General features: G+C 40.3%; 3 protein-coding genes and 1 non-coding gene across 8 annotated transcripts; 3 read left to right on the top strand and 1 right to left on the bottom strand.

Moving 5' to 3' along the window:
* The first annotated feature begins 4971 nt into the window (after positions 1-4971).
* On the top strand, positions 4972-5078 carry LOC122069949. The gene has a single exon (XR_006137608.1). It is a non-coding gene; the product is annotated as a small nucleolar RNA R71 (small nucleolar RNA).
* Positions 5079-28570: 23492 nt separating this feature from the next.
* Positions 28571-29978, top strand: LOC122069943. The gene is made up of 4 exons (XM_042634028.1): positions 28571-28656; positions 29021-29252; positions 29493-29655; positions 29779-29978. Exons 1-4 carry the CDS (start codon positions 28571-28573, stop codon positions 29976-29978), a joined length of 681 nt encoding a protein of 226 aa, XP_042489962.1.
* Positions 29979-31933: 1955 nt separating this feature from the next.
* Positions 31934-62958, top strand: LOC122069941 (transcription initiation factor TFIID subunit 4b-like). Of its 5 annotated transcripts, none has more exons than XM_042634023.1 (16): positions 31934-32212; positions 36166-36214; positions 36327-36425; positions 36571-36676; positions 54650-55200; positions 55310-55405; positions 55513-56493; positions 57399-57529; positions 57666-57753; positions 57880-58015; positions 58114-58169; positions 58250-58306; positions 58396-58539; positions 60807-60872; positions 61492-61753; positions 62282-62958. In XM_042634023.1, exons 3-16 carry the CDS (start codon positions 36387-36389, stop codon positions 62461-62463), a joined length of 2895 nt encoding a protein of 964 aa, XP_042489957.1. In that variant the 5' UTR covers positions 31934-32212; positions 36166-36214; positions 36327-36386; the 3' UTR covers positions 62464-62958. The 5 variants fall into 5 exon arrangements, with proteins under 5 accessions (XP_042489957.1, XP_042489955.1, XP_042489958.1 ...); XM_042634021.1 differs by having other exon boundaries at positions 31934-32228; positions 36155-36214; XM_042634022.1 differs by lacking the exon at positions 31934-32212 and adding an exon at positions 35961-36034 and having other exon boundaries at positions 36155-36214.
* Positions 32740-34256, bottom strand: LOC122069942 (transmembrane 9 superfamily member 7-like). Its single transcript, XM_042634026.1, is given in 2 exon segments — positions 32740-33659; positions 33662-34256. Coding segments are annotated over 2 exon segments (1515 nt in total).
* Positions 62959-70098: the final 7140 nt, after the last annotated feature.

Raw genomic sequence — 70098 nt, 5'->3', positions numbered from 1 at the left:
AAAAAAAAAAAAACAAACAAACAAACAAACAAAACAAAGTGGAAAAAGCAAAAACTGGTTTCCCTCCCCCACACTTAAGTCATGCAATGTCCTCATTGCATGAAAAGAATTAAAAGCAAAGACAATGCAAGGGAGTCATACTTGATTAAAAGTTAGTCATCAGTGTAAAGAGGTTCATGGAGATCCATGACCTCTTCACTACCAGTAATAGGAAACTCGAGGAACGATTTCAAATGATGACCATAGACCTTCAAAATTACCCTTGTTCATGGATTCAAAATCACCAAAGCCCCATGGGTATATACATTATGGACAATAAATGGGTCATCCCATTGGGATCTAAGCTTACTAGGAAAAAAATGCAATCAAGAGTTGTACAATAAGACCTTATCACCAATTGCAAAAGATTTTCACAGAATGTGCTTATCATAGAAAGCTTTAGTCTTTTCCTTGTAAATCCTAGAACTTTCATAAGCATCATTCCTAAGTTCCTCCAACTCAGATAGTTGGAGCCTATGATGAATTCTCGCATCAGACAAATCAAAGTTGAGCTTCTTAATGGCCCAAAAGGCCTTATGCTCTAACTCAACTGATAAGTGATAGGCTTTTCCATATACCAAACGGTAGGGAGACTGATCAAGGTTGGTCTTGAATGCAGTCCGATAGGCCCACAAGGCATCAATTAGCCTAAGGGACCAATCCTTATGGTTGGAATTGACAGTTTTCCACTTAGCCACTAGTTTTGGGGTGATAAGGGATAGATAACTTATGGGTGATCCCATACTTTTTCATCAAGGCCTCAAAAGACCGATTATAAAAATGAGTACCCATATCACTAATTATTACACGTGGTGCACCAAAACGGGAAAAAATATTCTCTTTGAGAAACTGGACCACCACTTTGTGATCATTAGATTTACAAGGCATGGCCTCTATCCATTTAGAAACATAATCAATGGTCAAAAGTATGTACAAATTCTCAAAGTAATTAAGGAATGGTCCCATGAAATCGATGCCCCATACATCAAAGATCTCAACTACCAAAATAGGATTGAGGGGCATCATGTTCCTTTTATTAATATAGCCAAAAGACTGATAGGCAGGACAAGCCTTGCAAAAATCAAAAGCTTCTCTAAAAAGAGTGGGTCAATAAAATCCGCATTGGAGAACCTTTGCGGCAGTCTTCTTAGGTCCAAAGTATCCACCACAAGCATGATTATAGAAAAAAGAGAGAATAGAATGCTGCTCATGATCAGAAATACATCATTGGATAATCTGATTCAAACATATCTTAAACAAATAAGGATCATCCAAGAAAAAGTATTTAACTTGGGAATGAAATCTATACTTATCTTGGGTGGACCAGTGATCCAGAGTCACACCTGAAACTAAGAAGTTGACAATGTTAGAAAATCATGGTTCGCTAGACATTGCAAATAACTGTTAATCTGAAAAGTTCTCATTGACGGGAGAATCAACAGTCAAAGAATTAGGAAGTCGGGATAAATGGTCTGCAATTAGGTTTTCAACTCCTTTCTTATCCCTAATTTCCAAATCAAACTCTTGTAAAAGTAAAACCCACCTAATGAGATGGGCTTTGGCATCCTTCTTCTGAACTACGTATCTAAGAGCAGAATGATCAGTATACACCACCACATGTGAACCAACTAAGTAAGATCAAAACTTTTCTAATACAAACACGACAGCTAAAAATTCTTCTTCAGTGATTGTATAATTGAATTGTGCATCATTTAAGGTCCTACTAGCATAGTAAATGACAGTGGAAAACTTATTAATCCTTTAACCTAAAATCGCTCCTATGAAAATATTCGAAGCATCATACATTAGTTCAAAAGGTTCAGTCCAAATAGGTGGTTGAACAATGGGTGCATTGGTCAACTCCTTTTTAAGTTGCTTGAAGGATTTTAGGCACTCTTTAGAAAACTTAAAAGTTTGATCTTTAGCAAGTAATGAAGTGAGAGGTCGGGCTAACTGATTAAAGTTCTTAATAAACCTTCTGTAGAAGCTCGTATGCCCTAGAAAATACCGGACGTCCTTAACAGATTGAAGAGGTGGTAAAATATCATTTAAATCTACTTTGACTCTATCTACCTTCATTCCCTCCTTGGATATTACATGGCCTAAAATAGTATCAGATTTAACCATAAAATGGCATTTCTCCGAATTCAAAACCTAATTCTTAGATATGCACCTTTTCAAAACTAGGGAAAGATGATGAAGACATTCAGAATAAGAATTCCCATGAATTGAAAAGTCATCCATAAATACTTCTAAGAATTTTTCAACCATGTCAGAAAAGATGCTCATCATGCATCGTTAGAATGTAGAAGGGGCATTGCAAAGCCCAAAGGGCATATGCCTGTAAGCAAATATTCCATATGGGCATATAAAATTGGTCTTATGTTGGTCCTCTAAAGCAATTGGGATCTGGTTATAGTCAAAATATCCATCAAGAAAATAATAATATTTATATCCCGCTAACCTCTCTAACATATAGTCAATGAATGGCAATGGGAAGTGATCCTTCCAGGATGCCACATTAAGTTTCCTATAGTCTATACACACTCTCCACCTAGATTGGACATGAGTTGGAATCAGTTCATTATTGGTATTGGGAACTATAGTAACACCTGACTTCTTAGGCACTACATGAACTGGGCTTACCCATTGGCTATCAGAGATAGGATAAATTATTTCTTGATCCAAGAACTTTAGGGTCTCCTTCTTAATGGGTTCCATCATCACTGGGTTAGCTCTGCTTTGGGGTTCCGTGGATGGTTTAGAATCCTCCATAAGATGTATATGATGTTGCACAATAGAAGGGCTTATACCCTTAATATCATCCATGGTCCAACCTATGGCTTCTTTATTGTCTTTTAACACTTTAGGTAACTCCTCTTCCTGGCTAAAAGTCAAATTTGAAGAAATTATTACAGAAAGAGTCTGATCAGGCCCTAGGAAAGCATACCTCAAATTAGATGGCAATTCCTTAAGATCTAGCTTAGGGGGCTCAACTATGGAAGGTTTACGAATGGAATTGGAAAGGGGTCCTAAGGGCTCAATAGGTGAGTGAAGACTTAGGATTTCAGAAAATAAAGTTTCACTATCATCATCAAACTCATCCAAACACTCTTGAAATTCTAAATCAAAATTAATATCAAAGTCGGTAATTAAATCATCAAAAAAATCTAAAAAATCCTCAAGCATATTAATCTCTTCTTCCATATGTGGTTGCTTGCCTATCCTAAACATGTTAAACTCAACAGTTTGGTTATTAAAAGATAACCTTAGGAAACCATTCCGACAATTGATTAATGCATTACTGGTAGTCAAGAGTAGTCTTTCTAGAATTATTGGGATCTCATCCTTAGTTGAGAAGGGCTTGGTATCTAATACAATGAAATCAACAAGAAAAATAAGTTCCCCCACCTTTAGTAAGACATCTTCAACCATCCCTTTAGGAATCTTAATAGACCTATCTACCAACTGAAGACTAGTTCCAGTGGCTTTCAATTCTCCCAATCCTAGTTGCTTGTACACATGGTAAGGTAAAAGATTCACACTTGCACCAAGGTCAAATAAGGAATGCTCAATGTAAGTATTGCCTATGACACAAGTTATGATAGGGCTCTCTGGATCCTTATACTTGACTGTTATAGGTTGAGTAATTATAAAACTAATGTTATTTGTCAAGAACGCTTTTTTGGGCACACTAGTGATACGTTTGTGAGTACACAAATCTTTCAAGACCTTTGCATAGGCGGAGATCTAGGATATGGCACCCAAAAGAGGGATGTTTACTTCTACCTTTTTGAAGACTTTTAAAATTTTATCCATAGAAGCAGTCTTCTTTTTGCTTACCAAGCGATTAGAAAATGCGATAGGAGGAACATAAGGACTATTAGAGATATTTCCTTTTTTAGAAGAATCATTAGGTTCATCAGATGAACCTGGAACAAGAGGCACACTTGCGTCCTCAACCGAAGGAGAGTTAAGAGGATTAATGGATGAGGAAGATTGAAGAACACTCTGTTGGTACTCTCTACCACTCTTAAGGGCATAAACAACATTATATTAGTTGGAAGGCCCTTGTTGGGTCTGACCTTGTACTATATTCAGTGGTGCATTGGTTGGTGCTTGTGAACTAATAAGCTAATGATACCTACGGTTAGGCTCTGATTGATTCGGTAAAGTTCTCTTCTCCCTCTCACGCATAATTGAGATAACTTGGGTGAGTTCTCTCGTAAGATTTTGATGGCTTGTCATGAGGAGAGCCATATTTTTTTCCCAAATCACTTATTTTACTTGCCTCTCAAATGTTGGTAAACCCAGGGGGTTGCTGATAAGATGATAGAAGTGGGGCCCTAGGAAAACTAGTCTGAGGTCCTACATTTGACCTAGGAAAAGTATTTTAGAAAAAAGATTGTTGTGCAAAAGGAGGCCTTTGGGGTCCAGGTTGACCTTGATTACAGAAATTTGAAGGCCCTGATTCCAAGAGAAATTTGGTTGATTTATCCATCCTAGATTGTAGGTGTTACTATATGGATTATTCTGGTATAAGGCATTAACACTATCATTAGAGTGCCCTCAGAGGTGTTGAGGCATTCTTCTATGACATGTCCAAGGGACTGGCACCAAGCACACATCTTAACCAAATTGACTGATGATGGCTCTCTAAGAACAATAGCCTCAATACTCTTGATTAGGCTATCCAAATGGGTTTCCTTGGCTACTATCTCATCCACAAAATACCCTTTCTCTCCTATAGTTTTTTCACTCTCTTGGGTTGATTCCCACTCATGGGTTTTATTAGCTAAGTTAAGTAAGAATTCCCATGCCTTTTCTTCATCTATAAAGGATGTGAATCCCTCAGGGCACATAGACTCTATCATTTGTTTAGTTGGGTAATCAATACACTCATAAATTATTTGACATAAATACTATAAGTTTAGGCCATGGTGAGGGCATTCTTGGAGTAGATCCTTGAATCTCTCCATAAGTTTGGAAAATGACTCACTAGGCTTTTGCCTAAATTGAAGGATATCACTTCTAAGCTTATTGGTCTTGTGAGTTAGGAAAAAATTCTTAAGGAAGACAACTGTGAACCGTTCCCATGAGGTTATGGAATTTGTGAGTAACCCATACAATCACTTCTTAGCTTGGTCTTTCAATGCAAACGTGATGAATCTAAGTTTAATAGCATCATTAGAAAGTTGTTGGATCTTAATTAGAATACATACCTCTTCAAATTCCCTTAGAAATAGGTATGCATCCTCAGAGGTCAGCTCATGAACATGGGGCAACATAGTGATGTACTGAGATTTGAGCTCAAAATTATTGCCCTGGGCTTGTGGTAGAACTATGCAGGAAGGTTGGGCTGCTCTAGCAGGGTAGAACCTATCTTTCAGAGTTTAGGTGGAGGGTTTTGCTGTTGGTCTCCCAAATTGAAGTGTTTTACAGAGAGTAAACGTATAAGGTCACTACTTGTTGGATCTCTTCTTTCTAACCTATTCTTAGTATTACGTACCCGCCTAACATTGATGCAATAGAAAACTACCCACAACTAAAGTAAGATAAGCACAAAAGAATGGAAAGAAAAACATTTTTTTATTTTTTTATTTTGGCTTTTTGGGAGCTTATCGGCAGAGATCCAGGGTTGCTCAGATCAATTCCTGAGGTATTACAACAGGGCGAAACCTATCTTTATCATACTATGAGGCTTGGCAACCTCCACCGATATAACTATTATTGTAAGTTGTTCTTCTCAGAAATTCAATAAAAGAAAAGAAAAAATAAAACAAAGCAAATAAAGCACTCCAATTTACTAAAAGAAAGCGAAAACAACATGGAACTATCTCCCCGACAACGGCGTCAAAAACTTGTTAGGATTTAAAATATAACCACAAGCATAAGGATTAGTGTAGCTACAGGTCGAACACAGGGAGAGCAGTCACTTTATTTTTGGCTTCTTTTAATAAAGTGAAAGTAAACCGATTAATGGTTATGATCTAATTCTAACTACCATCCTAAACATATGTATCTAAAATAACATCCTAACCATTCGTCATCTAAGAATTTAAATACGCAAGTCACGCAATTAAAATTAAATAAATAAATAACTGAAAATAAGCAACCCACGCAATTAAAAAGCAATGAAGGAGAAAAAAATGTTGAAATAAAAATAAAGTAAAAGAAAGGGGATAAAGCTAGAGAGAGGCTCACAAGTAGGTTTCTCTATTTAGCCCGAGGGATGCTCCACAACTTGTGATCTTGTCACCTAGATCTAAGCCTAGAACTATAACTTAAAAATTACAACTCAATTGTATAAATTATAAACATAAAAGGTTGAATAAAAATAAAAGAGTGCTTGTATTAATTGAAATAAAAAAAACTATTACAAAAGTGATTAAAGCAAAAATAAAGAATAACCAAAACTAAAGAGAGTGAGAGAGGGAGAGAGAGAGCAACTAAAAAAACAAAAAACCTAGAAGAAGAATGAAGTGTCTCCTCCCCTTGTGTTGATTCTATTATATAAAGAATGGGGGAGGGAAGCTAACTATTTTAGCTTCTAAAAAAAATATTATTTTTTTATCTTGTTAATGAGGTGGAGAAGAGAGAAGAGAGAAAGAGAGAAAACATGTGGAGAGAGAATCTCCCACGATTTTTCTTGCCTTTTTTTTCTTATTTTTTCTCCCTTTTCTATTTTTCTCTCTCTTCTTGTGCACAACCCTCTTGGTTGATCTCCTTGCTTTAAGTGATGAGTAGGAGAGAGAAAATCTTTCAGAAAAAATCTCTAAATAATGGTAACTAAGAGGTTCAAACTTGAGACCTCCTAATAAAGAAGGGATTTTGCACACCACAACTCACCAACTACGTTAGGTAGTTATTGTTACCAAAAATAAATCTTTAATCACTTAAGGGTGTGGTTCATCGATCCTTGTTAGTATTTGAAATATTCCTTGTACCCCTAGGACAACTGCAGACGAGCTGGTTCTGCATCTCGATTCAGTTCTATTCCATTACTCTTTTTTGGCCCGAAAAGAATAATCACTTGTACGGTTGACCAAACGAATATGTACTTTCAATTGAACATATCCATCTTGCTCAGAATTTCATCCTCTTCACAACCATGAAAAGAAATAGGACCAATTTATGTGTAAAATTGGAGATATAGTGCCGATAGTCTTTAAGGCCTTAAAAATAGAAAATCTGTAAAAAGAGAGTAAAACCCAAGGTAACTCCATTCTAAATATGTAAAATGTATGTTTTAATACCCTAGATTTCACATATATATGTGCTCATCAATAGGCTATTGGAGAGCTAGGAGTGAATTTTTCTTAAAAATCTCACTTAAAGAAAGTAAAGGATTGATGAGTCCCAAAGGCCCAAAGAACACTTCGAAGATCCGATGAAAACTTCATGAAGATCTCTCCATAGACTGTGAAAACCTCAAGGGGGAAAGGGGAGGAGAGAGGGCAGAGCTTCACTGTTATGGGGTGTTGTGGGGTAATGTTGGTGTGTTTTTGTGTTTTTTGTTGCGTTAAATCCAAAGGAGGGGGTTTTTATACAATTTCCAGACCAATATGGAGGAGAGAGAAAATTTCTTAACCAATGGTAGTAAAAGTAATTTTTCTAAACCAACAGGATGAAAGTAAGAAATTTTAGACTAATGGGGTGAAGGATAATAAAAAATATCCAATAGGGTGATAGGTAATTTTTTTGGACCAATAAGGTAAAAAGATTCCTTTTTGGACCAATAGGAGACTGCGGTGTAGGGTATGCTAGTGGGGCAGTGTAGGGTACACAGGCAGGTGAAGAGGGAATTCCTTCACCGATCGAGCTACTAGAAGGAGGATTTCGATCATCAGTGGGAGAGGTGGAGGTTTTGGTAGGGATGTGAAAGCTCCGGCAGGGGTGCTGGGGCTCCGATAGTGGTGTTGGGGCTACTGTATGGGTTCTCAGGCTTCGACATGGGTAGGAGAACTCAGATATGGTGCTAGAACCCGGTCGAGAATACGTGAGACTTGGTCGAGTACACTTGGGGCTTGGTCGTGTGCATGCGAGGCTCGATCGTGTGCATGTGGGGCTTGGTTGTGTGCACGCGGGGCTTGGTTGTTGCACGCAGGGCTTGGTCGTGTGCACACGGGGCTTGGTGGGGTTCACACAGGGCTTGGTTGGGTGCACACGGGATTTGGTTGGGTGCACATGGGGCTTGGTCGTGTGCACATGGGGCTTGGTTGAGTGCACACGGGGCTTAGCCATGTGCCGCGGGGTTTATTTATGTGCACACGAGGCTTGGCCGTGTGCACTCAGAGCTCACATGGGCATGGTTTGGGCACTCAAGGCAAGGCATGGGGGCTCATATAGGCGAGGTTTGGGCACTCAAGGTGTCATACCCCACTCCCGACAGACCCAACTTACCATCAGGAATACTGATGGTGTGAGTAAGACACGTACCTATCTTACCAATCTAGCAGGACCTCTGATAGCAGTACTTAACTTTTTCACAATCTCATAACACAAACCAACATAAGCAGCGAAATTAGATTATAGTAGCAAAATTATGAATAAAATAGGGAAACATCTAATGGTATTATAATAGCAATAACCGAGTTATTCTGTTACATTCATCCATGACATATAATATAATCTCAAGAAAACATACAATCCACAACTATATCCAAAAGTATCGAAAGATGATGTACAATCTCACGGTGCGACGTAAGCACAGTGATTGCAAGCACAGTTCTAATTGTGCTCCTCCACTTCTGACATCCACCAGTCGCTCACACCATACGCCAACCTAGAAGATACTAGGTTACCCGCCATTGGCACCACAGTACCTGCATCATCATCTAAAAAGGGGTGCATACGTGGGGTGAGGTTTCCAACTCGCTCAGTGAGGGGTGGGGCAAACACATCCAACCAAGATAATAGCAGTAATAATTTATAATGCATGATTACGAAAATTAAACACAAAGTCCATGATGCTCGTGATACAGTTTATCCACCTAACAATACAAACTAAGTCTCATAAATGCTACTACGGTGCATTAGGCTGTATCCCTCGTCTCAGAAATGACATCGACTATGCAGTGATACAAACCCTAGGCATGATTAGAATCCTGCCAGTCCCTGTATACATCCATGGGTCACCCAACAAACCCTTGATAACCCCCTCCTGGCAGTCACGGTATTGGTAACACATCGACAACGTCGGACAGGTTCTTGCCTTCAGCAACAATTACATTATACCGTGGGAGTGGCACTTCGGAAAGGCTCATCAAACATACCACAATGGGTTATCCAACACCTCAACCTCTAATGGCAAGGGTGCATAGCATAGGGAGTGATACCTAACCACATATATACTACAGGCCTTTATAATGATACAATTAGTATGCATTACACGATACCGGAGAGACCTCGACCACAAAGTGTAATCCATCTCCAAATACAATCCCGGGTACATGATACTAGAGAGACCTTAGCCACAAAGTGTAACCCGAGACCGTTTACCTAATCTAGCAGGTAAATAGCAGTCAAGTACGGACTACGCAACACCGGCAAGACCTCGGCCACAAAGCTTATCCATTTCCAAATGTAGTCCCGAGGTACACAATACCAGTGAGACCTTGGCCACAAAGTGTAACCCACGACTAAAACTAACTCTAATGCACATAATCAATGCATGATTGCAACATGCATATGGCAATCACGGCACCGGTACCACCTCGGCCACACCTGATCCCATCATACATTTCCATACAATTCAAATCATAATCGTAAAATGATAATTTCAACTAAACGTATAATTCTAAGCATGTGAGAAATTAAATAATTAATAAACATTTAGAAAAATAAACACAATCCATCCCTCACCTTGTTGATCTTTGTTTGGTTTAGGGTTCAAGTAAGGCCACCGATCAATCAAATCAATTCTGACTTCGAGGCACATGCGCGTCACTGTCCTAGACACAAATGGAATCGTACATCTGTCTGCATCAGAAACATCAGGAGGGACCCACATAGGTCACCCCCAAAGTGTACAGACAATGTCTCCCAATGACAGTAATGTCACCGAAAACAACCACCGGAAACAAGGCATTTCCACTGAAAATATGATACCTATTTCTGGTGGAGGTGATAGAGAGCACATAAGGCTCCATGGCCACCGAAAATATGCCACCAAAAATAGACCCAGTGGATCCGGTGGATTGTTTTCGGTGGAGGTACAAGGCAGTCCAATAATTTGGGGCTTTTCGGCTCGGGCCCGATTATTAGGATTTGTTCCATGGAGTTTTTAGGGGATGTCCCTAGCATTAGTCTAAGCTAAGAAAATTCCATTTCCACTGAGCTGTTTGGAAGATACATCGATCGAATGATCGAAACCCTAGTTGATCTTTTGGCATTACATGTTGCCAGAGCTCACCAGGCTTGGTTCGAGCTCAGCAACAACACCGGGAGGGTAGAACACCCATCCCACAACCATAACATGGTGTGTACACCAAGATTCCATCTATTCCTAGCTTTTTCTAGGTCAAAATAAAGAGAGAGAGTCGCATAGGAGGTTGTACATACCTCTGGCAACGATTCCGACAACAAGGCGACAGCCGACACCAAGGTAGGCCTTCAATCCCCTTCTCTTTCCTCTTTTTCTTCTTCCTCTCCTCTTTCTGTCCTCTCCTACATTGGGCACAAGGGAAATAAGGAAATGAATCCTCATTTCCCAACTTATAACTTAAGTTGGGCCTAAGGGTCTATTTGGTTTGGGCCTCTTTTGAACCAATCGGGTTAAATTGAGTTTCGGGGCACGAGGACCCACACATTTAGGTCTATAAGGTGTTCACATCAAGAGGAAGGTGTGGAGGATGATTTGGGATCATCTAAAACCATTGACGATGCGAGTGATGGGACCTACAGGCATCGGAACCATGACAATAGCCTATGGATCCACAGAAAACAAGCACCGAATTCATGACCAGGCTGCTTCCGGTGGCTTGTTTCCAATGGTCAAGACAGCTTACTGTCCCATGGTTGGTCTCTCACATGGGTGGTTGCCCTCGGACATCCCCAAGGCTTTTCGACAGTTATGATGCATGCTGAAATCAAGTGTGGGGAGTTGGGTCAGTTACCGTCTGGGATCAGAAGGTATGAATCCCCTCCAATTAGATAGGTATGCAATGCATGAACATGTGGGGTCATCTCTACCCCTTCGGCAATATGCAGTCGTGAGCCAAAACTCGATCGTACTTTTGATCTTCGATCCAAGACTTGTCACAACAGTTCAAATTAGACCGGATTAGGGCACAAGTGTAACACAAGGCAAGGCATGGGTGTGATTTCTATGAATGATTGTGGGAGATCCGAGGGTCCGATTTTGACATACCATATATCGTTGGAATTGTAATTCCGAGTACTATGCATCTGTATAGTCACTTTGACTAGATTCCTTTGTATATGAAATGTCCTAATTGGACCCTTTTTTTCTCTCGCTCGGGTTTTCTAGGAATTTTGGGTGAGTGTGAAATACTACTGGGAATAGTTACCTCGGTCAATTATCATCTCTATCAATTGGAAATGAAAGTCACGTCCAAAATCCATATGTCATCATAGTCGGGGGAGAGTGACAAAATTGGGTGCCTACAAACTTCGACAGAGCTCCGATGCGGGAAGGCTGGTTCTGAGATTAGTATTTCGGAAAAGCTTAGGCTAGAAAAATATGATTAAAGGTTGAGGTTTTAGTGGTATTTTTGCAAAGCTTCAAATAGGGAAGGGCTACTCGGAAGGCCAAAGCTTGGGTGGCACTTTAAAATTTGACTAGATCATGGGTCTAGTAACTGGCATCCCAGCATGAATCCAACAAATCTAGCCACCAGAAGAAGGGCCAAGCAAGCCAAGGAAAGGGGGGCTAAGGGCATGCCAATAAGGATAAGAGAGGGGGCAATAAAGGCAAGAGGGAGATGGGGTTCACTCACCCAAGGGAGGAGGATAGGTGTACCAACCAAGTGTGTTTTGGGGAGGTAAATAGTTCCCTATTTATAGAATCCTGCATCCCAAGGAATAATTTTTGGATTCTTATTGAGATTTTTCGTGGAGCCGTAAGGTTCTTCATGGGGGCGTAGGCATGTTTGCAGGGCTACAAGGAAAGGTGCTGATCTGAGGGTGTTCTAAGGGCCTTGTCTTCCAGGGATGATTACAGGAGATCTGATAGTCATATTTTGACGTACCATATATCGTTAGAATCATATTCGCAGGCACTATTGATCTGTATGGTCTCTTTTGGCCTAATTCATTCATATATGTGATGTTATAATTTGACCCCTCTTTTCTTCAACCTAGGGTTTCTAGGGTTTCTAGGTATGTAAAGGGGTGTTCGAGGGCTTAGACCATCTGAGTCAATTCATCATCTTTTTAGATTAGAAGCAAGTGGTCATGCCCACGATCTATGAGTCATCACAGCCGGGGTGGGTGACAAAATTTGGTGTCTACAACCACCACTCACCTTGGTTGTAGCTTGGATGGGTGAAGTTCCAAGTATATGAACCGGTATCAACTGACATTCAGTCTCGTTGTACATTCTTATCTCTGTCCTATGGACAAGTGTAGATGGATGTTAGCGGGTGTCGAAAACACTGGAGGGGGACCCATAAGGGCTGCCCCAAGTAACATAAGTTCTATCAAATTTGGACAGAATGACAAAGTCACCGAAAATATGCCATCGAAAATAGAAAAAATCTAACGAAAATATCAGTGGTGTTTCTAGTGGCCTTGGCAGAGAGTCCCTAAGGGCTTGGACTTTATTGGAAATATGCCACCGAATCTTGTCCAGGTGTTTTCGATGGTTGTTCTTGGTGGATTCCCAGAAAGATGCCAAGACTTATGGGGGTTCTCCAACTCGGGCCCGATTACCAAGATCTGGTTCGTGGAGTTTATAGGGGGTCTTCCCACCTCTCTTCTAAGATGAAATTTCGATTCCGTTGAGCCATTTTGGAGATACGGCAATCAAATAGTAGAAACCCTAACTTCACATTTGGTCAAAAGTTTTGTCAGAGCTCACCTAGCTTGGTTTGAGCTCGACAAATATGCAGGAGAGTGAAATGGAAACTCACCAACCTCCGAGAGGTACGGGGTTCGGGGCTCACCCCTCTAACCTAGTGATTCCCTCCCTTGCTCAAGGTCACAAGCTAGAAATGAGGAAAGAGAGTGGTAGGGGAAGTAATACCTACCTCCGGGAACAAGATACGAAGCTGAGAGCTAGGTTGAGCCTCTTCCTGCTCCTTCTTCTTCTCCCTCTCTTTTCTCTCCTTCCAACGTTTTGGACAAGTGAGAAGTGAGAAATGAATGTGAAGACCTTAGGGTCTATTTGGTTGGGAACTTATTCGACTTAAGTAGATTATTCCATTATTCGGGATGTGCGGGCCCACCTTCTTAGACTCATAGGGGTACAAGTCATGGGTAAGGGTGTGAGGGTGTATAGGAGATCAATCGGGGCTAGTCATGATACCGGTGGCGGGTCCTATGGGCATCAGAACCCAACTAGCAGCACAATAGGCCACAAGATTCAGGGTCACCGAATTCAGCCCAGGTGTTTCTGGTGGTTAAGGTAGTGTTCTATCTTGACTGCTTGTTGTCGCCTCTTGGTCATTCCATAGGGGGTTTCGCTAGGTTATTGGTATGGTCTTCCAAAAATTCTAGTACATGTCGGGACTTGGGTTTGGAGGTGTGAATTCATGTACCACTTGGGGCCAGAAGGTTTGAATCCCCTCCTATTGGACTGACATGAAATGCACGGGCAATTGGGATCATTCTTCTCCCTTTTACAATGAGTTATTTACTCTGTATCTCTGGTCCAAGATCTATCACAAAGGTTCAAATTTAATTGGGTTAGGGCACGGGTGTAACATTGCCCCACCTTACAAGAATTTCATCCTCGAAGTTGAACATACCTAGTAAATCAAATAACTCGGGGTACTGCTTCTTCATTTCATCTTCTCGCTCCCAGGAAGCTTCCTATTCCAGATGGTTCATCCACTTCACCTTGACAAATGAAACAGTATGGTTGATGAGAATATGGTCCTTCTGGTCAACAATAGTCTCCGAAAACTCTATGTGGGCATAATTCTCATCCAACTCATGGGGTACATATGTCAAAACATGAGTTGGGTCAGGTATATACTTCCTCAGCATTGATACATGGAAGACATTAAGGGTGCCCTCCAATTTTGGAGGTAGAGCTATCTTGTATGCCACCAACCCTATCCTTTCTAATATATCATATGGCCCCATATATCTAGGACTCAGCTTTCCCTACTTGCCAATCCTCATCATTCCTTTCACTGGGGAGATCCGCAAGAACACTTTGTCTCCCACATCAAACCCTAGATGTTTTCTTCTGACATCCAGATAATTCATTTTCTAGATTGAGATGCCTTAATTCTCTCTTTGATCATACTCACTTTCTCACTAGTGGCCTATATCAAGTCCGAAACTAGGATATGCCGCTCACCAACTTCGTTCCAATAGAGAGGAGTTCAACATTTCCGAACCTACTGTGCTTCAAATGGAGACATACTGATGGTGGCCTGATAGTTGTTGTAGGAGAACTTAATAAGTGAAATATGCTAATCCCGACTATAACTCATGTCAAGGGCACAAGCCCAGAGCATGTTTTCTAGGGTCTGAATAGTTCTCTTTGACTGCCCATCGGACTACGGGTGAAATACCGTGATAAAACTTAGCTCGTATGCATAGCCTTCTGCACACATGTCTAGAACTTAGAAGTAAATATAGGATCTCGATCGGAGATGATGCTAACTGTACACCATGTAGTCGGATGATGTTGGCAACGTATAACTTGGCCAACTTGTCTATAGAAAAGGTGTTGGGATGAAGTGAGTTGCTTTAGTCAAGTGGTCAACAACTACCCAAATGGCATCTATACCCTTGCAGGTGTGGTGTAACCCTATGATGAAGTCCATGGTAATGTTCTCCGATTTTCACTTCGGAATAGGTAGTGACTATAGTAACCCATGGGGTCTTTGTCATTCTACTTTGACCTACTAGCAAGTGAGGAACCTAGACACATGTGTGGGTACATCATTTTTCATCCCTTTCCCGCAAGTAAGAGGCTTTTAGATCCTTGTCTATTTTGCTGCTGTTGAATGGAGGACAGAGAACTGTGTGCCTATCTCAAAATAGTATCTCTCAAGTCACCACCATTGGGTACGCACAACATCCCCTTGAACTTGAGGATTCCCTCTTGAGTCAAAGGGAAATTCTGATCCTTCTATTCCCTTCTTTGGTGTCTGCTATCAATTTCTGCAACTCAGCATCAGTAACCTGAGCTGTAGTGATCCTGTCCACTAGGCTAGAGTGCACCACCAATGTGATAGTGACAAGGTGCAAATTGCTCAAATAGGCACTCAATAAAGGATGTTTTAAAGGGTTGGCAGTAGTGTAGATTAGTTGAAAATAATATGCAAATTGCTTAGTTTTTAAGGTGTATCAAAATCTTCTGGCCATAATTGTTCACAATGCATGGGACATAATTTTTTCTTAATATTGGAATTGAATCCCTACACCTTATTGTATTGAATCATTGATATTGACAGACGATTGAACTGTTTTCCTTTGTTGAATATTGATATTGGAATGGAATCTCTATCTCCTTGTTTGATTAAGTCCATTGAAACTGAATACGAACGGAACTATTTCCCTTTAATGGAATGTCCGAGACAGCCCACAATGTAGGTGCTCGTGTATTTGCTCACTTGGCCCAGTTTAACCTGCTCCTCAGATTCTACCCCCCCCCCCAAAAAAAAAAGGAATTGTTATTTGAAAAGTAAGTGAATTGATTGGAAAATTGAATGTGAATTGAAAATTTTCCCTCTATTAGAATTTGTATTGGAAATTATATATAAGTGTGACTATATAGACTTATTGAAATTGTACATTTAGATTGAAAAACTTTGAAAATTATGTGTTTATAGTCTAGATTCTCTCTCTTGGATATTTCAATAAATGTATGTGGAATGCTTCTTCAAAAATGTGGGCAGATGTGAGCATGTTAAAATCAGTCTCCCCCTTAAAATTATAAGTTTGCTCATCAACTTTGAAATTATGTTAGTGATGCTTAAATGTTTCATGAACTTTTTTATATTGAAGATTAGAGCTGTAGGAGTTGTTAAACCATTGGGGCGAAGTTGTGTGTGGAAACTTTTGAGGTTGATTTCTATGAATGAAGTGAAAGAAGTTTATGTTGGATTTATCTGTTATAATTTATTTAATGTGTAAATAAATTCAATTTGTTAAATCCCTATTTTTTGGACTATTATTTGACTAAGTCATGAGACGGTGTACAACGTCTCTTGACTTGGACTCCACTTTCTATCTATTAGGTGGTTGTGATTGAGTGGGATTCTCCACTCCTTTAATCACTCTAGCAGTTATGAGAGACTAGAGGGTGGTTATAAGTAATGGGAGACTATTAAGGTCCTCTCTCCATCTTGATACGCACACTGATTCCCCATTTGTGGGTGAATAAGGCAAGAAGAGAGAAACCCTACTCCATTGTTGCATTCGTGACATCGATGGCTTCTTCAAATTCCACTGGCATCCATGTCTCGTCAGTGAACGGTATGCAACCCATCTCTGTACTGATTTAGGGTATTGATTTATACTTTATTGATAAGATATATTTTATAGGAATGTTTAATTTTCCTTCAGTGGTATCAGAGGTTAGGTTAAGCCAATAAACTATTGAATCATATTATGGCTCCCTAATGGTATTCTCGTATTAATAATTGGTACCATCACAATTGAAATTTTTATAATGGTACTCCCATAATTGATGATGAGACTCCTATATTCATTAATGATACTCCCATAATTATCAATGGCACTCCCATATTTGTCGATATTATAACGGGATTCACACTATATTATTAATCAGACTCTCATATTAATAATGAGGTTTAGTCATATAGAATGGATTAATGCTTTAAAATTGATATTTCTTCTCTGTTGATTGTTATTGTTATTGCTTCTCTGTACATTGTATTTTGAAGAAGAATAAAGAATATTATAATATTCTCTTTGATGTCATAAAGAATATTAGTAATGGACCTAAGCCCATGACTATGTGTTACTTGTTTTATAAAACTGTTGGTTTGGGCTTTGGCCCATTATACTGTTGGATTTAAAACACTAGTCCAAAATTCCACTACATGAATTAGGCCAAACCAAAATGAACCAGAATTGGGTGACATGAATAGAACCGGGTTGAGTTCGATCGGTCTGAACCGGACCCGACCCAATTGGTCGACCTGAACCAGACACACCGACCCATATTTTGACTCAAATTTTTTACCCAATGGGTCACCAGAATCCGGCCGCCATTAGTCAACTTTCTGACATTGATCAAAATATTCTGGTAAGGTTATGTGGCTATGAAAAAAAATAGAAATAGAATTTGAAATTGGTTTGATATCATTTATGAATTGTTTCTATTTATTATTTATAGTCTATGTTTATGAAAATTGATTATGTTTATAAATAGAAATGTGTTTGCTTTGATTTATGCATACAGAATTCATTTATGTCATAAACAGATTATAAGAAATTGAAACAGAATAGTGTTTGGTTTGATTTATGAAAGTCTGTTTCAATTTATTTTAACAGAATCAATTATAAAGAAACAACAACATTCAAATTATGTTTCTGACTTCATTTTAGATCCGATTTTGATTCTGTCTATTCCTATATTTCTATTTTTAGGAACACTTTAATGTGATTAAAAAATACAAATAATTTCATTTAATTTGAGATGATTAAATTAATAATTTATTGATGTCATATAGACTTAGATGTTAGGTAATTTGGGACAAAACTTATAAATTAATGATTGTGACTCCGCCAAAGCGGATTAAACATGAAAAATTTAATCATACTGAACCAGAATTATTAAACTTAACATCATTAATGAAATGAGATCAATAAAACACCTTTTAGGACATTAAGGTTAGTCACACAATTGAGTTTAGTAGGAGTGTCCAAAGGCACACACTTCTCTTGATTATGTTGATTAGTTACTGTTAGGTTTGAAATTTTCCCAAATTACTTATGAGATCTCCATTAAAAATTGCAAGGTTAGAGACCATTCAACAACGCCGTGGTCAGAAGACTAATAAGTTTGCCCTCCTTGCTCGGCCAAGGAAGGTTAGTTTCCATGGATTGCTCAATTTATTTTGCCTTCTTATTCAGCTTTGATGCTTAATCTAGGAAGTTTATCATCGCTATTAATGGTAATGCTATTAGTATATGCATTTGTAAGTTTGGCTTTTCTGTTACTTCAATAATAGATTGATGGATTTTCTCTAAGGTTTGGTTTGGACTAAGTTTACAGTATCTTCTTACTTGGATTTTATTTCAATACCTCTTGTTTATCCTCTTTGATTTAAATTCAGTCCCCTTTTGAGAAAGTAAGTTTCATGGTTTGAACACTTAGGGTTTTTGCATTTTGTAAGATTAAAGTCCCCTTTATGCCATTTTTCCAAATTACAACTAGTCTATGAACTACTATGAAGGTCCATATAGTATAGGGGAGATAGGGACACAGTAATTCTTACATGTGTGTTTGCATTTGCTTGTGCTTTCTTCTCTACTGCACATGTGTCTTAGAAAGTAGAAGGCAAGAGAATGGCATTCTCAGAAATCAGCCAATATCAATAATATAGTATCTGTTTCAAATATAAGAGATAAATACCCATATAAATCAATATGATAAAACTCCATTTTTTTAAGATTATTCTGAATTTCTCACTTCTGGTGTTCTTATGAATTTGTCATGCTTTATGCTTGTATTAATGTTTCAATCTAACCTTAAAATTTTACAACAATGGTTGTGAAGTGTCCTATACAGTTTAATTGATGTGGAAGAGTCCACACAAAGCTCGTTGACTCAAATTTTTACTCCAACTTGGATATGATATGCGATATTGTAGATACCCAATTTTGTCACCCCCTTTGGCTATGATGAAATGCTGATATTGGATGCGACTTCTGGCTTCCGATCAATAGAGATGATGATTGACTAAGAAAACCCAAATATATGAAAATTCTCCACCTACCCGAAAACCCCACGCAAGAGAAAAGAGGATCTAAATTTGAATTTTTATATACGAAAGAATCTAGTTATGATGACTATATAGATGGATAATACTCGGAAGTACGATTTCAACGATATATAGAACATCAAAATCAGACTGCTAGATCTCCCGCAATCATCCCCAAAAATCATATTTTCCCATGTTCATGCCGCACGTGCTGGCTAACTTGCTGGAAACCCCAAAATTCTCCACCTACCCAAATACACCAAAATTCCCCAGCTATCGGAAAACCCCATACAAAAGAAAAGAAGGTCCAAATTTGAATTTTTATATGCGAAGGAATCTGTTCATGATGACCATACGGATGGATAGTACTCGAAAATACGATTCTGACGATATATGGTACGTTAAAATTGGACCGACAAATCTCCCACAATCGCCCCTAAAAAATCACATTTCCTGCATGCATACACGCTGCACATGGCCAGCCCACACGCACCCAATACGCTGTGGCCTGCACACCCATGCGCTGCTACATGCATGGGCATGTGTTGTGGCCTACACACCAGGCGCGCCCCCGCTGTACACCGTGCACCATGCACCATGGCCTGCACACCCATGCACTATAGCCTACACACCCTTATGCAGCTACCTACACACCAGTGTTGTGGCCTACACACCCATGTATTGTTGCCTACACACCAGTGTTGTGGCCTACACACCCATGTATTGCTGCCTATACACCCATGCACATTGCCTACCTGCCCTGTGCACCCATGCCTATCATGCCCCATACACCTCTTTCCAGCCTTGTGTGCCACCATCAATGGCTGAAATTTGCATTCCACTGCTCTTGTACATTTTACGCTACCCCGCTAGCGTACCTTACACCGCAACTTCCCATTGGCCAAGAAAATGAATCTTTTTACCTTATTGGCCCAAAAAGAAAAACCTTTTCCCCCATTGGCTTAAGAAATTTTCTCTCCTCCCAATTGGTTCGAAAATCCGATAAATACCCCCTCTTTTAGATTTTACACACCAACATCACAACCCTATAACCACCCTTAGAGAGAGAAGCTCTGCCCTCTCTCCTCCTTCCCTCCCCCTTTGAGTTTCTTTGGGTCTTCGAGCAATCTTCGTTAAGATCCGAAATCTTGTTTGGATCTTCGAAGTGTTTTTCGGGACTTTAAAGTTCTTCAATCTAAGTTTTAGTTCAATCCATTTTTTGCCAAAAATAGTATGTTTTTAGCCTCCCTCCTTTGAGTGTCCTTGGTTTTTACCAAAAGTAGAAATCCCTCCCCCTTGAGGTTCTTTGGGTCTACAAAGAGATCTTTGTCAAGATCCAGAGTTCTGTTCGGATCTTCAAAGTGTTCTTTGGGCCTTTGGGGATCTTCAATCCATTTTTAGGTTAATCCATTTCTTTCCAAAAGTAGTCGTTCCTAGCGGAAGCTATGCCCGAGTGCCCTTGGAATCTTTCTAGAAATAACCATTCCTAGTGGAAGCTCTATCAGAGTGCCACCTCAGCCTAGCCCTCCCATAGCCTATCCCCAGCAGAAGCTCTATGGGAGTGCCACCTCATCCTAAGCCCAGAAATAGCCTTCCTTAGCCGAAGCCCTATCCAAATCCAAATTCGGAAATAGCCTCCCTTAGCCGAAGCTTTGTCCGAATCCAAATCCAAAATTAACCATTCCTTGCCGAAACTCTGCCCAAATATTACCACAGTCAACATCTCCCTAGAAAGAAAGTTGGAGGTCAAGACCATCTTCCCTTGAACTAGGAGAATCCAGAAACCAGTTCATACTAGCATCAACCAGGGGATCCACCCCTCTTGACCCGAAACAGAGGTTAAGCTCAGGTATAATTTCTTACCCAAATTAAAATAATGTAGATGTTATATTGACCTTATTTTAGTGTATATAATCATTTAAATTTAGTCAATGTACATATCTGTGATAACTTATCCATGCATGCAGAATAAGAATAATTTTGAAAAATATTCGTTCTTAAGCATCTAGTAAGGAGACTAGTTGAACTGGGCAGATCGGGTTCCTAACACCTTCCCAATTCTATAACCTAACACTTACCCTAAATCTCTGGACCAGACCAACTTTCGGGCCCTTTTTTCAGGAATTGGCCCCACCCCTGGGTCCTAAGCCCATAATCCTAGGTGGTGACTCCAAACCCCTTTTGCATGATCCCGATCCCCATATTGGATCATCATCAAATCTCCGTCTCAAATGACAAACTTTACACTCTTGCAAAATAGGCCTCTATGTATCTCTGAGCGGTGGTACGATGGTGCGGGGCCCGTAAGCAAAGCACACACAACACACCCCTCCCTCATGAAAGAGAAAGAGAGGAGAGAGGACGAAACGCAAGTCCTTCCCCCCCCCCAAAAGGGGAAGAGAAGATATCATCTTCTGGTCGCTACCCTCATAGATATATATGATGTGTCTTTACAGGTAACTCAGTCACATTCTGGTATAGTACCTAACTTTGTTGGTCATGTTAAATATACACGAGCTGTATTGCCTCAGATGCTCCAATCTTTTAAAAGTGATGCAGAATGGGTAGAACAACATGAGTCTATGGAAGACTAGTGAAAATGAAAAAAGCCTCACTGATGAAGTTGAGATAGATGCTGATGACATACAGGGGGGTATCCAGGTATAGACTTTGGTTATGATGATGATGTTGTTAATTTGCATGATGTTGCTGATTATGATGATGACGGTATTAAGGATGGTATGATACAGTTAGTCATAGAAGCTACATATGACGATGTCAATTATTTCAGGGCTGTCCTCCAATAGTATGTGATTTAAGAGGGTTTTGACATATTGAAGATTAAGTATGAGAAAACTAGAGTTACTACAGTGTGTAAGGCTCCCAGTTGTACTTAGCAAGTACATGCTTCATCGATTGATGAGGATAAGGGTGTTAAGCATTCTACGACATTTATGATAAAGTCGTACAATCCCAAGCATGCATGTATTTTGTCAACCAAGCAAAAGAGTGTTACATCACAATGGATTGTAGAAAAACTTACTCCTCACTTGAGAGTTCAGCCAGATATGTTAATAAAGTCTTTGCGTACCTTCTTACATAAAGCTTACAAGGTTTGGCCCCCTTATATGAAGTTGTACCGGGCACCATGCTTGCTCTGAAAATGAATCAAGGTAGTCATAAGGATTCATACTACTATCTACCTGCATATGGTAGGATGGTGTTGGTTAAGATGCCAGGTAGTCTGTTCAAGATCCAGTACCAGGAGATGCGTGACTTGTCAGGGAACCCTATCTTCAAGAGATGTTTATTAGTTTCAAAGCATATGTTTCAGGGTTTGTAAAGGGATGCAGACCATTGATTGTTGTGGATGGCTGCCACTTAAAGGGCCGATATGGAGGCATTTTTTTGTTAGCAGTCTCGTATGATGGGAATAATGAAATGTTCCCTGTGGCATATGCTGTAGTTAAAGTTGAATGCAAAGACAACTAGCTTTTTTCCCTTGAATGTCTACACGAAGCTTTTGGTACGGCATCTGATGATATGGCTCTAACTTTTATGTCAGACAAACAAAAGGTATGTTACCAATATGTTAATCATCCTATTTATTTGTTCCCATTAATCAATGATAAATATTTGACTTTTTTCTTTTTTAAAATGCTTAGGTTTTATCGGATGCCATCACTAGAGTATTCCCTAATGCGCACCAAAGGTGCTGTGTCAGACATTTATACTAGAACTTCAAGTCAATAGGCCATTCAGGACAATTGTTTAAGAAGCACTACTGTTCAGCAGCCTCTTCAACAATAGTCATCCAATTTGAGAAAGAAATGAAAGACATCAAGGATATATCCAATGATGCATATGATTGGATGATGGACAATCCTAAAAGTACTGGTCAAGACATGCCTTTGATTTTTCTGGTAAGAGTCCACAGCTAACCAATAACATGACGGAGTCATTCAACAATTGGATAGCAAATGTGAGAGACACGCCTATTATGGTGCTCATTCATGAGATTAGGTGGAAGATAATGAATAGGATGTTTAAGATGTTTGAGAATGGTTGTAGTTATCCAATATCTGGTCTAATCAGACTGGATATAAAGACAAGTTTAGATAAGTTACAATAGAAAGCAAAAGAATGCATTGTGCACCAAGCCAATTCACATTCATTTGAGGTGCTAGATATGTATGGTGGTAGGGTTGTGGTGAATCTATTAGCTAATACATGTGGTTGTATGCTGTGGGACTATACAGGGTTACCATGCAAACATACAGCAGAAGCTACCACACACAGTAGGGGGTCACTTCAAGCTTATTGCAGTCCATACTATAGTGTCAACATGTATCTCAAGGCATATATAGTGAGTTCATCGAACCACTACCAACATTGGCTAATTTGGTGATTGATACCAGCTCTGGGATTGTCCAACCTCCACTTCTTAAGAGAAAACCTGGTAGACCTCGAAAAAGTAGAAAAAGGGAATTTGATGAGGGTTTTACCAAGAATAAATCTTCAAGTGTGAGATATGATATCTGCAACATACCTGGCCACAATAACAGCACATGTCCTCGCAGTGACGAGCAACTGAAGAAAAAGAACAAAACAGGAAAGAAGGTATGACTCCTCACATGTGATTTACAATTGATCATTACTTAACTTACATGGCTAATATCACTTTTATAATTTACTTTCTATGTTTGTGTAGAGAAAGCAAGGAGATGAGATTTAGCATGAAAGCAGTAGCTCCCAAGTACTAACAAGGTCACAGCAACATCTCAACCTACACAACAGACAATTCAAGATAGAGCCTTAGCCCGGCAAGCTATCAAGTACTCAAAATGGAGGAGCAAATATGCTAAGAAGAAGTAGGCAAATGTACGTTGGTGATGGGAGAGAGCAGCTGGGATATGGAACAAGCTTTTTTTTTTGGAGAAAGTTGTTATTGAGAGATGTTTATTGGGTTATAGAACTGTTTGTTTGTTTCCTTGTGTGATGGAAAAATGATGTTTACTTGTGTTATGGAACAAATTGTTTGTCTATTTGGGTTTCAGAACAATGATGTCTATGTTGGTTTTAGAATATGGATGTTTATTTGGTAGACTCTATGGATGCATATGTCTATGAATGCACTTTAACAAGTTTGTGATAATGTCTCATATTCAAACGAAATGTTGTTCGTTTTTTTTTTTAAATGGATCCTGTAATGGGTTTAATTGGTAAGTATAATACTATCTTGCATACAACCTTATAGTCATATTGTTTTATGTTGAGAGGAAATGTTGTCCATTGGCTTAAAATTATGGGATAGGCAAATACAGAGACATAAGGGCCAAATTAATAAAACCAATACAATAGAATTGAAAGTTGAAGAGTTAAAGCTAGTCATTACAACTTAATAAAACTAGTACAATCGTCTTCCTAACTCCTCATTTTCTCCCAAATATGATAACAATGATCAAAACAAGCACCACTATTACAATTTGAAGAGTTCCTATAGACTTTTCTAATCCCCTCACTCTTTTCTTCAAAGCACGTATCTCTTCCTTCACTTGTTGATCTTCAAGCTTCGGCCAGCAACAAATGTCTGTGGAGTGACTGTGGTGATATTGTCTCTAGTAAGATGCAACATTTTTCATTCTTCTAAAGGATCACACTAAGAAAAGAATCCACAACCACGTGGTGCATTGGGGCAGCAATAGTAGAGTTTGTGTTTGCTATTAGCATTCTTTGAAATTCTAACCAGTGCCCTTTTTTGGCAGTGACATACAATGTTCAAGTATTTCAGTACTGAACCTCGATTGTTGTCGTTCACACTTGTTGTTGACATTATGTATCTACAAAACCCAAATAATAATATAGAAGGTAAAATTATTAGAATGTAAAACACCCAAAATACATTACCAACATTGCTAAATAGTTCCAAATAGGCAATAACAAAAACAATGGTGTTAGCAGATCTCTCTCTTAAATGCTTCAGTTAACTTTTTTTCCCCCCAAAATGGAGTTTAATCACAAAAAAAAATTAAATCTTAGAAAATGTTCATTTACCATTGTTCTTATATTATTCCCAAAGTTGTTTGCACAAAGCAAGAAGAAGAGGAGCAGCAATGGAGGAATCAAAATAAATATGACCAAAACACATGTATAATCACCTACCCTAACTTCTCAGATGCAACCCGCTGGAATCGGTTGTTCCTATAAATCAGTTGATGCCCTAACTTCTCAAAATCAGTGATAGGTTTCAATTTAGGGAATAATACAAACTAAAAAAAGTCTTTGATTAGTTATAAGAGAAGAGAGAAAAGGGACTACTGCCCACCTTCGCCGGAGACATTGCATGAAAACCTCATCGGAATATCAGCTCCTCTCCTCCTCTCCACCGTCATCCCCCAACGTCATCTCCACCTTATGGTTTTTGGGTATAAAAGAGAAGAGAGAGTCTTTAAAAGGGTTAGGGACAATTTCGTCAGTAAAAATTCAAAACAAACACTTCTCTAACGGTGTCAACTTTGTGGGTTTAAATGTAATTTTTCAATTTTCAGGGGGATTATGTAATTTCGGCAAATGACCGGGGAGGTTGATGTAAATCACCCAAAAAAATCGTTAAGTCTAGCAGTCAGGTTAAAATGGAAATATTCAAGTGGTATACATCTTTAACTTGGCTGTGCAGATAGATTGTCTAGCCCTAGGGATGACTTTCAACATCCATTAAGTGAACCACTGGCGTGTTACACTGTTGATCCCAAAGGATAGATTGTAATGATGCAATAGGTTACTCTTTTTAGAATAAATGATTCTAGTATTTTGACAAACTCAAAGCATTATGGATAGTAAGCATATGTTTATGTTTTCTTTCAGTGGGACCTACACCTATTACTATTCCAAATTCTGTCCCTATTCTCACTGGCTCGAACTTCTCCGATTGGCATGAGTAACTTAAGTACTACTTAATGGCCATGGACCATGATTATTGTTTACGTCATGACAAACCAACTCATATAATCGTTAAGTATAGTACTACTGAGGAGGAAGAGGAAAATGAGAATTGGGAACAATCAAATCGACTTTGTGTGTCTTACATAAAGATGTCGATCTCAAAGAACATAAAAAGTTCTATCCCTGATTCTGATGATGCAAAGACATTCTTAAAGGCTGTTAAGAGTCAATTTGCATCGGTTGACAAATCTATAGCTAGCACCCTGATGAAAAGACTAGTCACTATGAAGTATGATGGCAAAAGTGGTATTGGAAACCACATAATGGAGATGGGTAATGTGGCAGCTGAGTTGGAAAGGCTCAAACTAACAATTAGTGAAGCTTTCCTTGCGGAGTTCATTCTGACATCTCTACCTAAGAACTTTGAAGCGTTCCAGATCTACTATAATACCAACAAAGACACGTGGAACTTGAATAAGCTTCAAAACATGTGTGTACAGGAAGAGATGAGACAGAGGAAGATGCAAGGAAACCAAGTTGCAAACTTTGTTTCACATAAAAGAAAACGAAGAAAGTACAACAAGTCGGCACAAAAGAAGAAGGCCACCAATCCACAAGATGACAAGGAAAAGAACTCTGACAAATTGAAGTGTTTTTTCTACAAGAAGGCAGGACATCTTCCTAAGGATTGTCAGAAGCATAAAGCTTGGTTCGAAAAAAAGGGTAATGATTCTATCCTTGTTTGTTTTCAAACCAACTTTGTAGATGTTCCTTGTAACACATGGTGGATTGATTCTAGTGCCACTGTGCATATTTCAAATTCCATGTAGGGATTCCTTTCAACCTGGAGACCGAATCCAAGTGAGAATGTAGTTTACATGAGGAATTGGATGGGGTCTGAAGTTCAAGAGGCTTATTATAAATACCAAAACCAACTAGAGTTGACGAACACTCTCTTTGTCCCTACTATGTCTAGGAATTTAGTTCCTTTGTCTAGACTTGATTGTCACGGTTTTAATGTTAACTTTGGAAACAATGTTTTGAATAGTTATAAAGACAATGTTCTAGTTTTCACTGAAAATTTATATGATAGTCTTTATAAATTGAATTTGGACTCTGATTATAAGAAATCCCTTCTTTCCCTACATGTGAATGTTGGATCTAAACGTAAATTCAACAATAAAGTTTCTTGACCTTATGGCATAGGCACTTAGGTCATATCTCTAGACCTAGAATGGAAAGGTTAGTGAAGGATGGTGTATTACATACTCTAGACTTCACTGACTTTAGGACTTGTCTAGATTGCATTAAAGGAAAGCAAACTCGAAAGAACAAAGTGGCTGCCACAAGGAGTGATGCACTTTTAGAATTAATTCACACTGATATTTGTGGACCTTTTAACTCTTGTATAACTAGTGAGAGGTATTTCATCACTTTTATCGATGATAGCTCTAGGTACTCTTATGTCTACTTAATAAAGGAAAAGGCTAAAGCTAAGGATGCTTTTGAGACATTTTGTGCTAAAGTTGAAAATAAGTTAGACAGGAAGATTAAGACCATGAGATTCGATAAAGGGGGTGAATATTACGGTAGACATACATATTTAGGGCAAAATGAAGGACCATTTTCCTAATTCCTCAAATCGAAGGGTATAACTCCCCAATATACACTTCCTGGTATGCCTGAATAAAATGAAGTTGCTGAAAGACACAATCGTAGCCTTCAGGAAATGGTACAAAGTATGATGAGTAACTTAACATTATCTGAGGTTTTGTGGAATGAGGCTTTGAAAATAGCCATGTATATCTTGAACCGGGTTCCCAATAAGTCAGTCCCTAAAACTCCTTATGAGTTATGGATGGGAAATAAATCTAGTTTGAGACACTTAAATGTATGGGGCTATCCTGCAGAAGCCAGACTGTATAACCCACATGAAAAGAAACTCAACCCTAAGACCATAAGTTGCTATTTCATAGGTTACTGTCAATGGTCAAAGGGGTTCAGGTTCTATGCACCTTCGCATAGTATTAGGATTGTGGAAACATCAATGGCTAGATTCTTAGAAGATGATGACATTAGTGGGAGTGATAAACCAGGAAATGTGGTGTTTGAGGAGCTTTAGAATTCTCTTCCGATTCATATATGTTCAGATAGGATTGTTCTTCCATAGATTACTGTTGATATCGAACCTGTGGAACCACAGATTATTGTTAATAACGATTCTGTGGAACAACAAACTATAGAGGATGTACCATTCCATGATGAGGTTGTCACTGAGAACACTGAAAGTGTAATTGAACCTAAAGTACAAAGGAGATCTCAAAGGGTAAGGAGATCTGCCATTTTGGATGATTACTTAGTGTATCTCCAAGAATCAGAGTTTGATATTGGAATTAAGAATGACCCTTCAAGATTTTCACAAGTTATGAATAATAATGATTAAACTAAATGGGTAGATGCTATGAAAGATGAGATGAAATCTATGAGTGACAATGATGTTTGGGAGCTTGTTGAACTACCTTCGGGATTCAAAGCGATTGGTTGTAAATGGATATTTAAGACCAAGCATGACTGAAAGGTAATGTTAAACGACATAAAGTCAGACTAGTCACAAAAGGCTTCACTCAAAGGGAAGGCATCGATTTCTATGAGACCTTCTCTCCAGTATCTAAGAAGGAATCACTTATAATTATTTTAATAATGGTGGCTCATTATGATTTGGAGTTCCACCAAATGGATGTAAAAATGGCATTCTTAAATAGGGATTTAGAGGAAGAAGTCTATATGAACCAACCTGAGGGGTTTAGTGAACAAGGAAAAGAAGGTCTAGTGTACAAATTAAAGAAATCCATCTATGGACTTAAACAAGCTTCTAGGTAGTGGTATCTCAAGTTCAACCACATTATAGTGACTTTCGATTTTTTTGAGAATACCTTCGATAGGTGTATCTATCTGAAAGTCAGTGGGAGCAATTTTATATTTCTGGTCCTGTATGTAGATGACATCTTGCTTGCTAGTAATGATCTTGGTTTGTTAAAGGACACAAAATCATTTCTCTCTGAGAATTTTGAAATGAAAGATATGGGTTTGACCTCATTTGTGATTGGCATAGAGATGTATCGTGATAGATCTCGTCGATTGCTTGGGCTGTCACAGAAAGCTTATATCAATAATGTACTAAAGAGATATAGTATGAAGAATTGCAGACCAAGTGTTGCTCCTATGATTAAATGAGATAAGTTTAGTTTGAGCCAGTGTCCACAGAATGATCTGGAGTGAGAACGGATGAAAAACATTCCTTATTCTTCAAGTGTGGGAAGTCTTATGTATGCTATGATTTGTACTCGTCCAGATATTAGCTTTGTAGTTGGGATGTTGGGCAAATATGTTAGTAATCCTGGTATGGATCACTAGGTGGCTGCCAAGAAGGTGATGCGTTATTTACAGGGAACGAAAGACTATATACTCACTTACAGAGCCATTGATCAATTGGAAATGATCGAATGTTCAGACTCTGATTATGCTTGTTGCCTCGACAATAGAAAGTCTACATCTGGTTATGTCTTTTTACTTGCTGGTGGGACAATCTCTTAGAAGTCCAAGAAACAGATTTCTGTCTCCACTTCTACCATGGAAGCGGAATTTGTGACATGCTTTGAGGCCACATCTATGGCAATTTGGTTATAAAATTGTATCTCAGAGCTTCGAGTTGTCGACACCATCATGAAGCTTCTGAGAATGTATTATGACAGTGTTGCCATTGTGTACTATTCCAAGAATGACAAGCATTCAAGTAGAGCGAAGCATATTGGAGTGAAGTACAATTTTGTGAAGGAGGCCGTTCAAAAACAAGAGGTGTCTATAGTTCATATAAAGACAAGTCTAATGATTGCTTGTTGATCCGTTGACCAAAGCATTAGCGCCTAAACTCTTTGAAGATCTTATTTTAGATATAGGACTTGTTAGAGTTTAATTTATTGGTCACAATGTAATAGATACTCTCTATATTTGTTTGATCATATTATTGATGTTTCTGAGTGTTTCTCAACTCTATCCTTATGTACACATTTATCTTGATATGAGTGAGATATTATTTTTTTAAACCATTATGTTTTGTCTATCCCTCTTATGCACCAGTTTGAATGGAATTATTAGTTTGAATGGAATTATTGGTGTAGTAATTATGGAAGGGAGTGTGTCAGTATAAATGACACATGATCACCATAATTCACATCAATAGAACTATTCATTCAAGATATTATGTAATACAGCCAAGTGATAGGAAATTTGATGAAATCCAAGTGTGTTTTGTTTTTAGTGATTTTGGTCTTATAGTCCAAGTGGCAGATTGTTGGATTTATATGTTATAATTTATTTAATGTATAAATAAATTTAATTTGTTAAATCCCTATTTTGTGAACTATTATTTGACTAAGTCATGAGAGACGGTGTACAACGTCTCTTAACTTGGACTCCACTTCCTATCTATTAGATGGTTGTGGTTGAGTGGGATTCTCTACTCCTTTAACCACTCTAGCCGTTATGGGAGACTAGAGGGTGGTTATAAGTAATGGAAGACTATTAGGGTCCTCTTTCAATCTTGATACGCACACTAATTCCCCATTTGTGAGTGAGCATACGGATAAGGCAAGGAGAGAGAAACCCTACTCCATTATTGCAGTCGTTCAAGCAAAGAGAGACATCAATGGCTTCTTGGAATTCCACTGGTATCCATGTTTCGTCAGTGAACAGTATGCAACCCATCTCTGTACTGATTTAGGGTATTGATTTATAGTTTATTGGTAAGATCATATATTTATAGGAATGTTTAATTTTCCTTCAGTTTAAATTTCTGGAAGGCATAATGAGGTCAACTCGGCCCAACCTTACATGTTTTTGTAGATCTCAAATCAGTTACCTTAGCCTCTAGATGCCCAACTTCACTTCTTCCAAGAGTTGAACCTTAGGTTCAACTCTATCTATTTTTGGATCATCTCCATGCAACAAATGATAAGTAATCAAATCTAGTTGAACCATACTCTGTTGTGACATGGTTAAATCAACAAAATGTATTTTAACAATTTCGTTCTCACGACTCAACTCATGTACGTCACTCTCCCTCACCCTCTTTCGAGTCTCACCCATACACATACATGTTACACATAGTTGGGAACATGGTTTCAAGTATTGGTATTGAGTTTTTTGGCATATAAAAACTTTGCTTTTCACACCCAATTGATTCTGAGCAAAAAGTGCTAAATCAATTGATTCAACGAGGAGGGGTAAATGAGTAAATTGAACTCAAAACATAACAATAAGGTATTTGACATCTTTGTAAACCCTATTACCCTTCTTTTCTCTTGGAACGGCCAAAGAGAAAAAATGCCATAGGAGGCGATAGCTCTCTTTGAACAGATTTTTCTCTCATTTTGCGGATTGACGGTAAGGGGCTCGAACGTAATTCTCAGTTATGCAAAAGTTGTTTTGATAATAGTGGCATTCTCTAGGAGGTGTCACTATAAATTTTCCAAAGTATTATTACCATATGATCCATTTAATAACTGTACATATCGGTACTCGCATATTGCCATTCCTATACTAACTAACTTTGCTCTCAAACAGAGTTAGAAAAGTTCGTATTATATGAGTTATTAAATGTGTATCCGATTTTATAAAAAAAAGAATGCGTTTCCGAACATTTAATAGAAAAAAACGTTGTTTCCCTGTATTAATCCATTGGTACCGGATTTATACACGTTTTTTTACTGTTGGGGTATACGTTTGCATTAAGAGGAAAAAAAAAAAAAAACCCCAAATAACCCGACCTTCATCCCTTTGTATGAAAATCAGAAAACAATAAATCCGGTTGATACCCGTCTCTCCCTTCGTGTAAGAAAACCAAAGAGGCGGAACCCTGAGCCCCATCCCTATTCTTCTCCATCTCCGTTACCGGCGGTCGGCGACGGCGAGCATCAGTAGGCAATACCCTAGCCCTTGCTCCCTTCTTCTTCTCCGTTTCTCTTCCCATTGGTAGTTGACAACCCAATCAAGGGAGATTGCCGCAGTGGGAGGGCGATTGCAGCGGCGGGAGGGTGACGTCTCCTTTCTTCTTCTTCTCATTCTCCGTTTGGCAGGCGAGTTTACTTCTCTGTGAGGATTTTCTTCAGTGTTGTGTTCTTCTGTCAAATTCTATAGACAATGATCATGCTTTATATGACAAATTGAAAAGCAATTACATGTATTGATTTGTTTCGATAAAATATGAAGGCAATAAAATGCCCAACTCTGCCTTAGAGCCACCTCCAGATGATCTACCCCTTTGTAGGCATCCTTAACAATAAATACCCAACTCTGCCGGAAACTAATTCCATCAGTACAGAAGCAGGATTTGGGCTAGAGAAGGTTTCTTGTCCTTTAGTAACTAGGTCGATGCAAAGCTAGTTTCTTAAAGTTCAGTTAGTCTGGTACGAACGTCTTCGTGAACGGCGAGATAAAAGGCCACAGGCTAACTTCGAGGGTAGCTACCTCCTGGAAGAACAGAGAGGAGAGAAAGGATTTTCATATATTCATTGCCCCTACATCACATCTCTTACTGTGTATATAACATCCCTACAATTGTCTACCCTCTAACAGAAAAATAGAATATTCCCTAGGATGCTCTTCATGAAGTTTGTGTGTTTCTCCTTCCCGAGTGGGGTGCTATCGTGGCAGAAGTGCTACTCAGCTCTTCAACATCATGCTGAGTCGTAACATTGCCATCTTCTTCCGAAGGAACCTTGTCCTCAAGGATCGAGTGGGAAATAATGAATAACAGTAATGTCTTCCCATGAAGCCTCTTCCAAGGTAAACCACCCCAGTGGACTAGAGCATGTCTTACCTCGCAGTCGCGCTGCTTGTGGCGACTTTTTGCCATGGCCGATGAGTCAAGTTTACAAGTGACCTTCCCCACATTGTCTAAGGCTTGCAAGGGGCTGAAGATGTAGTAGAACTGGTTAAACCATATTGATGTCAAGATGAAATAGAGTTCAACAAAGACAGCTCCAAAGGAAAGTATGCCTCCGATAAGAATAGAAAAGGCTGGTTTCATGTACCAAGCCTGCTTTGGTATCTCTCTTGGGATCTGATTTGTCTTCACTGGGTCTTCAATAGCTGGGCTCTTGAAACCCAAATAGTTACCCACAAAAACCAATGGTACTGATATACCAAACCATAAGAATACAAGAGCAAACATGGTGCCAAAGGGCAACACACCTAAAAACTGCTCTCCCCATTTGAGTGCATTCAACGCAAACAAGATTGCAAAGAGTATACCAGGAAACATGAACGCAGCTTTCAAAGTATTTCTCTTCCATTCTGCACCCTTGAACATCTTGTACCAGTGAACTGAGTAACCTGCAATTAAACCCATGAAAACCCACAAGAGAACTGTGGTAGTCATAAGCTGCCTTCGGTTTAAAGGTGATAGGAAACCCACTAATGCAAAACTCATCGGAACAAGTGTCATTCCAAAGATCTGGACCCCTGTCCCAACATAGAAACGGAGTAAACCAGAATTGATGGGGGGTCTGAAAACATTTCCTGGGCAAGCTTCCACCCTGCAGTTTCCTCTTAGGCTTCATCCTTGATCTCCAACTGTTTATAGTTGGCAATATCTCTACAGAGAGTTCTCATACCAGAAAGGAAGAGGACAATCATCAGAAAATTGAGAATGGAGAACCAATGGATTTGTTCTTCATTCATAAGGAGGTAGGTGTCCCAACTAGATGCCCACTTGATTTCACTAGGCTTGAAAGAAACATCATATGTAAATACAAACTCCTTACCTTCAATTATATTTTTGGTGTATCTTACCAATTGAGTGTCCATATCATCCCAAGCATTGTACTCATGATCAATGCTGATTAGAGCAACCTCAAAGCCAGCCACGTGAGTAGAAGCAGTCTCAAGGTTCTTGTGATACATGACTATGAAGCTCAAGTGGTTATGGACATAATATTTCTCAGCTTTGCTCCCAGCATAGGATCCCTTGAGTCTAACACAGAAACCATGTTCATAAGTTGTTAACTGGCTTGCATCCCTTCTTTGACGAGGCACTTGAAGCAGCTCTCCTAAAATTTCTGGGAGGCGTCTCTCAACCCGTTTGCTAGAAATGCAATCACCATTTCCGACCAAGACCATGATGATGGGAGAGGTTTTAATAACGAGACCAAAATGTTGGACGACCCGACTTTGGACGAAGTTGTGCGCGCTGCCGCCATCAACCATAATTTGTATCGGAGTTCTAACGATAGTCCTTGACATCCGTAGTGTTAGGGGGAAGAGTAGCCTAACATAGTATGATTCAAAATCTCCATCGACTAATTCAAGTTGATTGGAATGGAAGGTTCAGCATCTGCTGCTGAGTCTTTATCCAACAAATCCATAGTTAGGGCGTCATCCTCATACAAGAGAAAAAATAGTTGGCGAGGCTTACATCTGTGGCTAGGGGAGAATTTCTCATAGAAGTTGTGGCATAGGCCTTCCTCTCGGTAGAGCTGCATCTCTGTTTAGGTCGGACATTGGATCGGGACCGATTGAGGTATGGTGGTCATGTTAGTTCGAAGCATTGAGCTTCAAATTCCAACGGATTTTGGGATCCGATGATCAGACGGGGCAGCAGTGGCTGGTGGGAGTGCCGGTGAAGGGAGAAGTGGTGGTTGAGTACAAGCAGTTATGCTAGTTTGGATCGTAAGGTGTCGGACTTCAACAAATTTCTCTTCTTGTTGATGGATGAGACCAACTGTTTGGGACATAGAACTTGATCGGAGAGCCAATACTTCATTGGGGATGTCGGATCGAGGTCTAGAAATGAAACGGCTGATTAAACTTGGTGGAGAGATGTTGGCGGTGAGGTTTGCCGAAGCTTCACTTCGAGATTGTTGGTCTGCAAATGGGGGCCGATTGTATGGGTTTGGGCAGAGTGCCCTGAAGATCCTCGAACTTGGAAATCCCAAAATGACTCTTCAATGCTTGAGTGAAATCCGGCCAGGCAGTGAACCAAACGACACGGAGCACCCCTTGAAACCACCAGAGGGCAGGGCCATCCATATAGAAGGAAGAAATCATAAGGCGTTGATTGTCGGCGGCACCATGGTAATCGAAGAAGTATTCGACCTTGAAGATCCATCCAACTGGATCAATGCCATTGAATCTGGGAAAATCAAGGGGAATCGCACGAGTTTGGGTGGTATGAGGCTGAGTGGTATGTAGCAGTGGTAAGGTATAGGTGGATGGACAGCCAAAAGAAATTTCAGGTGGGGAAGATGGGTTGATGCGCAAGGCTTGCTCAAGGCGATTGTTAATGGTGGTGAATCGCAACATAAGCTCAGAGGTGGACTATTGTTGGACGGTGATGGTGGATCGAAGGGAGTTTAGACGTTCGTTGTGCGCTGCCGTCGTCTTGTTGAGGAGCTTAACAGACTCCAGTTGGCCGAGGCAAGTTCCGTCGGCCATAGTTCTCAATAAAAGCACCAATGGTACGAACGTCTTCGTGAACGGCGAGATAAAAGGTCACAGGCTAACTTCGAGGGTAGCTACCTCCTAGAAAAACAAAGAGGAGAGAAAGAATTTTCATATAGTCATTGCCCCTACATCACATCTCTTACTGTGTATATAACATCCCTACAATTGTCTACCCTCTAACAGAAAAATAGAATATTCCCTAGGATGCTCTTCATGAGGTTTGTGTGTTTCTCCTTGCCGAGTGGGGTGCTATCGTGGTAGAAGTGCTACTCAGCTCCTCAACGTCATGCTGAGTCGTAACATAGTCCTTGTATTCAGAAACCCATTGTTAATTATTTTGTTCTCTTCCCCACCCTCCAATTTTTCTAGGTAGTTGGGTTGGGTTCTTTCAAACAATTACCATCAAGGATGCAACATTTGAGGACCTTGTGGATCCACTATTTATTTATTTAAAGGTATTTTTACTCAGTTTTGTCCTCCTCTTCTGTTTTCTGTTGATTCATTCTTGTCTTGCATTGCCAATGCTAGGTTTATCCCAGGTGATGATGTGAGAATTACCTGATTGCCAATGCTAGGTTTATCCCAGGTGATGATGTGAGAATTACCTAGTTCGGCTAAAAATATATCTCTGAATGGTAAAAGTAAAAAATTCATTGATGTTATTTTCCCTGTATTCTGATAAATATTGATTTTTCTCTTTTATCTAATATGAACCTCCCCCCCCCCCCCCCAACCCCCAATTCTCAGAAGCGGAAATCATAATTTTTATCATTCAAACTAGTGGAATCATCTAATTTCACGTTGTTAATGGATCCCTCCATCATGAAGCTCCTTGAAGATGACGAGGTTATTGATCTTTCATCCTCAATTTCGTTTTTCTTTTATTGAAATTGTTTACCTATGTTGGATCGTTCATTGCTGGTTGTTATTTCATGCTCAGGTCATATGTAATTTTGAAAATTAATTAAATTTTCTTTTCAAATATTTGCAGGATGAAACCATGCATTCTGGTGCAGATGTAGAGGCATTCACTGCTGCCTTAAATAGAGACATAGAGGGGGATACCTCCATTTCTCAGCCACCAGTTCCAGAAAATGGTACCTTCACTATTGCTACTATGTATATATATCTCCTTGAGTGTGCGTGTCACCTGTTCATGCGAACGATGACAATGCCTTTCCTAAAAAAGGTGAAATAAATAAATAAATTTTTATGAGGAAGAACAAGGATTGATGCAGATTCATGACCAAAATAGGTTTGTTTTATTAGGTATAAGCCTAGGGTTGGGTTCCATACATGAGCGTAATAGACGACTTTTATGGGCCTAAAAGAAGGACTTTAAAGTTGCATACGGGATTGCTAGTTTGTTTTCTTTTTCATTAGTTTTATTTTAAGTTGGGTTTAGTTTAAGTTATATTTGTTTTCTTAGGAATCAAGTTATTAGTTGAGTCAAGTCATTAGTAGTTAGTTTCATTTTTCAGCTAGTTTCTAATTTCAGTTTTTAGTAAATATTGTATTAGGAGACTAAATTAAGGTTTCCTTTAAGGAACCTTCTATTTGTAATTCTCTCCCCTATCTACATTATAAATAAAGAAGAGGAGGCTCCTAAGGCTAGAATGATTTTGATAGAAAAAAAAATTAATGGTTGCTACTATTGTCTTCTCCATGAAGAGTTGTCTTGTGTTTGATCAAGGCTGATGGAATTGGTGTTTGATCCAATTGACTCTCTGTGGTGTGAAGCCCGAGAGGTTCTTCTTCTTCAAGTTATTTTCTTTTCTTCTTCTCTTAACGATACAAAGTGTTACTGATCTACTTAGGTTCTTACAGGTATTGAATTCAGTTTTCCTCTCAGTTCTACCCAGAAAATTGCAGATTCTGTGAGAGTTTTCAGAATCTTCCTAGGGCAAACCAGCCATCAGTTTTGGTTGAGTTTTTAGATTCTGCTGTAGTTTTGTCTGTAATTCTTTATAGTATGATTTCCTATGCATTTTTTTTGGGTTGGTTTATAGTTGTTCTTTGGTTAAAAAATCCTGCAGTTGTGAGCTTGTTTGACTTGTCTAAATCAACTTTACATTAAGTGGTATTTGAGCATGACAGAGAACAACTCTACTGTTGAGATGATGACTTCCATAGCTTCCATAATGGAGATGTTATGGACATTGACAACAGGACAGAAGGCTCTTAATGCAAGAATGCTGGCCGTGGAAACCCAACAACAACAACCTACTCATGGTACTCATGTACCACCTGAGCTTGATTGATGTAGATAAGTCACTTGGGCTTATTTTATTGCAAATAAGCCTTGGGTTGTGTTATGTTTGTGTTGGGCCTTTGATCCTATGGGTTTTCTTTGAAATGTGCCACTTTAATGGGCCTAAAATATGGGTAGAAGGTAGGAAAACGAGATTTTATTTGTTAGTTTAATTAGTTGCTATTTAATTCAATAAAGACCTATTAGGTCATTAGTTGGTTGCAAAGTTCTATATGAACTATTAGTTAGTTAGTTCTACTCCATGTTAGAGTCATAAAGTAAAGTCCTAGTCCTATTTTGAATTTTTAGTTGTAGTAGGAGTGTCTAGTCCTATTGGGAAACTAGCTCCTAGTATTAGTATGATTGTAAACTTTCCCTCTATAAATAGAGAGGCATATGTATCATTATTGAACAGATTTGAATGAAAGAAAGTTTGCATTTTTGAAAGAAAGTATGCAATTAAATGCTTAGAGCAGCTGAGATAGCTATGGGTGAGAAGCCCAGGCTGAGATAGCCACTTTCTTTATTCTCTTTCACCCTTTTCAACCCCCATCTGTTATATTCTTATTTATTTTTTTTTTATTTGCTGCAACATTCAAGAGATATAATCCAGATTTTGATAAAAGTCTCCAGAAATCAGAACCGATCAGCAATCCTAGTGGGAATAGGAGAGAGATTGATCTCCTCTCTTTCTCTCTTCTGTACTCTGTTCAGCCAAGTCTTCAATTAGGGTATTCTAGGCCTTATAAGGGTCCCACGATCCTTACCTAGTCACTGTTGGAAGCATTCAGCTGCTGTTCTTGAAGGTTCTTCTCAGTTTTCTCTCCTAGGTCAGAAAATCAAGAAAGCTTGTAGCTTCACAACCGGCCGTCAGAATCCTCTCAACTTTGGGGGTTTTTGTACCCTCCTTAGGGACTATCTACGCCCAAGAGTGCAACTCAATCGGACTCCTACAGCCCTGGCCGCACTTCTCTCTCTCTCCAGCTCTATAACAGGTCTTTCTCTCTTCTATCGGGTTAGATTTTGGGCTGGTTTTGCTCCTCTATGGATATTGTATCCTTAGGGATTTATTTGATGGTATTATTTATTTGTTTCTTGGTCCTATTTGTATTGTTTGGGGTTATAAATTGTGGAGTTAGTTACTTGTAATCTACTCCTGCATTAAGGGTATTGATGCTCCTATGCAATCAGCCGCACAATTTACTTACAAGAGACCTAACCCTAATCTGAGAGGACCATAGAGGATTCCTGTAGTACCATAGTTTTTAAGGCGGTAAGGTGACGGAGGCGTTGGAGGGTCTTTCGGAGCGCCTTAGTGATAAGGCGGGCATAAAAGCATCGCCTTATTGATTAAAGTGTTTCTGTGTAATTTTTTTATAAAACCAATCTATTTGGCTCAAATCTTAGTTGAATCCTATTACTCATATGTTAAATAAATATTAAAGATTCATATTCATACCAATGTAAGATATTCATCAAGAAAACAAATCAATACAGTGAATAAACTAAGTTTATCTTCATCAATCATCAATCATCAATCATCATAACATATTAACATATAATATAAATACATAATTATGAGACAAAATTATAAATTTAAAGAAAAGAAGACAAAAAATACAAGTATTTATTATACTTACCTCTATGATGCCAAAATGAGTGCCTAAGCCCTGAGGTCATCCACTATATTTCTACTCTTGTCAAAGAAGAGTGAAGTTCACCATTGCTGAAGCAAGCTCACTGCTGCCGGAGCAAAATGGTTGTTTGGATCAGTGGTTCTTTCTTGTTCCTTGATTCCTTCTCAAAGCCCTTTCTTAAAACCCTTGACAAAATCCAAACCCTGTTTGTGAATCGTATTTTTGTTTTGTTTGTTTTGGTTATTTTTGGTAGAATAAAGCTGATCCCATACATCTCAAGTGTTAACAAAACCATACACCTACCAATAAAAAATCTATATTTGGAATCTTCATCAAGTAATTTTAAAATGTGTTTAAAAAAAAAAACCTATAAGGCACCACTTCACGTAAGGCGGAGCACTGCCTTACCATCTCTAAGCCGCATTAGCGCCAAGTTGCCTTAGCAGTGCCTTAAAAACTATGTGTAGTACCACCAACTTTTGAAAAACATGTGAGAAGTTATTTTGACAATGAACGTCCTACATACCATAGGCACTTAGGAGACTCACAAAAGGTCAAGCTTGTCATCAAAGAATATGATGGTAGGCATGATCCCCAAATGTTTTATGACTGGATAGCGGCATTGGATGATTATTTTGATTACTATAATCTATCTGAGGAACGGAAAATCAAATTAGCTCATGCTAAGCTAATTGAGGCTGCTCGTGATTGGTGGAGAACCCATGAGTAAGAACTTGAAGATTGTGGTAGAGAACCTATTACATGGGAAGAGATGAAGCAAGAGTTGGCTAACAAGTACTTGCCACATAATTTCAAAGCTCACATACAGGATCAACTGAACTCTCTCCGTTAAGGGAATATGACTGTTGCAGAGTACATGAACAAATTTGGTGCACTCTATTCTTGTACCGACATTAGGGAAAATGAAAGGCAATTACTATTTCAGATTCAATTGGGATTGCGAGCTGAAATTAATAGGGGAATCAGTGTTGCTGATGTGTATACAATGAGAGATTTCTTTGACAAGGCTCTTCGTGCAGAGGAACTCATAGAACCGGAAGGTAGAAGGTTTGGTTTTCAAGCTGGAGAGCATGAGAAAAAAATCTCCAGCACCTAACTCTATTACTACAGCTCCTACACATGCCACGTTTCCTCCACATTCTGACATAGGGAAGCCACCTATGACTAGTGGCAATAAAATGCAAAGTTATCATTGCCAAGAGGTTGGGCACTATGCGAAGACTTGTCCACATCGTCAGAATACAAAACTGCTATTGTTGTTCCTTCTCTATTGAGGGTTGCTTTGTGTTTGATCAAAGTGGTGGACTGATGTGTTATCCGGTGACTCTTTGCGGTGTGAAGCCCAAGAGATTCCTTTCAAGGTTTTTTTTTTCAAGGAGTTTATTGTTATTCAATGAAGCAGGTATTTAAATTCCAATTCTGCCCAGAATTTTCTTAGATTTCACAATCAGCTCTCTGCTACCTAAAGCACTTCCAGCCGTTGGTTTGAGCTATAATTCTGGTCGATCCTTCCTCCCTACCCAAGTGAGACTTGACCCTGGTTTGGGCTGATTTTGGCCGGCCAATTTAAGATATTAAAAATCTCTTGATTTTTATCCTGTAGTGACCTTATAGAACAGGAACCAGAACCGATAGGTCTGATTTGTCCTCTTCTGTTTCTTTGGATGTTTATTATGGTTTGTGAACTGTTAGGCTTCTATTCCTACTTCTGGTTAGCCTTATTATCTGGTTTATAGTCTGGCCCCATAGAATCCAGCTTCTGGGTTTGAGATCTGATTTATAGAGGGATTATTTTTTCTTTAATTCTGATATGTGGAATTGCTGTCCTACCTTGGGTAATATTGGTTGTTCTTCTGATTGTAAAATCCTGCAGTTGAAGGCTTGGTTAGTCTATCTATCCTAGTCTGCATTAAGGATGTTGTTGCAATCCAAAAAATGCACCAAAAGGTCTAGCTCGATGTAAATCCCTACACAACTAGGTGTCATAATAAATTCATTCTAAGTGAAACTAGGGCTGTTAGATGTGAAGCATTTATAAAGGACAAAGAAACCTTTGTTATTATCAGGACCATTATGGGTAATTCTTGTAACGAGTCATCAGGAAATTGTTTATTAAAAGACCACAACAAAGCACAAGGTTGGACCTAGCATGCATTGTCGGGTGTTAGAATGAATCAATTTATGTAACAAGGTACTATTTTTCTGGAAGTGCTTAAGAAGAACAGAAACCTCTCAAGTACAATGGCCAACCAGCGTGTTATTTATTGCATCTATAATGAATGAATACAAGAATTCATTGCCTCAAACCCTCAGAGACCATTTCTGTTGATAAATGCTTCCTAAGAGACCTGACACTGTAGAATAAGCACATGCATAATCATGTTCACATCTCCCTAAGATACACATTTGAAGATTAAAAATGAATTTTCAACTAAGCAAAAATTTATGGTCATTCCCAGTAGCCACGTGTAGAAAATTCCAAAATTTAAGTACTTTTTGAGCCATCTTATCCCTAACTCATTGGAAATTGACTTAGAAATGTTTGATGCTGACGTGAAATACAGGTTTTAAATGAGATGAGAACCCCAGTGTTTTCCATCATACTGTAGGAACATGAACCATATAAATACCCAACTCCTTATGAAGATAGTATTTTGTAGAACCTCACCTTAGCAGTTGTATTGGTGAGAATCTTCTACCCTGGCTTAGTGGGCAGTCATTCAACAGTTTGTTTTCTCGATATATCCATGAAAGGAGATAGATTATTGTTAAGACATACCTTTGTCAATGATGGAGGGCCGGTGGGAAAGGGAAGAAATCCCTGAGATGGGTCTCAAAGTTGTAGGGGAGGGAGAAGATTCGCACTGAGAAAGGAGGGAAGAAAGAATTGCACACGCCCACAGGCTTACAAACATTCAACTCAATTCATATTTTATATTCTCTGATTTGTCCAATGGTTAGAACCATTATATAAGGAAAATAAAGACATAAAAAGGAAATCAACTAAAATAGGAAACTAACCGTAACTAAGCAAACCAACTCTACGAAGACTCTCTAAATTGTCTGTGAACCCAACTTGCTAAAATAAAGTGAATAAAATCAAATAAAAGCCAATCTTCCTTAATAAAATAAATTTCTAAAATTCTACTAGACTAAGGACTCAATATGGATTCGGTTCATCTTTGTCTGGATACCCAGATGGGTCTGGATTGCTCCACGTGTGCATATTTGCATTAATCAATGTTTTGGCATCTGGATACCAGCCCAATTCGCATTTCAAAAGGTGTGAAGTTGGAATGAATTTTTTTTTTTTTTGCTACTAGAAATTCCTTCATAAAAGACCATGGAATACAAAGCAGATAAAGGCATGAGAGACACCAGGCTAGGGTACAAAACCCCAAGAGCCAATGAATGGAATATGACCATGTTGTTTGACATGCCAAAAACAACGGTCTTCCCGACTAGGGTATGGACGAAGCCAAAAGATTCCCTAGTAAACTCGCTATAGGTACAACGACAATTAGCTGCAAATTTCTCCTTCATGAGAGAGGGATGTAGAGCCATAATAGGCCAATTAGAGCCGCATGCCAGACACGAAATGTCACAGTATGCATACGACCCAACGTAGTCTAGGGGTTAGACAAAACCAAAAGCTACCCTAGAAAATAGACTATAAGCACAACCAACAATAGAAAAAATACTGTAAGCACAGCCAGCAAGGCAAGCATAGGAAATGGAAAACAAAATGGGAGAGTCCTCACTCCACGCCAAGTGGTACATCATCACCAAAGGATTAGATGCAAAGGCACGCACGGCACAGGGGACAGTCAGCTGTCGGCCAGATGCAGAGATCGTCAGGAATGGATCCATGCCGAAGCAGAGACTGTACACGCGTGGTGTCCGCAAGTCAAAATCAATCGGTATCACCTCCCATATGCTCCTGGAGAGGATATCGTCGGCACAACACCACTCATCGGCTTTATCTACAATCAACACACCCATGTAGGACTCTATCACTGGGAAACCATCAGTAGTGATGTATCTCCATCGCGTGGGGTCAATGTCGCCGAAGACATTAAGATTCTTACAGCTGAGCGGAGCAAAAAGATCGAGCTTTTCTACAAGAACCATCTCCCAGGTGAAAACCAAAATGCCCTCCTCATCATCTCCAACACAAGGATTAGCATATGAAGATCGATTTCGATCACTTTACCAGTGCCTTCACAAAACCTGCCCATCTTCAACTGAAGGTGGCAGACAACAGTTAATGAATCGAAGATCCAGTAGCATGGCTTGTCGGGGAGATCGAGCTTCAACCCATCTAAGTCCAACTTGGACTCAACGAGCAGCACCTATACCGTTGCATAGGGGAGAGGAGGGTGAGCAGCACTTGGGGCATCTTTGGAAAAGAGAAAAATAGATGGAGAGGATGCAGGAAACAACGAGGAGGTTTTGGGCCAAATCCATAACCACCTGCACTTGTAGTGTATCGTCGTCGCCATTGTCGGAATCGTCCCCGTCGTCGCCTGGTAAGAAAGAAAGAAGCATGGTGGGAAAAAAAGAAGAAAAGGAGGTGCTCACAAGCAAAGAATAAGAAAAAGGAAGAAAGAAAGGAAAGAAGAGGTCATGGGGACCTAACGAAAGCTGGCACTGACCAAAAACAGCTGACCAGAAGAAAGAATCGCACTTCCGGCGACAACGATATTTCCCATTTTGGGGCTGTCAAGGTGGAATGATGAAGTTCTTTTAAATAGACAAAAGTGAAACTTTGCTTTATATGGTGGCATTGGTTTAGAAAAACGTATATTGGGCTTGCCAAGTTTAGATATTGCAAGTCCCCAACATTGAAAGTGACATCACGAAGTAGGTAACCGTTGAACTTGGTGAACTTGTTGGAGGATGAGATCAGAGTTGAGACATGCTTTGGAGCAATTAGTCTTTGTCTCATGAAGGTTATCCAAAAAATTTCACCGAGATGAGTATTGTTGATGACAATATTAAAGCTCTAGGAAACATGGGGGCCTTACTTCTGAAAAACAATGCAATTGTTAAATATCATTGATGAGAAACTCAGTTCCCAAATTATAAAGTAGCGGATCAATTTGAATGGTTGTAGATTATTAACACACATTTGATGCAGGAGCACCTCCATGGATCGGCTCGAACCCATTTGGGAATCCAAACGGAGATGAACCATTTCAATCGGGTTTTTTTTTGGTAGGGTATTTTAGTTTAGTTATTTAATTAGAGTTAATATTTGGATTTATCTTGTAATCTCTTATTTTATTTGAATTGGCTAATTAGTGGTTGTTTGATTTAGGATTTGATTTCAACTTTAAAGTCCATGTATGAGAGTGTGGAGACTAATGTGAGAATTGTGGGAGGTTAAGGTAGTGAATTCCCAATTACGATTGAGTTACCCCAAGGATCAGCCTTAAGCCCCCATTTGTTTGTGCTTATCATGGATGATTTAACTAAGAGCATTCAAGACGGGGTCTCGTGGTGTATGCTCTTCGCCGATGATATCGTTTTGGTAGATGAGCAAAAACTGGAATTAACACCAACTTGGAGCTATGAATATCAACCTTAGAAACAAGAGATTTTAAAATAAGTAGATCGAAAACATAATATATGATGCGTAATTTTAGTCACACTATGATGGATAACAATATGGTGAAAATTGAGGAAAGAGAGATACCGAAAGTGACTATTTTAGATATTTGGGGTCAACTATAAATAAAGAAGCTGACATAGAGGTTGATGTTTCACTGGAGTGATTGGAGTGTGGAGAGGTGCGACTGGAGTGTTGTGTGACCAATTTATTCCTTTAAAGCTTAAAGGAAAATTTTATAGGATTGTTATTTGACCGGCTATGATGTATGGGGCAAAATGTTGGGCAGTAAAGATGTGTCATATAGATACATTATGTATAGTAGGGAGGAAGATGTTAAGATGGATGTGTGGCAAAACTAGGAAGGATAAAGTAAGGAATGGACATGGTAAAGATAATTTGGGAGTTGCCTTGATCAATGATAAACTCTGTGAAAGTTGTTTGAGGTGATATAACCATGTCCAACGGAGGCCTGGGGGATGCTCCAGTAAAGAGGAGCAATATGATTCAGATTGAAGATGCTAAAATAGCTAATGGCAGGCCTAAAATGACTATAGAAGTTGTGAGGAATGACATACATAGTCTAGGTCTTGTCCCAAGTATGACCTCAGATAGAGCCATTTGGAAGGCAAGGATCCATGTTGCCGACCCCATTTAGCTAAATGTTGTGCTATTCTCCTTTTACTCACTTTTGTATTTACCTGTTTTTAGCATGGATCCATGTAGTTGACCCATTAAGTTGGGATAAGTCTTAGTTGTTTGTTGTTGTGGTTGTAAAGTCCATGTTAGAATCAAGTTGTGTTTTAGCTTTAGAATAAAATGAGGAGTCTTTATTACAACAACATCCAAAACCTTATCGCAACTTAATGGGGTTGGCTACATAGAGATTCCAAGCAAGGATGAACACAAGGATCCATGCAAAAAGACTTAACAGGTTATGGCTAATTATAACAAGTGCCAGCTGTCAACCTGACGCAGAAAATGAGGATTCTTTATTATTTTCTTTAAATATTTAGTTGTAACCGAAAATGAAGATAGAAAAAATGAATTGAATGATTTCGTTGAGTGTTTGGTGGCCTGTGTTGTGTGAGCTCCCCACTCCTTTATTTACTGCGATCTCTCTCCCTTCTGTTCTTCTTGTCACTTCTGTACCCTGTCCAGACTTGGTTCAGCAAGAGAGAGCCAGATCTCTCATCATGGGGATCGCAATCTCACTTGGTCGTCATCCTCTCAGTTTCAGTTCTGGAAGCTTGATACCTCACCTTAGGGTCACCCTTTCTCTGCAAAACCTTAGTTCAAAGACCTGCGAGTTTAAGGAGTTGCAATTGAAACTTAGACCTGGCCTTCCCTTTTACCGTTAGATCTGGTTTGAGCAAGCAGATTGATATTTAATCGTTGGGGCTTTCAGGGGTTGGAATTGATTGAGGTTTGAGTTGCAACCCGTCGCCTGAAATTTCAGGCTCAATTGACACCAACTGAAGAGCTCTTTTTCCTTCGCTGTTTCTAGTGTTCCACCTTCTCTGTTGTGGCAATAGTATCCGTGCGGGCCCATTTTGAACCCAATAGGGTTTTTGTTGCCCCGGATTCCGCATAAAAAAGGCATCATATGAGTCATGTGACCATCTGCATGGATCAGAAACTGTATTCACATTAAAGGACCAGGAAGTGCTGAAAATTCAAGTTTAAGCCATGGCTTCGGATCAATTCTTATGTTGTACCCCACCAGGGCCCTAGTGGCAGCAACGGATCTGAGCAATATGTAGAGCACATGGGGCCAGCTGGAAGAGAGCATTCATTGGGTTTGCAGTTTTTTTTCTTCAAAATAATTTCCTATATGAGACTTGGGGGCCAGTTCAGGAATTTAGTCTTCAACTGTTTCATTTGGTCCCAGACATGAGTCTGGTAAGGTTTGTTACTGTCACTTGATTTGATTAGATTGCAATATCAGTTCTGTCCAAACACAGAATATAGTTCTCTGTATTTTGTTTTAATTTATAGTCGAAGTAGGAGTTGGAACTATAAAGCACGATAGACATGCGGTGAATTGGAACAGCAGGCAAGTGTCAAACGAGTACCATACCCTAACATCATTCATTCTCTATTAAAATCTGAGAATCCATGGTTAAATGCGTTCAGCGACATATAGACAAAACCATAGTTTTTAAGGCGGTAAGGCGACGGAGGCGTTTGAGGCTCTTTCAGAGCGCCTTAGCGATAAGGCGGCATAAAGCGTCGCCTTAGCGATAAGGCGGCATAAAGCGTCGCCTTATCGACTAAAGCGTTCCTGTGTAATTTTTTTTATAAAACCAATCTATTTGGCTCAAATCCTAGTTGAATCCTATTATTCATATGCTAAATAAATATTAAATGTTCATATTCATACCAATGTAAGATATTCATCAAGAAAACAAATTTATAAAGTGAATAAACTAAGTTCATCTTCATCAATCATCAATCATCAATCATCAATCATCAATCATTACTCATCATAACATATTAACATATAATATAAATACATAATTATGAAACAAAATTATAAATATAAAGAAAAGAAGACATAAAAAATACAAGTATTTATTATACATACCTCTATGATGCCAAAATGAGTGCCTAAGTCCTAAGGTCATCCACTATATTTCTACGCCCGTCAAAGAAGAATGAAGCTCACCGTTGCTGGAGCAAAATGGTGGCTTGGATCAATGGTTCTTCCTTGTTCCTTGATTCCTTCTCAAAGCCCTTTCTTAATACCCTTGATAAAATCCAAACCCTGTTTGTGAATCGTGTTTTTGTTTTGTTTGTTTTGGTTATTTTTGATGGAGTAAAGCTAATCCCATACATCTCAAGTGTTAACAAAACCATACACCTACCAATAAAAAATCTATATTTGGAATCTTCATCAAGTAATTTTAAAATGTGTTTAAAAAAAAAAAACCCATAAGGCGTCACTTCACATAAGGCGGAGCACTGCCTTACTATCTCTAGACCGCATCAGTACCAGCGCCTTAAAAACTATGGACAAAACAGTCCCAATCGTAATCTAAAACTAAACAGATTTTCAAAGTGACTCAAACTCAACTTCCTACTAACTCCTAACGTCATTTACCACTCAATAAAATCCGAATTATAAAATAGCCCACAACAGAAATAGAATAAACAAAGACTCGTACCCAACCTCTAAACTAAATTCTACCAAAAGTATAAAGGACTACAAGACAAACCCAAAGTAAATAGACTACTACAAACAGCAATAACTTAGCCTTATCCTAACTAAATGGGATCAGCTACATCGATCCTTTGCCCTCCAATTAGCTCTATTCGAGGTCATACTTGATACAAGGCCTAAGCTATGCATGTCTTTCCTCACCACTTCTCCTAGAGGTAGTTGTTGGGAAAGATGCAAATCCATCGTTGGGAGACAGGTTAGTTGATTGGAGATCTATTGAAAGTGGCACGGTCAATGCCTATGCATTAAGAAAAATAATGTCTCTACAACATCTTGAGTTGGGGTCCTGCGGCCTTGAGATTTGAGGGTAGGGTTAATCATGAGTAAACTTTTTGTTATTCATTATCCTTTGTTGGAAGGGTTATTCCAGATTACATTTATCATTTATCACAAGGAGTACGCCCGCGTGTTATAACGAGAACACCGAAAAAACCAAATTCAGCTCCAAGTAAGATAGCCCAGTTGAGCAATCGACATGATTTATTTGTTCACGTTCCGCAACATTTTCTTGCTGGGGCATGCTAGCAAGCTCATGGAGTTGATTCTTTGGTAAGCATGCGAGATCCTTTGATTGCATATTGAATATACATCCATGTTGTTGAGGCCGAGAGCTAATCCCGATATTGGGATTAGCGTCAGCCACTAGACCTTATACGGTCAGTTTGGTCCTATCGGGTCTCTATTTGCTGTTTAGGGTTTATTACTTGTAATGGGGGGTGTTTTAGTCCTTGTACTCCTTGTTTTAAACCTATATATGCTAATGATGCCTGCGATTAGTCTCATATTGGACTGATCACAGGCTGCTCTGTTTTTCTGGGCAGATTTCAGACTTGTCTTCTTTTCTTCTTCTTCTTCTCTTCTCTTCTCTTCTCTTCTAGTTCTCTTTGCTGTTTTTGCTGAGTTGATTGTAGGAATCTGGGATTGTAACATGGTATCAGAGCTTCTGTAATCAAATCAGGGACTGAATCATCATTCTCTGCTAATCACAACCCTGCGCGACTTCTTTTTGGTGCGCAGCCACCTATTGCTGCCCATATCTTAATTTCTTGACCTGATTATAATGAGAAAAACACAATCAGGTCGTTCTACCACTGCTACATAGATTCAACTCTAGTTCTCTGGGCTCGTTGACGCCGATATACAAATTTTGCAGAATTTTAATGGCTGCCGCCTATATGTGACTTGTTTTTGGCTGCTGCCCTATGTGTGAAGCCCTACTACTTCACGGTTTGATGTGCTGCTTTTCTACTACCCATCTACATTCCCTCCTAGGCTTTTGAAGCCTTCTTTGCTGCTCCTATCAAAGTCAACATTCACCTATCAGCAGCAACTATCGGCTGGAATTTTTTTTTCGGTTCTTTAGGTCTAATTGCTCTTTGGCTGCAGTTGTTCCGGTTTGGTTGGTGAGTTCTTCATACTTAGTTGCTTTTGCAATACATCCTTGTCCTTAATTCTTGCACTCATGGCTGAGACCAAGACTATTGCTACTCCTACTACTACCTCCTCTGCATCGGACAATGTAATTGTCCAGATTACTTCTATCAAGCTTAAGGGAAGCTCGAATTACCTTCTTTGGGCTCAGTCAGACAAAGTTTAACTAATAGCGAAGGATAAACTTGATTGCACTACCTCTGATCCTCCCAAAGAATCTGATACTGGTTATGCTCAATGGCAGAAAGAGAATGCATCAATCTCAATTTGGTTATGGAATAGTATGGAACCAGATGTCGCTGCCAATGTCATGTTTCACTCTACTGCCAAGGGAGTATGGAATGATTTGAAGGAGACCTACTCTCAGGAAAAGAATATAACCTGGATTTATGATATTTATGAAAAACTGTTTCAATTTTGCCAGTCGGACAAGCCCCTTTCCGAATATTACAATACTTTCAGAGGAATGGTTGAAGAACTAAATGTCTTCCAACGACATTGACAAGTTGAAGGCTCAACGTAACGAGTTCTTCGTCTCTAAAGTCTTGGCTGGTTTGAACAATGACTTGAAGGCAGTGAAAGGTCACTTACTTGCTGGAGATACTGTGTCTACTCTGAATGATACTTACGCCTGCAGCACATTACCTCCTCCACTAAACCTGATCAGTCTACCAAAGGCAGTTCTACCTTCCATGCCAACTGTGGACGTGGTCATGGTCGTGGGGGAGGATGTGGGTCGGCTGGTCGAGGATCTGGTGGACAACCCTTTGATCGTTCAGCTCGCCAGTGCACCTTTTGTGGAAAGCCCAACCATACTGTTGAGACTTGCTGGGCAAAGCATGATAAACCAGAGTGGGCAACACAATTAGCTAATCATGTAGTGTCTGATGATGGTACTGACCCAATGGCTCTAGTTGGTCCTAAACCAACACCTTCATCAAGAGATTCAGCTACCGGTCTGTGAGATGACATTAGTCAGTTGCTCCGGCGCTTGCACACTCTTGAGGCATCCTCTAATACATCTAATGGTGCGTCTACATCCACTGCTACTCTAGCTCACACAAGTACTTCAGCCCTTTTCACTATTACATCCACTCCTTGGATCATTGATTCAGGTGCCTCTGCCCATATGACCGGTAAGTCATCACTTTTTTAGATTTTTTCTACTAATGTTAGTTCAAACTTTGTTATCCTTGCTAATGGCACTTCCACACCCGTCCTTGGACATGATACTATTTCACCTACCCCATCCATTAATTTATCTTCTATCCTCAATGTCCCTCATTTTCCACTAAGTCTTCTCTCTATAAGTCAATTAACTCGTTCTTTAAATTGTTCAGTAACCGTCTTTTCTTCCTACTATGTCTTTCAGGATCTTCACACAAGGAAGACGATTGGTGGAGGGCGTGAAAAGGATGGATTATACTACCTCAACCGCGGCTGTCCTCCTACTGCTGCTGCTACGGCTGTTGGGGACATGACTCATTTCCAATGGCACTGTCGTTTAGGTCATTTGTCACTTTCTAGGTTACAACTCTTATTTCCTAGTTTTAAGTCTGCCTCTAGGTTAGAGTGTGAGGCATGTGAGTTGGGTAAACATCATCGTGTCTTTCCCATCTCGCTCTGTCTCGTAGTCCGTCTTTATTTTCTTTAGTCCATTCTGATGTATGGGGTTCTTGCAGAGTCAGTAACAGATTTGGTTTTCGGTACTTAGTGACTTTTGTGGATTACCATTCTCGCCTTACATGATTGTACATGTTAAAGGAAAGATCTGAATTTTTACATGTGTTTCACAAATTTTATGATGAAATAAAGACTCAGTTTGGCATTCCTATTAAGATTTTTCGTTCTGACAATGCTTTAGAATATGCTCAAACTGATATATCTGAGCTTTGTGATACCCATGAGATGATACATCAAACTAGTTGTACTTATACCCCACAGCAAAATGAGGTAGCAGAGCGTAAGAACCAGCATCTCCTTGAGGTTGCCTGTGCCATTATGATTCACATGCATGTCCCTAAACATTTTTTGTGTGATGGTGCTTTAACCTCTTGTTAGTTGATTAATCGTATGCCATCTTCTGTTTTGACAGATAAGTCTCCATTTTCTGTTATGTTTCCTAATTTACCCAGTTTTACTGTTCCACCCCGTGTCTTTGGGTGTGTATGTTTTGTTCATAATCTGCATCTGCAAGTTGATAAGTTATCCTCGAGGTCTACCAAGTGCATCTTTCTGGGTTACTCTCGTACCCAGAAAGGATATAAGTGTTATGACCCCGTTACTCATGGGAATTTTGTCAGTGCTGATGTGACCTTCTTTGAAGGTGCATCATTTTATTCCTCTCAGGTGTCCCAGTCTAGTCCAGAGTTGTCTTCTCCACCCATACCCTCTCGTATACCCCTCCCTGATGCCCCTGGTACCATTGCCTCACCTCCACTCCAGGTTTATCAGCGTAGGAAGAAAACTGGATGGCCAGGAGACGCGGAAATTAACCCTGAAGCTTTACTCCTTCCACTATCATTGTCCGCTGGTGAAGTTCCTCTTCCTCCTCCACCTGATGATTTACTGATTGCACATCGTAAAGGTACACGTTCCTGTACTCAGAAATCCATGGTTGTGTACCCTATTGATAATTTTATGTCATTATCTCATCTTCCCTCTCCCATCCATGGCCTTGCCCTATCCCTTTCCACTACACCCATTCCCCGTTCCCATAATGATGCCCTTCGTATTCCTGGATGGAAGGCTGCCATGGATGTAGAAATGGATGCTCTTGTGAGTTGTGGTACCTGGAGCCTGGTAGATTTATCTGGTAAGGACCTGGCTAAGTGTCGCTGAGTGTATAGTGTTCAGTATCATTCTGATGGCTCTGTTGAGCAGTTAAAGGCCCATCTGGTTGCCAAATGGTATATTCAGACTTATGGTGTGGATTACTTTGAGACATTCTCTCCAGTTGTCAGACTGAACTCTGTTCGCCCTTTTATATCTCTTGCTGTTAACTTTGATTGGCCGTTATTTCAGTTGGACATCAAGAATGCTTTTTTGTATGGTGATCTTCAAGAGGAGGTGTATATAGAGCAACCTCCTGGTTAAGTTGCTTAAGGGGAGAATACAGGTCGTGTGTGTCACTTGCATAAGGCTATTTATGGGTTTAAACAGTCCCCTCGAGCATGGTTTGACAAGTTTAATGCCACCATTGTCACGTGTGGGTTTTCTCAGTGCTATTCTGATCATTCAATTTTTGTTCATCGTAGAGGTGACAAGCTGGTGGTCTTGGTAGTATATGTTGATATTATTCTTACTGACAATGATGAGGCAAGTATTTCTGAAGTAAAGGCTCATCTCCAGTGTCATTTTCAGACCAAGGATCTTGGTCATCTCCATTATTTTCTCGGGATTGAGGTGATCCGCTACAAGAAAGGGATCAGTTTGTCTCAAAGAAAGTATGTTGTGGATCTTCTATCTGATACTGGGATGCTTGCATCTAGACCTGTTGATATTCCTATGGATCCACACCAAAAGTTCGGTGTTGATGATGGTGAACCGTTTCAGGATGTGCATCAGTGCAGAAGTTTGATTGGCAAGTTGATTTACCTGACTGTGACTCCTCCTGACATTTCTTATGCTATTGGAGTTCTTAGTCAGTTCATGCAGTCTCCTCAGAAAGCCCATTGGGATGTTGCTATCCGTGTTCTTCGTTATCTAAAAGGTGCTCCTGGAAAGGGGTTGATTTACCGTTCTAATCGACATATGGAGCTTGTTAGCTACTCTGATGTTGATTGGGCTGTCTCTGCTAGTGATCGAAGATCTACCACTGGATACTATATCTTTGTTGGAGGGAATCTTATTACATGGCATAGTAAGAAACAAACTACTATTGCTCGGTCCAATGCAGAGGCCAAGTACAGAGCTATGGCTCATACCATGGCTGTGTTGATGTGGTTGAGGTCGCTTCTATTGGAGTTGGGATTTCCATTGACCAAGCCAATGAAGATGTATTCTGACAACCAAGCTGCAGTTTACATTGCCAGTAACCCGGTCTTCCATGAGAGGACCAAACACATAGAGGTGGATTGTCATTTCGTTCGTGATGCTGTTCTGAAGAAGCTGATTGAGACTCCGTTTTTTTCGTCGACGGATCAATTAGCTGACATGTTTACTAAGTCTTTGTTTACACCTAGCTTTCGCAGTGGTTGTACCAAGCTGAATATGGGTGATGTTTATGCTCCAGCTTGAGGGGGAGTGTTGAGGCCAAGAGCTAATCCCGATATTGAGATTAGCGTCAGCCACTGGACCCAACAGGGTAAGTTTGGTCCTATCTGGTCCCTATTTGCTGTTTAGGGTTTATTACTTGTAATGGGGGTGTTTTTAGTCCTTGTACTCCTTGTTTTAAACCTATATATGCTAATGATGCCTGCGATCAGTCACATATTGGACTGATCACAGGCTGCTCTGTTTTTCTGGGCAGATTTCAGACTTGTCTTCTTTTCTTCTTCTTCTTCTCTTCTCTTCTAGTTCTCTTTGCTGTTTTTGCTGATTTGATTGCAGGAATCTGGGATTGTAACACGTCTTTCTTGTCACTAGCTAGGACCAAATTCTCGCATGTCTGTTTCATTATTACAACCTTCTTTTTTTATGTCAAAGATTTTACTAAGATATGATTTTTTTTTTTAACAGTAATGTTAACCAAGGTTTGCAATCAAAATGCACTAATATTCTGCCATCTCTCCAATAAAAGAAAGCAAAAATCATACATGAATATAAAACTGTGACTAAACATCTTTTAACTTATGTTCTTCCTATGCTGTTCCAATATAATTGTGATATAGATTTTTCACAAGAAATACTTGGTGCTAGTGCATTTTTCACAATTTGCATAACCTGAAAATGCAGCGATTTTGTCCCATGGTGGCAATCCTACTTCCAGTCGGCTGGTTCCCCAATGGCATAATTCCAACCAAGAAGAAAATGCTACCTCCCAAACTCATCAGGAAGAACCAAACAATATGCAGTCACAAGTCCAGCATTCAACTGAAACAGTGCTGATGCATTCTGGATCTGGTGCTGAGAACCAGCAGCAGCAACTTGTTAGCTCACAGGAACACAGTGAACTCCCTATGCAGCAGAAACAATCAAACGATGATCAGAAAAAGTTGCAGGTGGAGCAAAACTCCCTCCAGATGTCTCAGAAAAATGGAGCCCAAATTTCTGAACAAAGTCCTGGTCACTTACCAGAAAAGGAGAGATTGCTGCTGGCAGACAGCCAAAATCAATATCCAAAATTACAAAAGATGAACAATCAGCTTACAACTTCTGCAGACCAAGCAAGTAACCCAGTTTCTCGTGGTAAAACAGTACCAATTGCTATGTTGTTCCCAATGATGATGCCGAACCTTGATAAAGACAGAGCTATGCAGCTAGAAACAATTTATGCTAAATTGAGGGTGGGTTTTTGGCATACTTTTCATTAACCCTTCATCATTGCTTCTTTGGAATAATTTGGTCCTATTATTGCTTATCCTGAATGTTCACTTCCATCACTTTTATTCCTAGAAAAATGAAATCAACAAAGAGGACTTTGTCCGGCATATGAGGAATATTGTAGGGGATAATATGGTCAAACAGGCTGTGGCAAAACTTCAGATGCAGGCAAGTGATTAATGGGTCTAATTGTATTTTCTAAGCTTAGCATTTTCTATAACTCCCACATGGAATATCAGGAACTAGCTAACGCTCAGTCTCCCCACAAATCACAGATAGGGCCCCACCAATTTCAGTTACAGTCTCAAGCTTCTTTGCAGCACCAGAATCAGCCTCCACAGCAACAGCAGCAGCAACCCAAAATGCCAAATGTTCAACAGTTCAGTGATCCACAATCATTTACTCAACTTCATCAAAAGGGACCTCCTACTGACATGTCTCAGGTTGCAACTTCAACAGCTCAAGGGCAAAATGATTCAAACTTTCCTACCACAGAAAACAGCTCTCAGAAGTCCAGAGAGACGGAACATCAGTCAGATTCACCAGGAATGCATTTGAGCCAAACATCTACTGCTAGCGTGAGCATGGTCAATCAGGAAAAGGAACTCTCCCCCATTCAAATCCCAGGGATTAACAAGCAGCAGCAGCAGCAGCAGCAGCAGCAGCAGCATTTGCCCCTTCCTCACACATCATTCCCAATGTATGGGACCATGGTTGGCAATTATTCTCCTCATTCATATTCTGGGCCACCTATCAGTGGTGCGACGACTTCCCTTAAATCGCAAACTCAAGATTCTCAAATCAGACAAGTTCCTCTTCATCAAGGCATGGTTTCAAATCAGTTGGGAGGGGCAACTCAGTCCATGAACATGATGATTATGCCTAAATATGAGATGCAAAACTCTCTTACTGAGCCCAAGAGATTGCAAGGTGGAACTCACTTGACAAGCCATTCAACAATGCAGCAAAATCCAGCTCAGAGGCAATCATCAGTGACTGAAGAGCAAAAAGGTGGCGCTTTGTCATCAATGGTTTATGTGAAGCAGGAATTAGTTGATCACACTGCTGAGCAGCAGCAAATGCCCCAATTGTCAGCTTCCCAAGGTTCATCTTCTTTAGGTCCTGTACAGGTTGACCAAGAGGAAACCACAGACAAGCAGGTGGCTAGAATTCCTTTCTCAACTTCTGCAAATGCAGCAGTGCCTACAAATTTAGCTTCTGGTTCCGTAGCAACAACAATAGATGCTACTTTTCCGGTATGCCTTGCTTTTATAACAACAGATTTTCTGCTTGTCTGATGTGTGGATCTTGACTTATGGATTTTTTTCCCCTTTATTTTCTTATGACATCGCCTTAGAATATATTTTGATTAGACATGTCTGAAATCCCAATATTTCATCCTGAAATCCAAATAAAGATCTTACTTTACTTTGACCACTTTGTTTTAGATGCTTGTAACCATATAAAATTTAATTTAGAATAGCTGGGACCTGCAATCTGAAAGCATAGATGATGTTGTGGTTTCATCTGAGAAGCCTGTGAAAGAGCATTTAAACCTGGGTGAACTAAAAACAACTCAAGTATGAAATGGTTGAATTAAGCTCATCATTTTACATTTTAAACTTTTCATGCAAATCTTATCCGTTCTTATGCTATGTTTGTATATATGTTCATTCATTGATAGAAGCAAGATGAGATTATTTTTGCCTTAGCATAATAGCATGCGTAGAGTTTGCAGTGCAGTTGCATTTATGTCTTGGATGTTAGAAGTTAGAACTAATCATGCAGGGTAAAAAAAAATGATACATATCTCTAGCATTATGAAAATGTTTATTTTAGTTCATATCCAATTTGTATATCAATACTTGATTCTATTCAAAATTGGACTTAGGACTATTGTAATTATATAGGTAGAATAGACCGTAGGAGGACAACACTTGGATAAATGAAGTTGCGCCAGTTCCCTTGTTACTTCTGTTCTTAAAACAGGCTCTGTCCATGTCACTTTCTTCATATGCACGAATAAATTTCTTTTTTGGTTCTGTAGATGCTGCGACTCTCATATACTGTGACTCTGCCTCTAATTTCTCATCTTCCATGCTAGTGTTGACCCTAATTCTGTAATGATTTCTTCTTCCTTTTCATTCCTTTATAATGCCAGATGCGCCCTCAAATCCTATCTGCAGCCACCCCAGTTGGGGCTGGAATTAATATGAAGACACCTCCAAAGAAAGCTTCTATCAGCCAAAAGAGGCCAGTCGAAGCAGTTGGGACTCCATCCCCTTTGTCTAGGTGAATTGTTTTTTAATTTTTTGTTTCAACATAATGATGCTGACAGTCCAGGTAACCTTCATCTTAATCCACATTTAAAGGCCTTATGTTTTTATTTACGTCATCCTGTGAAAACATTTCATGTGATACCAAACAGTAAAAAACAAAAGGTTACTGGAGCTTTTCTGGATCAAAGCATCGAACAACTCAATGATGTTACTGCTGTCAGTGGAGTTAATTTGAGGGTATGAGATTTTATTTGCTTGTCCTTCATCAACTCCGTGTTAGTTGAGAAATTATTAGCTAGCTAAAGGGGCTTATTTGAAAATTTAAATTTGTGATCAGAATGTGTGGTGGTTCTTTTGGAGCAGGAAGAGGAGGAGCAGCTATTATCTGCACCTAAAGAGGAAAGTAAGGCTTCAGAAGCTACTCGGAGGGTCGTGCAAGAAGAAGAAGAAAGACTGATACTGCAGAAAATACCCCTTCAAAAGAAATTAGCACAACTCAGTTAAAGATCTCGTGTCCACTTCTTTGTGATATTTGCATAACTTTTTCTGCAGATTAGAGTATAACTCTTTTGTGATTGACTTTGGTAATGATGACAGTGTCCAAAAGTGGCATAAGGAGTGTAAGTAAAGACGTGGAGCGTTGCCTGTCATTGGTGAGATGCTAACAAACAGAATTACAGATTGTCCATTTTGGTCATAGGTTAGCTGTATTCTTATGCAGTCAAATCTGCAGTGTGTAGAGGAGAGAATGCGCAGTTTGATAAGTAATCTGATCAGACTATCAAAACAGGCTAGTATTTTGTATTCATCTTCCCACTAAATTGAACCGATTGTTTTCATCTGTCTCTCTCTTCCTGATTTTAAATGAAAATTTTGTAGAGGGTTGATATTGAAAAGCCACGACATCATACTATTATTACCTCCGATGTTCGGCTTCAAATTTTAATGATGAACCGAAAAGCCAAAGAGGAGTGGGAGAAAAAACAGGCTGAAGAAGCTGAAAAGCAACGGAAACTTAATGAAGTGAGTAATGGCCTTATCAATCTCCAGAAACACGTTATATTTTTATTGGTTCATATGCCTATGGTTCTTTACACAATAGACATAATAAATTGATTTGCCTTGGTTATGTTCCAGAAATCAATAATTATAACTTTTTCTGTTTTTTTCATCTTCTATGGAGATGCAATTGTTGGCAGTATCTTGTCACTAAAAGGCAGCTGTTATGGTGATAAAAGGGGTGGGCAGTGAACTATTGATTGCTAATTCAGAATTTCTATTCCATTTGATTTTCTATTTTGCTGAAGTAAGGTGCAAAAATCAAACCAAACCAAACAATTTCCGAAATAGAAATCACCCCATGAAATTGAAATAAAAATCATACCAAATCAGGCCTTAAGTTGGTGGTGATCCTACAATTGTTATCAGCTGGTTTGCAATTTGAGTGGAAGCATTTGGAGGTTTTTTCTCTGAAAGACCCATGCCTTATCTTCTTGGTTGAACTAGTATCGTGAAACCCACATGAACCAGATGGTCAGCAACCAGACATGTCTTCAAGTTTCGACTCGTTATTGAACCAATTGTTCAAAATCCATGCAGAAATTCTGCAGCCCAGTTTAGCATGTACTGTTTGATCTGAATGGTTGAATTGCTTGGTTCTGCAACCATGTTCCAGATTTGTTATTGTTAAAAAGGAAAGGAAAATTTTTTGATAGATTTCTCCAAAATTCAGACGCTCTGGTTTGACCTTGTTTGTCACAAAGCTTTGAAGCTTCATCACCAAGAGTTTCAAGGACGGATTTAAGAAAGACTATCTTAAGGGTCAAAAGCATGGTTTTGGAGTCTCTACACCATCTGATAATGAAGTGTGGTTGCTGAGATCGTAGCAACCTGAGGGGCACCTGTGATTTGAACTTGGATTTGGAGAGCATCCAAGATATGGGCATCTGAGAGAGGCATGTTGAAATTGGGGAAAAGTGTAAAGAAAACTGTGCCAAAAGGGGCTGGGTTGGGTGAGCTTGAGCTTGATGAAGCTTCTGAGGTAAGGGCATATATGAAAGGTATAATGGAGGAAGAAGGTGTTTGGTTGGTCTAGACAGGAAATCTGTCAGAACATTTGTAGTGCCTTTAATGTGCTTAACTTTGAATGCCCACTTAGCAAACCAATCTGGCCATCTGAGCGACTGAGAATAAGGGAGAACCTTTTGTTTGAGTTGTATCATTCTGGGAAAATAAGTCATGTCCATCTCTATCTAGAAAGTGTGTCCGATCAGATGGGATAGGAATTTTTCGATTCCTCTTTTGACTGCAAGTATCTCCTTGAATATGCTCTTGTAGTTTTGTTCTGCTGGGTTGAATTTGCCTCTTTTGTAACCACAGATTTTCCTGGTGTTGATTTCTTCTAGGAGGACTGCTGCCCAATAATGATCACTGACATCTGTCTGGAGGATTCTAGTTCCTGTAGAAGGTATTTGCAATGGAGGAAGTTGCTGTGCAATCTTTTGAGCAATTGTACTGCCTGTGTGTGCTGAGGTGTCCAGGGAGGGGTATCTTCTTGAGAAACTGGTGAAGAGGTGCCGTATGATGGATTTGCTTAGGAAGGAAATACACATACACACAATTTTATTGACAGGCAAAAGTTTCCACACAGACATAATTATAAGTTACTCGATACGCAATTATATTTTCCAGTCAGAAACAACTTAGCCTTAATTAAATGGGAGTAGCTATATGGTTGGTCAAAAGTTTTCACCTAGAGAGAGAGAGAGAGAGCCATTTAATTAGTGTAATAGCCACAAATTAGGGATAACCATTAGTTGGCATCTCATAAATAGATCAGGCAGGGGGAAATTCACCTTGCTGGTTCCATTGATCAATACTTACTGGGTTGATGCAACCCAGGACCATTGTCAAGTTATAGGTCGTGTTTCCCTTTGATCTAGGAAGGTTTGTGGACTTTTGACGTGGTGATAGAGAAAACCTTAGTCATGGAGCAGGGTCAAACAAAAAGCATGATAGAAGGGAAGAGCATAGAAGTCTAATTGAAGCATAACTAACAAGAAACGTGGCACCAAGTCAAAGTGAGTTATGGGTTATGATAGTTTCTTGCTCCTACACACAAAAAAATTTTTGTGTCTACTATTTGCTGCAAATTTTCATCAGGTTTTTTAAATTAATAAATGATCTTGTTATCCACTTCTGCCTAACGGTTTCTGACTTGCAAACTTGTTAGAAATGTTAGTGAGGGTTTCATATATTCTCACTCTGGTTTTCGATGTGTGTTAATACAGGCAGAGGGAAACACTGGTGTTGATGGTGACAAGGACAAGGATGAAGCTCGTTCAAAGACACTCAAGGTATTCATCAATAGAATCCATTGTCTTCCATTGTCTTCTCTTAAAATGAGAGAAGATTCATGACCGTCTTATGGCCCATCATCCTCATAGCATCCTGTACACATGGCTCACCAACTCATCAACCCTGGCCTGTTCAAGCTGGAATTGAGCGGACAGTAGTGGATCTGAAACTTTCAAAACTGATCTTTAATGTGTGTGGTTTAATAGAAATACTTTGGAAAAGAGTTTATATGTATGGGGTTGTAAGTGGTCAGTCTACTCAAGAGTTGATTCTGCAATTCAGTGGTCAGGGACAGATCACTGGTGTGCCATGCATCTGATTACATCCAAGGATCTAGATCTCATTTTTGGACCTGGTTTCAGTCAGGCTTGAAACCATGACGTGCCGGATCTTGTTTCGAGGTTTCGACCCTGGGCCTCCCTTGGTTGAAACCCAGGGTCGAAACTTGGTTTTCGTTTTGGCCTGGCCTGAAATCGAGAACTCGGAAGATTTCAGCCACTTTTGACCAAGATTTAGTGATTATATCATATAAAAATGTTCTCAAGGACCCCTCTGCTCATACCATACAACCTCCCATGCTAAAGAGGCTACTTCATGTCATTTCACCTACCTGTGCAGGCAAACAAAGAGGAAGATGATAAAATGCGAACGACTGCAGCAAATGTTGCTGCCCGGGCAGCAGTTGGAGGGGATGATATGCTATCAAAATGGCAACTCATGGCAGAACAAGCCCGACAAAAGCGTGAAGGAGGAGCAGATGGGGCATCCATTGTTCAGCCTGGTAGAGAGCTGAGCCGCAAGGCCTTGTCAACCATGGGACGAACCACTACGGACAATCAAGAAGTTGAAAACAGAGGCCTTTCTGCTGCTGCAGCATCTGGTAAGTATGATTAAACATCATTGGTTAAAATTTTAATTTGAAGGCTCATCATTAGATGTGGGAGAAGATTTTAGGGATTTGTTATAATTTTAAAGATGAGACCGAATGTGAGGTCAATGCCCTAATTTAGAAAATCAGACCAGTACTAACTAATTCAGCTAAGATCAGATATGTTTCTGAGTCTACAGTTACAGATTTCAAAGAAGATGATGGAAATAGATACTCTTCAAGAGGTGCTTGGGGGAAGCCATCGGATCCATGCACCTTACCAAGGCAGGGAGTGCTTTTATGTTCTACATGGACCTCTTGTGCCATAATTTGACCAATTAGTTGACCATAAACTACAGTATGTCAAAATATTGCTATGGAGTTACTGATTAGTTGAATCATCTTCTTGGTCTGAGAAACAAACTGAATAACTAAAGTATCTAACCTAGTATGTGTCTAGGAAATGTCCTAGATAGAACCCTATGTCTACAAACGGTTCGTCATTTGCAAAATTGTGATTTATTTATTGATTTTTGGTAGGGTCTGCAAGGAAATTTGGCAGGAACTCTGTTTTCATGCCACAGTCAAAGGTTGCACGGACCATTTCTGTCAAGGATGTAATTGCAGTCCTGGAGAGGGAGCCCCAGATGTCAAAGTCAACTTTAATGTATCGTTTGTATGAGAAAATTCGTGCTGATGCTGTGGCAAATGATCAAAGGTGAAATACGGGGCAAGGGGCTCTCATGTTAGCATTTTTTCAGAACTACCCTCGTGAATCTGGGAGAGTATGAGGTACAACTGGATTAGGCTATTCTTTGGTTTTTCATATATGCTACATGTAGCCAACTCTCAAGGAGACTAATCTCTGCATTCACTATTCACCCGTGTCTATTTGGAATCATAGCATACTAAATAAAACCCTAGGATTGCCCTCATTCTGATTACAAAGGCAGGTAAGTGGTCTTCTAATGAATGGAGATCAAAAAAAAAAAAAAAAAAAAAGTGGGTGTATCAATAAGGATTGTAAAAGAATGTTTATATGATTTTTTTTTTTTTGGCAACATTGAGTTTTTAACAGGCTCCATTTATCAGACTATAAAGAATGGTTGTGGAGGAGGAAATATATGAAGTGCACAAATGCGAACAAATGCAAGATCCAGGACTAGTTAAATTGAATCAATCTTATCTGCATAAATATCCCTGAATTCCTTTTAACAGCCTTTACTTTGATTGGTGTTGCATTGCCTTTGTTTTATTTTTTTTCTTTATCTTTTCCCCTTTTCCCACTTATTTCTTTTATCATTTTCTTTGATTGATCCATGTAGCTGACCATTCGGGTTGGTAAAAGGCATTTTTTTATAATAAATAATTCATTACCGAAAAGAAGAATATACAAGTGGAAAATAGGGGGCCAAAAAGGGCAAAATCCACGAGGGGGAGGGCAGCTAAGCCGAGAAGAAACAAATTATGGGAGACAAGGGGGGGGGGAATGAAAGATGTAAGAAGACCCCATGAGACAATAATGAGCTTGTTCCTTGGGGTGTCGTAAACCGGACAATGACGGAGAGATCTAAGCTTGGAGGAAACATCGAAGTAGATGACTTTTCAAATCCCTTCAAAGGAATGGGAGTTGGGGGTTTATCTACACAAATTTCGTTTCATCCAAAGGTGGTTGATAATGGTGCAAGGCGAGTTTCCCTACTGTGACATATGGTGGAGCCACTATAGGTCATGTCTACCTAAATCCATTCACGGGGAAGGGAAAGGATGGAACAAGTGGAGGGTCAACATGAGCGGAGGACCTTCTTCTAGATGGAGGCAGAGAAAGGGCAGGAGAAGAAAAGATGGTCAACATCTTTAGTACCATTCCAACACAAACAACAGGATGTTGGAACTTGGTTGTGACAGTAATTGAGGAAAGACTGGGTTAAGAGACAATAGGTGAGAGCTCGTCAGACGGTGAAGCTATGGCGAGGGATGTGCCCTTTAAACTAGATGATATTTCTCCAAGGAATAAGGGGGTCTTTGGAGCGGGTAAAGTTCTAGGCAGATGCAGAGGAGAAGAGGCCCGAGGAGGAGGGAACCCAATGACGATATCCTGTAATCCTCTATGTCCAGGAGGGATGGGGGGAGGGAAGACCAAAGATTTGGCGAAGAGGGAGGGAGAGGAGGGGACCAACCACTAGGAGAGAGAATGGAGGCCATGGTGGTGGATTGAATCGGGCCATTGGACGAGATGATTCTAGGGGAGACTAGGGGGAGAAGGATGTCCACAGGGTACCAAGGGTCAAGCCAGAACAAGGTGGAGGAGCCATTGCCAATGGTGCAGGAAATTGCAGGGAGGGCTAGGGATCTGGAATTGAGAATGCATCTCTAGATCCAGGATACATCAGCCGAGAGGGAGGCGGTCCAAAGGGAATCAGTTTTAAGGGGAACAGAGTAAACCCATGAGACCTAGATACTCCACTGCTTGGAGATGATTTTCCAGATGAGCTTGAGGATGGCAATAGAGTTGACATCCTTGATTTTGCAGAGGCCCAAGCCTCCTTTAGACTTGGGACGGCAAACATTCAACCAACTCATGGGGTGGAGGAATCTAGTGGTCTCAGTTCCTTTCCAAAGGAAGGCATAGAGGGGAGAGTCAATGGCTTTAGAAGTGGAAGCAGGGAAAAAAAAGATGCCCGACCAATAAAGGTAGAGGGATTGGAGGACAGAGTTGATTAGGACTAGGCGACCCGCATAGTAGAGGAGCTTGCCTTTCCAAAGTTGGAGCCTTTTTCCAAATGGAATCAAGGATGGGGGAACAGTGATGAGGGGAGAGACGAGAGGAAATAAGAGGGAGGCCAAGGTATTTAATGTGGAGGGTTCTGGAAGAGAAACCAAAAATGGCAAGGAGTTGGGCACAGGAGTTCGAGACTCCCTAAAGGAAGAGGTTGGATTTGAGGAGATTAATTTTCAACCCAGAAAGGGTTTCAAAAAGGTGGAGGGAGGCCATAATGTTGGATACATGGAGATAGAGTCGGCTTTAGAGAAAATCATGAGATCGTCAGCAAATGCCAGGTGGGTTAGCATAATGGCTTTACATTTAGGGATGGAGGAGATAAGGTATTGGTCAATGGAGGATTGGATTGAATGGGAGAGGACTTCAAGGGCCAGGCAAAAAGGAAGGGGGAGAGAGGGCACCCCTGCCTGATGCTTGCCGCAGAGGAGAAGTACCCCATGGGACTACCATTGAGGAGGACAGAGAATTGGGGGTGGAGATGCAAGAGTGAATCCAGTGAACAAAGGAGGGGGGAAAGACATTTGAAGGAGAAGATGAAATCCCAACGAGTCGAGTCAAACGCCTTGTGAATGTCTATCTTCATGAGGGCCGCAAAAGAGTGGGATTTGCGGTTGAAGCCTCTGACAATCTTATGGCAAAGGATGATGTTGTCCGATATGCTTCTTCCAGCAATGAAAGGAAATTGATTTGGACTGCCGAGAGACTCAATTACTTTTTGGATCCTATTGGGGAGGATCTTGGCAATAAATTTGTAAAGAATATTGCAGAGGGAAATGGGTCTGAATTTAGACATGCATTAAGCACCTTCCTTCTTGGGGATGGGGCAAAGGAAGGAATGGTTGATGCCAGAGATTTGGGAGCGGTTGAGGAAGAAGCTGCGAATGGTAAAGATGAGATCATCACGAATGATATGCCAGCAAGTGGAGAAGAATCTCATACTGAAGCCATCAGGGCTAGGAGCTTTATTGGACTTATGGTGGAGGACAACAGAGAGGATCTCATCATCTGAGGGGATGGCTTGAAGGAGTGGTAGAAGATGATCAGGGGTGGATTTGTTAAGAAAGTTGGGAGCGAGGGGCAAGGAAGGGGTGGGGGGAGGATGGAAGAGATCATCAAAGTAGGAGACAACATCAGCTTTGATGTCATTGGGGGAGGTAAGTTTCAAACCAGAGCGGGAGATGAGCTTAAGAATGGAGTTGGCATTGGTACGGGATTTGAGAGAGTGATGGAAGTAAGCCGTATTGGAGTTTTCAAGCTCAAGCCATTTGATCCTAGCTTTCTGATGGAGAAATGATTCTTCTTAAGCAAGGCGGGAGGAGAGGTCCAGGGCAGCCCGCTTTTCTTCCTCATCCAGGGAAGGATTGAGAGGACCAAGTTGGAGCTTGGATTGAATGAGATTGAGCTTCGCTTGGTAGGAAGAGACTTGATCAAAGATGTTACCAAAAGTGGCGGAGTTCCATGCTTTGAGGGCCACTTTGACATTTTTGAGCTTTTTCATTAAAGCAATGAGAGGAAAGGAGGAGATAGAGGTGGGGATGGCCTAGGTATCCCTAACCAAGGGAAGGAAACCCTCATGAAGGGACCACATGTCAAAATACTTGAAATGTTTGGGGCTAAAGGAGATATGGGGTTGCACGAAGAGGGAGATGGGGGAATGATTGGAGATGCTGGGGAGATCGAAACTGGCATGGGAGGTAGGGAAGGCGGTGAGCCAAGCTTCATTGACAAGAAGACGGTCGAGCTTGCAAGCCACCCGGTCATGACCACTACGGCAATTGTGCCAAATGAATTTCGACCCGGTCCACCTAAGATCATCCATATTAATATCCTCAATGCAGTTATTGAAGGAGTCAGTGGAGGGAGAGTCTATGGGAGTGCCACCAAGTTTCTCATTGGAAGCACAAACCACATTGAAATCTCCTCCAATGCCCCAGGGAAGAGAGGAGAGGGTGGAGGAGAAGGAAAGGGGGGGAGGGAGAGAAGGAGAAATGGGTGACTTGGGAAGAAGAGGCAAGAAGGGAGTTGTGGATGAGGAGAGGGTTCCAAAGGATCCAAATGCGCCCGTTGGGGGAGTGGGCATAGTTGGAAATGAAGGACCAAAAGGGGGCAATGGAAGCAACGATGTGAGGGGCATTTGCTTCAAGGACACGGGTTTCAAGGAGGCAGTAGATAGCATCCTTGGAAGATTTGATACGGGAGCGGATGGAGGCTTGTTTGGCAGAGGAATTTAGATCTCTGACATTCCAAATAGTCCAAGGGATCATTTGGAAAGGTGGAGGGAAGGCAGCGGAGACTCAAGAGAGCAAGTGGATGGGGCAAGTTTGGACTTAGGCCGATGGGAATACTCTTTGAGGGGGGAGGGTAAGGGAGTGGTGGAAAGCTTGGGGTTAGAGAAACCTTTAGGGTGAGGAAGGGTAGACATAGCCTTTTTCTTACGGATAGCAGCAACGGATCTGGGGGGAACTGGAGGAGCTAGTCTATAATTGGAGAGAAGGGATGCCTCAGCCAAGAGACCTTGATTTCCAGAGGAGGAATAAGCCATAGGGGAGGAACCCAAGTGAAGAGTGCCAGGCAGGAGGCCAGAGGCTAGAGACCAGTGAGGAAGCTTGCGGGAGACCAATAGAAGTGAGGGGGGTGTGGAGCACCCAAATCAGCAATATTGTGAGGGTGGGAAGCACCAAATTCAGAAGAGGTGGAGGGGAATGATGACGCCTTCCAAGGCGTGAGAGGCAAGGTTGGATGGAGGCCAATGGAGAGCACAGAGATATGGGCAGAAGCAGTCGAAACTAACATTTTCATAGCAGTGGTGGGAGAGTCGGTGATGAGACCTTCCAAGGCATGGTAGGACAAGGGGGCGGGCGGGAGATTTGCCGCAGAATCAAAGCCCAATACGAGGCTAGGGGAGAATACTTAAACAGGGGGGCATCACCGGAGAGGATAGTGATGACCCCGTTGGCAAGAGACAGCACAACATCAAAACCGTCAACCGAGTGTAGAGGTAGGCAAGAGGAGGTGATGGCGATAGCAAAGACGCCATCAATACTGGTGGTGGCATAAATGACAGGTCGGAAAGTTGGTGACGAAGCGGTGATGGCACCTTCCAAGGCAGTGGTGCAAGTGGGCATGGTGGTTGGCGGGAGAGACCCAAGGGGCCCAAAATCAGAGAGGGAGGGCAAGGGCTCACAGAGGAGTCAAAGGCGAGGGAGGGATTCAGGATAGAGAAGACCTCGCATGCCAGAGGGGAGGAGGGAGGCGTGGGTGAGGGAGACGATGGGTGGGGGTGTTGAGTCAAGTCCAAAGAGGATGGACATGGGTCGAGATAGGTGGAAGAAGAGAGTAGTAGGTTTGGGTTGGAGTTAAGGTCTAAGAGGATCGATAATGAGTGGGTCGGGTCGTATAAGATACCTGGATAGAGGGGGTGATTAGGAGAAAATTTGGAGAACTTAGAAAGAAACTTGACTGGGAGAAATTGGTTAAAAGGAAAGAAAGGCGGTTCAAGTTGGACCGACCGGTTAGGGTAAGAGGGAAGAGACTTAAAAGGGGAGCGAGGGTAAGTTGTACCAGGGCTAGATGACGAAGAAGGTAGGGAAGGAGGAAGAGGGAGAAGAGGAGGGAGGGCAGAAGGAGATGGGACAAAAGGAGAGGGAGGAGGTTCAAGGTTCGAGGCACAAAGCCAACCGCCAAGAGGGAGAAGCAACAAGAGGAACAGAGAGGCAGTGAGGGAAAGAAATGGGAGGTGTGAAGGTAGCAGGAAAAATAGGTTCATCATGGCAAGCATGCGAGGAGAATCGGTTAATGCCCATCAGATCTTCCAACGGACCAGCAACATAGGGGCCAAAATGCCAGAGATGACGGACGTAGGTCATAGATTTCGACATCGATTCCTCTTGGAAGGCTTTTTCAGAGGAAGGTGTTCAATAACTCGGTTATCAGGGGCTAAGGATGCCAAAGACAAGCATGTGATAGGAGCTTGAAGACTAGACAGTAGAGATTCTTCACTCTCCTCTATCGGATTTTCCCTTTGAGATGTATTTTTGAAAAAAAAAATTGCACAAAGCACTGTGGAGTGCCCAAAACATTTGCAGATGGAGCACATGGGGGGATCCAGTCATAATTTATTTCTTGTACAAAGGAATGTTCGTCTCCCTCAAGAACGGTAATAGTGGAGGGTAGAATCCTTTTGGTCGAGACCTCTATGCAAATGCAGGCGAAGGAGAGGTGATCCATAGTTTTAGTTCTCTAGTCCAAGTATAGCGACTTGCCAATGATAGAACCAATGATGCATAGACCCTTAACACACCATAATTGGAGGGGGAGGTTGGGAGGGAGATCCAAAGAGGGATGGACGTCGGTTTCGATCGTTGGAAAGAGGTGTGCTCATCCCATTGACTCAAGAAGATGGGTTTTTTGCCCGTGAACCAAGGGCCACCATCAATTGCAACAGACTTGTCTTCAGGGGAAGAGAAGTTGAAAACGAAGGTTTCGTTGTCAAGCATGTAGATGGAGAGAGGACACAAGGGTCTCCACTGATTGTGAAGAGAGGATTTAACAACCGCAAACGGAGGTCGACTTCCCAAGAAAGAACCGACGACACAGTTCTTCCATTTTCTGATTTCAGATTCAAGAAGCCCAAGGGGGCAGAGATCAATAGGGATGGAGTTGAGGGAGGAGGGAGGGGTGGTCGTAGAGAGAGTGGCCAGAGGTAGGAGGCTGGGAGGAGGAAGGAGATGGAGAAAAGGCAACAATAGAGGATCAGGGACGGCTGTCGAGAGGAGGAGAGGAAGAAGGGCCGGAAGAGGGAGGCAAATCAGGAAGGTTAGGGCCGCCATTCGGCAGAAGCTGGCAGAGGAATGGGTGAGGGCTTGGGTTCAGGTCATCGACGGGGGAAGGGGTGGGGGCAGGTGAAAGTTAGGCTCGATTTTCAGAGATTTTTTGATATACTTTGTTTACCTGAGCGATAGTAATAGTAAAAGGCTTAGTTGTTGGTTGTTGTTGTTGAACTATGGCGGAAACATCTTATTTAATATTTGGAAGATTATTTTTGAGAGCCAGATTGCTACCCGATTGAGTGGCTACTACACCAACATGCAGATTAATAAAAGAATGTGTGGAGGCGTCAACCATAGAGGGCATGGCTATATTTTCTCCTGGTCCTATGTACCAGAGCCGGATCTCTCCCACAATGGGTGTATTGTTAATGCGTAGGATAGCACAAAAATTGTTAACAATCAAATCCTATATCCCCAAATTTACCACAAACATGGATGTCTTGAATTATTATTATTTTTGTTTCTTATTGAATATTTTTCTTTTCCTCAAACAAAAAATATGGGTAGATATTATTTCAGAGGAGAGAGGAGAGATATACATATATAGGTGTTAGTGTATGCTATGTAGCTGGAGGAAACTCAATCCTACTATTGAAGGAAAAATATTTTGTAAGGAAGCGTGGCCCTTGCAGTCGGACACATGGTTGGCAAAATGATCAACCCACCCCTCTGAAAGGAAAAATTATGTTTCTGTAAATGCTTTTCTTGTGCGCTCCCATTGGCCTCTCTCATATATGCAAAATTGC

Source organism: Macadamia integrifolia, unplaced genomic scaffold (assembly GCF_013358625.1).
Source record: "Macadamia integrifolia cultivar HAES 741 unplaced genomic scaffold, SCU_Mint_v3 scaffold773, whole genome shotgun sequence".
Classification (NCBI taxonomy): domain Eukaryota; kingdom Viridiplantae; phylum Streptophyta; class Magnoliopsida; order Proteales; family Proteaceae; genus Macadamia; species Macadamia integrifolia.
This window is presented reverse-complemented; position numbering and strand designations above follow the sequence as displayed.

Bases quoted from the DNA above. Each gene is read 5' to 3' on its own strand.
- LOC122069943 (XM_042634028.1), top strand. From the start codon at position 28,571: ATGATGTTTGGGAGCTTGTTGAACTACCTTCGGGATTCAAAGCGATTG. The intron at 28,657-29,020 runs GTAATGTTAAAC...TACCTTCGATAG, and splicing joins AGACCAAGCATGACTGAAAG to GTGTATCTATCTGAAAGTCA. The intron at 29,253-29,492 runs GTACTAAAGAGA...ATGGATCACTAG, and splicing joins AGAAAGCTTATATCAATAAT to GTGGCTGCCAAGAAGGTGAT.
- LOC122069941 (XM_042634024.1), top strand. From the start codon at position 36,387: ATGGATCCCTCCATCATGAAGCTCCTTGAAGATGACGAG. The intron at 36,426-36,570 runs GTTATTGATCTT...AAATATTTGCAG, and splicing joins AGCTCCTTGAAGATGACGAG to GATGAAACCATGCATTCTGG. The intron at 58,307-58,395 runs GCTAGTATTTTG...AAAATTTTGTAG, and splicing joins TGATCAGACTATCAAAACAG to AGGGTTGATATTGAAAAGCC.